We start from the raw sequence: 60797 nt of genomic DNA, 5'->3' as shown, positions 1-60797 counted from the left end.
CTGCTGCTGTCCTGCAGCTGTCCTGCGCTGCTCCACACCCCGCAACGCCTGGTCCCCCTGGCCACGGCTGTCCCCACTCACACTCCTCGGTCTCTGTGTGCTTGCCAGGATCTGGTGCAGAAGCTGCGGTTCCTCAACAGCATTTGTATACTGTGCAGCACCGCTGGACAGACGGGCCTCACACTGAGCCCCAGTATCTTGTGCTTGCTGAAAAATCAGTGCAAGAAGATTGAGGTGAGGGGACATGGCACCCAGGTAGCTGCACCCTGTGAGAAGGACAGGACAGGGGGAGAGGGAGGCAGGGAAATGACGCGCAGACACCCAAGTGCCCCAGATGGGACTCCAGGTGCTGCTGAGAGCTCAGCAGTGGAGGTGGACAGCAGCACCAGTGTGCCAGTGTTTGTCAAGGGCCACTGGGGTGACTCAGGCCCTAGCGGCCGGTGGCAGGTTTGCTGTTGCTGGGTGCTGGCAGCTGCCAGGTGCCATCCTGATTGTGCTTTGCAGGTTCTGTTGTGTGAGGAGCCCATGGAGCAGCTGAGCACCGGACTAAGATACTGCTGCATGAACACCATTGCTGCCTTGAGGTACCTGCCCAGCCCCTGCTTTTGACAGCACATCCCCCGGGCACCATCCTGGTGGCCCTGACGCAGCTCCCCGCTAAGTCTTGGCCGTCGCCCCAAAGCTGGTGACATCAGGACTGTCCTCTGACCCAGAGCAGCCCCATGGGGGTGGAGGCATCTCCTGGCAGGGCTCCCCATCCCTCTCAGGGAGCCTTGCCCAGGGGAGGACCTGTTCCAGCCCTGCCTCAGCACCCAGGCACCGCTCCTAGCATCAGTGTCTCTCTAATTGCAGCACAGTGAATGCAGTTATGGAGGAAGAACTAGTCCATCTCTTCAAGGTGTGCTGCAGCGTCGTCTTCTACCTTCCTCCAGCCAGGGCCTTGAACATTTCCCTCTACAACCAGGTATGTATTACATGGGGTCAATCTACTGTTGACCCCACGCCTCTGGGCTGCCGCTTGCATTACTTGTGTCCAGAGATGTATCAAGATGTTTGTGGGACAAGGTAGCAGCCTTGCTTACCCTCACCCCTCTCACTCTTGCCTTGGGCTTGGCAAACAGCCTGTGTTGTAGCCTGGTCTGAGGGCAGCAGCCTTGCAGGGTGCCCCTGTGCGCATATCTGTGGGTATCCTTCCTTGGCAGCCAGAGGGGTTCACACAGTCCCCAGGGTGTGAAAGGGAACCCTGAAAGACTTCCACAACCCACTGTTCTCTTTACAGACCCTGGAAGCTATGGACGACATGCTGCAGATTGTACTAGATGTCTGTCCCATTGCCAGTGTCAAGAGTCGGCTGCAGGGAATCTTGGAGGTCTGTCTATTGTGAAGTTCTGCCCCCAGAGCTCCCTTCTAGTGGAAGTTTATCCCGCTCCATGGAAACGGCACTGGCAGCAGTTGGAGCCGGCAAGGGACCCCGGCGGCAGTAGCCCCATGATGGGCTTGGCTTAAGCTCAGGGGAAGCCTGGATGGATGCTGTGATTCCAGCCAGGAGCTCAGCAGACCTGCTTCTCCTGCAGTGGGCATCAGCAGCTCCCAGGCTAACCAGCAGCTCCTCTCCTCACAGGTGCTGCTGCCTTTCAGCATCTCCAAGACACAGACTGTGTGTGAGAGGGCTTTGGGGCGCATCTGGAAGCTTAGTAACTTCATGACCAGCAGCTCCTGGCAGCAGGTAAAGAGACATGAAAATTCCAGCCGGGCACTCTCATTCTTTGCATCCCAGAGCTGTCTCTATGGCTCAGGAGTACCTGTGAGACAAGCTGGGGCTCAGGCATGAACCCACAGAATGCTTTTGACATGAAGGGAGGGTCTTTATCCTTCCTTTTGCCTGTGCTCATCCTGCTCTAGACGCTATTCTCTCATTCTGTTTAACATGCCTTCCCTCCTTTTTTCCTTCTTACTGCAGGGCCTTGGAAAAAGTCTTGCCCCTTCTCAGAGGACAGACATTGTCCTCGTAACCCTGGAGAAGATCATTGGGGACTACAGTGTGGATGAGAAGAAGTGGGCTGAGACTATGCTGGATGTGCTTAGGAGAGACCCTGGCACCTGGCTGATGGATGTAAGCAGAGTGAGGCGACCCTGCCTGCCACAGCTCTTGGGAACTGAAGCCATTTGAAGGCAGCAAAGAGCTGTGGGAAGGACAGTAATAACACAGCCTGGGAGGCAAATGGCAGCAATACAGTTGCAGCAGCAGTCTCCCTGTGTTCTCACAACAGGTGCCAGAGATTCTGGGATGCATCCACGCCAACCTGAAGATCCAGAGCACATCAGTTCAGCAGACCTTGCACTCAATGCTGGAATTGCTGACCTTCCAGTTTCCCAGGGATGTTCTGAGGAGTGTGTTGACCGACCTCCCACAGACTGACAGGTATCAGCCCAGAAAGCCCCACGTTTGTTCCATGTGAAGAACAGGGCTCAGAAATGGTCTGGTTGCCAGAGCCAAGGAAAGCTGCAGGACATCCCGAGGAGCAGGCCCTCCATCCCACTGTGCTTTCCAGTGCTGGTGGGCCGCTCAGGGCTGCAGCAGCCAGTACCAACCATGGCAGCCCAGAGCCCCCCATCAGGCTCCTGCCTGAGCCATGGTGCTGTGGCTAAGGCAGCCCTGCTGACACAGCATTGCTCTCTGTTTATAGCACTACCCTGGACATACTGAAGAGTGTGCTGACCCTGCTGGAAGCATCCAAGCGGATCTGGGATGATCTCAGCAGTGTTCTGCAGGACCAACATCTCTGTGAGATATTGAGCATCAGCACAGAGGAGCTGGGCCTCCTTCGCTTGACTGTGAGTTACTGGACAAGGGATCGTGCTCTCCGTAAGAGCACTGCTAGCTCAGGCTGGGCTATGTCTCCCTAGTGCCCTGCCTTGAGGTGCCAGAGCAGCCAGGAGCTGCAGGGTGCAGGATGTCCTGCTGCCTCTGCCTGCCTCTCACTGCTGTGTTGGTTTCAGGCGATGCCTCCTACTGAAGAGCTGGTGAAGGAGCTGTGTAAGCCAGCACTGCTCCAGAAGCTTCTGAATGTGGAAAGCCTGCCAGTGCTCTGGCTGGTGCTCAGACGCCTTGTGCTGCTGTCGGATAGACCTGAGACGGTGAGCAGGACCTTGTCAAACGAAGGCCTCATGTTGCCAGCCTGGTGCTGGGGCAATGGGCAACACTGTGTTTCAGCCGCTGTCCTCCTGATGGAAAGGAAATTGTGTGTTTTGTACAGGCAAGAGAAATCCGGGCCCTGCTTCCAGGCGTCATGGAGAACCTGCTGTTTGCCAACACAGCCATTACTGTGAAGGTGCTGAATATCTTCAGGAATGCAGTGCACCATCTGGGGAAGAGGCACGCCAGTCCCTTTGCTCTGGAGCTGGCTGAGAAGATCCTGCCTCTTTTTAATCACGTAAGTCTGTTGTGGGAGGCTGAGCTCTGCGGGTGGGTACTTGACAGGAGCATCTTCTCCTTTCCTTCTCTGGGCTCTCAGGAATGAGATGTCTTGTGGGCTCTACAGCACAGCAGGCCGTGTCCCTGCTGGTGCAGCTTGGTTGTTCTTGGTGATGTCAGGCCCCTGTGCTGGGGCTCAGCCTACACTCATGCTCACCATGGGCAATGAGTGTGTGCTGCTGAGGTCTGACGTCCTTCCGCTGTCCCTCAGGCATCTTCTGAAGTGCGAGAAGGTTCCATCCGCCTCTTCACGGATGTGATGGACGCTGTGCTGTGGTCTCAGAAGGGAAGCATGAAGAAGACCGTGCGCAGGGCCCTGCTCCCTCTGCTCTTTCACATGAGTGACGAGACCCCGAGCGTAGCAGAGGTACGAATTTCAGAGCTGAGCACTGTGCAGGCAGTGGTGTTCTGACAGCTCAGCAGTGATGTGCAATTGAGAGCAAGTTGAGCAAGCATTCAGACACTGGGATGTGTGTCTGTGTGTGTTGTACCATGTCCCTGCATCTGTTGTTCTGTAGGCATCTGGGGAAGCCCTTGTGTCCTGTGCAAAGTTCCTGAAGTGGAAGGAGCTCAAGCAGCAGGCCTGGCAGAAGAACACAGCGGGGATCATGAAGTGTTTGGTGAGGACAATCTCACAGCCCCCACCTTTTTGCTGGGGGAAAGGGGATGCTGGAGGAGGGGTTGCAGCAGCAGCTGTGGACACTCTGCAAACCCATGCTCTTGTGCTCTTCTTCAGCTGCAGAAGGACAGAAAGGGAGTGGAAGGCCAACTGCAGCAGAGCCTGCCATACCTGGAGGATTCTCAGGCCTCCTTGCGATGCGAGGCTGTCAGATTCATTGGTGAGCCCAACCCCTGTGTCCCTCTTTGGGCCCTGACCTGGCAGGAAGGCACAGCCCTGAAGCCCCCAGGTACAGCCTGCCCATGCCGGTAGCCACAGTGGGTGCCTTGCTCAGGTCCACCCTCGGGCACCGTATGGTGAAGTGGGTGTCTGACGGAGTTCTTTCCCTAGGGCTGATTGGGAAGCACTCCAGGGAGCAGAGTGAGGAGATGCTGAATGAACTCTGCAGTGGTGAGTGAGGGCAGTGCTGTGTGTGTTGGGGCTGGGGGCAGAGCTGGGCAGCATGCAGCTGTGCTTTGCCCTGCTGCAAGGAAATGCTGCAGGGACAGAGGAGCATTCCTGGCAATCCTGAGCAGTGTCTTCCTGCTGACCCGGCCAGGAAATCAAAGATTGGGGCTGGCAATGTCCGGAGGGGAAGCTGGTGGCTCTCTGCAGACTGGGGGTTCAATCTCTGCTCTGTTTCCTTCTGTTGCAGCCCTACAGCCTTTGGAAGATGACCCCCATCTGGCAGTCCATGTTGTGGCATCTGAGACCATCCAGATACTGCGACAACAAAGGCAGAAGGCGGCACCAGCACGGAGAAGGCTCCCAGCACTTTTCCGCTGGTCCTGCATAGCCTTCTGAGGGATAATTCTTGTTCATCAACGTTGCTAGGACACCTGTACAGCAACGTTACTGGGACACGCATTTCTGTCATGCAAGGCAGACCCCCTGAACAACGGCAGGCGCCTTGGAGTACTGACATCTTGGAAGAAAGAACAGGAACCAAGGTGGTTAGAATTGGGTCTGTAGGTAGTGACTATTGAAATTGAAAAGCACGATAGAAAGCCTTTGCAAGGAAGATCTGGAGAAGACGTCTGCCCGTGACCACTAGAGTGCAGCACGCATGCACACAGACACAGAACTGATCCTAATTTCTCTGAATTATCTGGAACTCATCATATGAGTTCTTGGATCTGAAATGAACAAGCAGAAGAGTTATGGTTTTCCAAGCTGTTGCAAAGGCAAAACGCTGGGCAGCAAAGCTCCTGCTTGCTTATCGTGCTGTGTGCCTGGGCATTAGTGTCACGTGGAAAAAGACAAAAAACCACATTTTCTTTTCCTATGTCTTGGAGAGCCAGGAATCCAGAATTCAACATCTATGCTTTTGAGTTTGCATTTCAAAACTGGATTAGAAAGGATTCTGCAAACTTTCTCTGATGACATTTGACTCTTCAAACAACAACAATACTACCGTTTCTAGTACTACTAATAAAAGCAACGCAACAACAAAACAATGGAAGATGAAGGAAGGCATGGGGACAAGGTCACCGGAGGAAATTTCTCCTACGAACTGAATTGGTGTTAGTGTCCCCTTGCACAAGAGCCAAGGATGGAGCAAGCATGTTTTGTGCTCCTCAGAATGCAGTCTGGTTCATCTTATTGTCATCCAAATGAGACCAGGATTTCACTGCATTGTTGGAAATGGGAAAGCAGTGCCAAAGTTCCAATTTTGAAATGGAAAAATTGCAATTTTAAAAGCCCACAGCAATAGAGTGGAAAGGATACCAGCAAATCCAGTGGCATTTGACTTGGAGTAGAAGCAACAGCAACAGTCAACAAAGAATTGGATAATCATCCATTCCATGTACTTTTGTAAGGACGTGAAAGCAAGCAGACTTACCTGAAGTTGGTGTAACGTTAGTGGGAAGCATCACCAAGTTCCCTCTAAAAGTGGACTTGACCTTTTGTCTCTGCGACCATCTACGTACAGTGGGAGCTACTGGAGAGCTCTGCTGGGATCCTTCAGTTTTCACGTCTCTTACCATCTTCCTTCCAGAACATCTTGTGAAGAAAGGGCTTTTCCTGTGAGGATGAAGCACGGATAGGAAATGTTACATCTAGTTTTGCTGTGGGGAGTTTACCCCTGTGTGTGACATAGTCATTCTTCTGACAACTGCTATCACTCAGTTTATTAATAAAAATCATTCTTTTATTACATTGTGCCTCGCAGATTAATCTGGTTTTAAGAAAGTCCGGCTGACTTTGCTTTGCTCAGCAGCGGCTACATGAAGACAACAGAAGACATTACTTACAAGAATAATTGCAGCTATCTTCCAGTTGGCTTGTGCTTCTGTGCTTCTGAGAAACACCCTCTAGCAATTTCTTTTTCTCCTTTTTTTGCATGAGTCCTGTTTGCTGGTGTGTGTTGTGCTCTGTTGTTTGCTGACCAGCAGGTGAAAGGACTGTGTTTGTGTGAGGATAACGTCCGGCCGCGATGTGCCGGCGGGGCGACCGCAGCTTCGTAGCTCAGCCCGTGCAAAGCCCTGCAGCATCGCCGGCACTACAGGTCAGTCCAACACCGCGGCTCATGCTCTCTTTCTCCTGCGGCTGCGTTCGGGTGGCCCATCAGCAGGGATTAGGAGCAAACTCTGATGGCATCTGGAGCTGGAGTGGCTCCTTTGTACTGGTATTGTTGAGAAATGGGGATCTAATTTGGATTCCATTGGTTTCACACTGGCTGGTCGAAGCAGTGCTTTCTGTGCTAGGTGGAGATTTAGGTCTACTTCAGGGACCGTGCAATTGGGTTCATCTTTTGTCATACTAAGGGGCAGCATGTTTATATTGGCCAGGATCTCTTCAGGGCTGGAAGCTGTTCTCATTAAGTCTGGACTGGTTGATGAGTTCATGGATGAGCCTGAGCTCAGATTCCCTCACACCAGGTATGTTGGCCAGTACTATGGCATTGCTAAGGCTGTGAAACCCTGGCACTCAGGCACCTGCTTAAGAGTTCAGACATGTGGGAGCTTGAGCCTCATTGAAGAGGACTGCTGTCATGCTGCAGTGTGGCTGCACCGAGGTTCAAGAGCATTAGGAGCCTTGTGCAGTGCATGAGCTGAAGCTGCTGCCAGGGTTTTGCTTCCTTCTGGCTGTGAAGCTCCAGGAGCTCTGCCAGCACATTGCGGCTGAGCATTATCTGCTGTGCCTTTTCTGTCATCCAGAAACTGTGCGTAGGAGTGTCACCTCTCCAGTAGGCTCCAATCTTGGCCACACCACCCTGTGCAAGCCATTCTCTTCAAGATGGCTTGTACTTCCACTTGTATTCTGCTGAGGAAATCCCTTAGCAAAGAGACAGTCCACCAGCAGCAGCATGAGAGCTGCTCTGAAAGTAATGCTTTCTATCTATCATTCAAAGGTGAAAGTGAGGCTTCACCCACGCAAAATATGTCAAGGGAATCACTTCCTTTGACTAGATGACTATGCTGTGCATTATGTACCCCATTTCAGGCTCTGATTGTCAAGAATATGCTTAAAAGGAATCACTCTATACTCTCACATGGAATTTCAGATGTGCACTGAGTTTTAAAGGAAAGCTGGTGGTCTTGTAGTGTCTTAGGCAGACATCTGATTTCCTTTATAGTGTGAGATTTGCTGCCTGCTGGTAGCCACAGTCTTGATATCAAGATGCCTAATCTTGGTAATGGTGCTCTCTAACATCTTTAGCAGTGACCTAGACAGTGGGATCAAGAGTATCCAGAGTGAGTTTGCATGCACAACCCAGCTGTGTGGTGCTGTTGATCACAGAATCACAGAATCACAGAATTATCAAGATTGGAAAAGACCTAGAAGATCATCCAGTCCAACCATCACCAGTAATTCTCAGCTAAATCATATCTCTCAACACAATATCCAAACATTTCTTGAACACTCCCATGGTTGGTGATTCCACCACCTCCCTGGGCAGTGCATTCCAATGGCTGTCTACCCTTTCCGAGCAGTCATGTTTCCTAACGTCCAGCCTGAATCTCCCCTGCAGCTGCTTGGTGCCATTCCCTCTGGTCTTATCACCAGTTACACGAGAGAAGAGGCCAACCCCCAGCTCACTACAACCTCCCTTCAGGAAGTCATAGTGAGCAATAACGTCTCCCCTGAGCCTCCTCTTCTCCAGGCTGAACAATCCCAGCTCCCTCAGCCGCTCCTCATAAGGCCTGTGCTCCAGACCCCTCACCAGCTTTGTAGCCCTCCTCTGAACGCGTTCCAGGGCCTCAATGTCTTTCTTGCAGTGAGGGGCCCAAAACTGAATGCAGTACTCAAGGTGCAGCCACACCAATGCCGAGTACAGGGGGACAATTACCTCCCTGTTCCTGCTAGTAACACCGTTTTTGATGCAGGCCAGGATGCCGTTGGCCTTCTTGGCCACCCGGGCACACTGTCGGCTCATGTTCAGCCGAGCATCAATCAGTACCTGCAGGTCCGTTTCTCCCACACAATCCTCCAGCCACTCTGCCCCAAGTCTATAGCGCTGCATGGGGTTGTTGTGGCCAAAGTGCAGGACCCGGCATTTGGTCTTGTTGAACTTCATCCCATTGGCTTCAGCCCAGCTCTCCAGCCTGTCCAGATCCCTCTGTAGGGCCTCGCTGCCCTCAGGCAGATCCACACTCCCAGCCAATTCAGTGTCATCTGTGAACTTACTGAGGGTGCACTCAATGCCCTCATCCAGGTCATCAATAAAGATGTTGTAGAGGACAGGCCCCATCACTGACCCCTGGGGAACACCACTCGAGACCAGTCGCCAGCTGGATTTAACTCATTTTACCACCACTCTCAGGGCCCAGTCCTCCAGCCAGCTCCTTACCCAGCCGAGAGTGTATCCATCCAAGCCACGGGCTGCCAGCTTCTGCAGGAGAATAGCATGGGAGACAGTGTCAAAGGCTTTGCTGAAGTCTAAGTAGACCACATCAACAGCCTTTCCTTCATCCACCAGACAGGTCAGCTGCACACTTCAGCCCTCTCCAGCTGGTCAGTGTGGCTGTCTCTACCCCAGCCCAGCCAAATAGAAGTCCACTTTGGCACATCACCAAATCAGCTTCTAGCTCCTCATCTTCATTTCTTTTTAGTGTTCCCCCCTCTTCTCTACAAAGAACTGCTGTATAGTTATACTGCTGTGCTGTACATGAGCACACCTGGGCATGACAGAGCTCTGGGCAGGATGTGAATGCTGATCACAGGATGGGACGCATGGAAAGCAGGACAGGACAGTGCCTGGCCACAGCACTGGAAACTGGAGAGCCTCCTCGATCAGACTTGTCTTCTGTTTTGGATGGCTGCTGCTGTACTATCTCCAGTAGAGCAGAGCTCAAATCGTCTGTTAGTGCAGTTGAAACATAGAATCATTACAAAGATACTTGTCATTTTCACTAGTGAATTTCTTGTTTATCCACTGTGCCAGCTCCTGTGACAGAGGGCAGCGAGTGAAGCATTGTCCAGAGGTGCCAAGACATGACCATGACAGCAAGTGGCATATTTTCCTGATCAGAATATGGGATGTGCGTTGTGCACAGTGGTGTGGTTTGGTGCCTGAGAGTTTCACAAAGAAGTTATTTTTTGTAGCAGGTGGATCCTCAAAAAACGAGCTGTTTGCAGTGCTTCCAGTGCAGCTTTGGTCCATCAGTACAGGTGTAGGTGTCTGCAGTGTGAACAAAGTGATTTTTAAAAAAATATAGTTGCAAACAGCAAAGTTAACTGTGCAGGTTTTGAGAGGAATAGCAAAAGCTGCAGGATTTACGTGGAAGAATCAGAATGGCTTCGTCAGTGTGTGTCAGTGCCCTTCTATTTGATGCCCTATGAGGTGCCTCTGGGTGTTTGTGGGTAGATACCCAAGGGTTTGACACAGATCCCTCACATGGCATCATGGAAATAAAGGAAGCTCGACGCCACCTTTAAGATGCAGGATTAAGAAGTGGATGATATTGGCCAGAATCTTGAACAGGTATTGCTTAACTGACGTAGATTTTAACCGCTAATTCATGGAATCATTAAGGTTGGAAAAGACCTCTGATATCATCTAGTCAAACTCATTCCACCTCCTCTGTGCCCACTAAACCACGTCCTTCAGTGCCACATCCTCCCTTTCCTTGAAAACCTCCAGGGATGGGGATTTCACCACTTCTAAGGGTGGCCCGTCGAAATGCCTCACTACTTGTTCTGAGAAGAAATTTTTCCTAATATCCAGTCTGTACCTCCCCTGGCGCAACCTGAGGCCATTACCTCTCATCTTGTTACTAGCTACCTGGGAGAAGAGGTGACTCCCCACCATGCTACAATATCATGACCCTACGTTTGCTGCAGCCCGCATAATACACATCCTCCATCATCTCTAAAACCATGGCTGTCCGGTGATGTCCCCAGTGACTGGAAAAAGGGAAACATTAGCCCTGTTTTTATGAAAAGGAGAAAGACAGACCAGGCGAACTAGACGCAGGTCAACCTAATCTCTGTGCCTGGGAAGATCATGGAGCAGGTCCTCCTCAAAGCCCAAGGCACATATGGGACAAAGAGGTGACCACTCAGTTGAATGGAACCGCTATTAAACACAGGCGTGCACATAAAGGTATAGCCAAACGCTGACATAGATCATCCAAATTTCATCATCAGAATTTCTAATTAGAGGCGTCACTTTTTAAAATCATAAATAGTAAATATTTAAAAATTTTAAAATTAAAAATTTTAAACTAGTAAATAGTAACTGACATGCTGCATTAATGGCTGAGTTCAAACTTTTCACTCGTTGATGTTAGAAAACTGCCAGAAAGGTAACAGCATCTGTCTGTGTTAATTTCAGCTGCTTCTGACCAAGTGTAGGGAGCGCCTTATTGGACTGCAGTGCTCCCGCTTATTTGACAGTGTAATGACATCAAATAAGAAATAGGGGCAGAGAACTGTATCTTCTGTGTGAAACTTGTCATTTATTTACATCTTTACAATTCAGAAATAAAAGAAATAAAGGAGTTTGTTCTGCGCCATTTCAGCCGGGCTCTGGAACCAGCCCTGCTCGGGTGGGTCCTGGGGAGCCCTTTGTGACCCATCTCTGTGACACCCAGGCAGAGCTGGCAGCGACAGCAGGCGGCCTGCAGTGTCCGTCAGGACAGCGAGCAGACAGGGCAGGAGTGTGCGGGTCTGGCGAAGAGCCCCCGAGCGCAGCCCCAGTCGTTTCTGTGTTCCTTTGGCAGCCCCGTGGCTGCCCCATCCATAGTCTGAGCCTTCATCCTGTAAACGGGATGGAGGAGAGATCCCCCAGCCGCTCCAGCATGGCCGGGGAGGAGAGTGGGGCTCCCCAGGACATAAGATCTCCAGCAGAGCCCTACCAAGTGACCGAGGTCATCCCTCTGCATGCTGGTGAGTGAGGGTCCAAAGCGGGGTGGGCAGGGCTGGGGCAGCGAGTGCCCCCTGCTCCACACCAGGACCCCTTGTCACGGGCAGACTGTGCCAGGGGAGCGAGCCCAGGGCCGGAGAGGGCAGAGCTCCTTCTTCTGCTCCCGCCTGCCTTTGGCCCCTCTTGAGCACTGCTCTCTCTCCTTGGTCAGATGCTGAATTGCTGCCTCTGCCTGATGTGGAACAGGAGGCAGCGGATTTCATCCAAGCCAACAGCATCAGCATGGAAATGGTAAGAGCAGCCATCTCCATCGTGGCTGTAGCTGCATCTCCAGACGGTCCCTCTGGCTCTGCCTTCAGGCTGCAGGAGGGCTGCTGGCCGGGCAGAGCTGCTGCTGTCCTGCAGCTGTCCTGCGCTGCTCCACACCCCGCAACTCCTGGTCCCCCTGGCCACGGCTGTCCCCACTCACACTCCTCGGTCTCTGTGTGCTTGCCAGGATCTGGTGCAGAAGCTGCGGTTCCTCAACAGCATTTGTATACTGTGCAGCACCGCTGGACAGACGGGCCTCACACTGAGCCCCAGTATCTTGTGCTTGCTGAAAAATCAGTGCAAGAAGATTGAGGTGAGGGGACATGGCACCCAGGTAGCTGCACCCTGTGAGAAGGACAGGACAGGGGGAGAGGGAGGCAGGGAAATGACGCGCAGACACCCAAGTGCCCCAGATGGGACTCCAGGTGCTGCTGAGAGCTCAGCAGTGGAGGTGGACAGCAGCACCAGTGTGCCAGTGTTTGTCAAGGGCCACTGGGGCAACTCAGGCCCTAGCGGCCGGTGGCAGGTTTGCTGTTGCTGGGTGCTGGCAGCTGCCAGGTGCCATCCTGATTGTGCTTTGCAGGTTCTGTTGTGTGAGGAGCCCATGGAGCAGCTGAGCACCGGACTTAGATACTGCTGCATAAACACCATTGCTGCCTTGAGGTACCTGCCCAGCCCCTGCTTTTGCCAGCACATCCCCCGGGCATCATCCTGGTGGCCCTGACGCAGCTCCCCGCTAAGTCTTGGCCGTCGCCCCAAAGCTGGTGACATCAGGACTGTCCTCTGACCCAGAGCAGCCCCGTGGGGGAGGAGGCACCTCCTGGCAGGGCTCCCCATCCCTCTCAGGGAGCCTTGCCCAGGGGAGGACCTGTTCCAGCCCTGCCTCAGCACCCAGGCACCGCTCCTAGCATCAGTGTCTCTCTAATTGCAGCACAGTGAATGCAGTTACGGAGGAAGAACTAGTCCATCTCTTCAAGGTGTGCTGCAGCGTCGTCTTCTACCTTCCTCCAGCCAGGGCCTTGAACATTTCCCTCTACAACCAGGTATGTATTACATGGGGTCAATCTACTGTTGACCCCACGCCTCTGGGCTGCCGCTTGCATTACTTGTGTCCAGTGATGGATCAAGATGTTTGTTGGACAAGGCAGCAGCCTTGCTTACCCTCACCCCTCTCACTCTTGCCTTGGGCTTGGCAAACAGCCTGTGTTGTAGCCTGGTCTGAGGGCATCAGCCTTGCAGGGTGCCCCTGTGCACAGATCTGTGGGTATCCTTCCTTGGCAGCCAGAGGGGTTCACAGCAGTCTCCTGGGTATGAAAGGGAACCCTGAAAGGCTTCCACAACCCACTGTTCTCTTTACAGACCCTGGAAGCTATGGACGACATGGTGCAGATTGTACTAGATGTCTGTCCCATTGCCAGTGTCAAGAGTCGGCTGCAGGGAATCTTGGAGGTCTGTCTATTGTGAAGTTCTGCCCCCAGAGCTCCCTTCTAGTGGAAGTTTATCCCGCTCCATGGAAACGGCACTGGCAGCAGTTGGAGCCGGCAAGGGACCCCGGCGGCAGTAGCCCCATGATGGGCTTGGCTTAAGCTCAGGGGAAGCCTGGATGGATGCTGTGATTCCAGCCAGGAGCTCAGCAGACCTGCTTCTCCTGCAGTGGGCATCAGCAGCTCCCAGGCTAACCAGCAGCTCCTCTCCTCACAGGTGCTGCTGCCTTTCAGCATCTCCAAGACACAGACTGTGTGTGAGAGGGCTTTGGGGCGCATCTGGAAGCTTAGTAACTTCATGACCAGCAGCTCCTGGCAGCAGGTAAAGAGACATGAAAATTCCAGCCGGGCACTCTCATTCTTTGCATCCCAGAGCTGTCTCTATGGCTCAGGAGTACCTGTGAGACAAGCTGGGGCTCAGGCATGAACCCACAGAATGCTTTTGACATGAGAGTCTTTATCCTTCCTTTTGCCTGTGCTCATCCTGCTCCAGACGCTATTCTCTCATTCTGTTTAACATGCCTTCCCTCCTTTTTTCCTTCTTACTGCAGGGCCTTGGAAAAAGTCTTGCCCCTTCTCAGAGGACAGACATTGTCCTCGTAACCCTGGAGAAGATCATTGGGGACTACAGTGTGGATGAGAAGAAGTGGGCTGAGACTATGCTGGATGTGCTTAGGAGAGACCCTGGCACCTGGCTGATGGATGTAAGCAGAGTGAGGCGACCCTGCCTGCCACAGCTCTTGGGAACTGAAGCCATTTGAAGGCAGCAAAGAGCTGTGGGAAGGACAGTAATAACACAGCCTGGGAGGCAAATGGCAGCAATACAGTTGCAGCAGCAGTCTCCCTGTGTTCTCACAACAGGTGCCAGAGATTCTGGGATGCATCCACGCCAACCTGAAGATCCAGAGCACATCAGTTCAGCAGACCCTGCACTCAATGCTGGAATTGCTGACCTTCCAGTTTCCCAGGGATGTGCTGAGGAGTGTGCTGACTGACCTCCCACAGACTGACAGGTATCAGCTCAGACAGCCCCACGTTTGTTCCATGTGAAGAACAGGGCTCAGAAATGGTCTGGTTGCCAGAGCCAAGGAAAGCTGCAGGACATCCCGAGGAGCAGGCCCTCCATCCCACTGTGCTTTCCAGTGCTGGTGGGCCGCTCAGGGCTGCAGCAGCCAGTACCAACCATGGCAGCCCAGAGCCCCCCATCAGGCTCCTGCCTGAGCCATGGTGCTGTGGCTAAGGCAGCCCTGCTGACACAGCATTGCTCTCTGTTTATAGCACTACCCTGGACATACTGAAGAGTGTGCTGACCCTGCTGGAAGCATCCAAGCGGATCTGGGATGATCTCAGCAGTGTTCTGCAGGACCAACAGCTGTGTGAGATATTGAGCATCAGCACAGAGGAGCTGGGCCTCCTTCGCTTGACTGTGAGTTACTGGACAAGGGAATGTGCTCTCCGTAAGAGCACTGCTAGCTCAGGCTGGGCTATGTCTCCCTAGTGCCCTGCCTTGAGGTGCCAGAGCAGCCAGGAGCTGCAGGGTGCAGGATGTCCTGCTGCCTCTGCCTGCCTCTCACTGCTGTGTTGGTTTCAGGCGATGCCTCCCACTGAAGAGCTGGTGAAGGAGCTGTGTAAGCCAGCACTGCTCCAGAAGCTTCTGAATGTGGAAAGCCTGCCAGTGCTCTGGCTGGTGCTCAGACGCCTTGTGCTGCTGTCGGATAGACCTGAGACGGTGAGCAGGACCTTGTCAAACGAAGGCCTCATGTTGCCAGCCTGGTGCTGGGGCAATGGGCAACACTGTGTTTCAGCCGCTGTCCTCCTGATGGAAAGGAAATTGTGTGTTTTGTACAGGCAAGAGAAATCCGGGCCCTGCTTCCAGGCGTCATGGAGAACCTGCTGTTTGCCAACACAGCCATTACTGTGAAGGTGCTGAATATCCTCAGGAATGCAGTGCACCATCTGGGGAAGAGGCACGCCAGTCCCTTTGCTCTGGAGCTGGCTGAGAAGATCCTGCCTCTTTTTAATCACGTAAGTCTGTTGTGGGAGGCTGAGCTCTGCGGGTGGGTACTTGACAGGAGCATCTTCTCCTTTCTTTCCTTCTCTGGGCTCTCAGGAATGAGATGTCTTGTGGGCTCTGCAGCACAGCAGGCCGTGTCCCTGCTGGTGCAGCTTGGTTGTTCTTGGTGATGTCAGGCCCCTGTGCTGGGGCTCAGCCTACACTCATGCTCACCATGGGCAGTGAGTGTGTGCTGCTGAGGTCTGACGTCCTTCTGCTGTCCCTCAGGCATCTTCTGAAGTGCGAGAAGGTTCCATCCGCCTCTTCACGGATGTGATGGACGCTGTGCTGTGGTCTCAGAAGGGAAGCATGAAGAAGACCGTGCGCAGGGCCCTGCTCCCTCTGCTCTTTCACATGAGTGACGAGACCCCGAGCGTAGCAGAGGTACGAATTTCAGAGCTGAGCACTGTGCAGGCAGTGGTGTTCTGACAGCTCAGCAGTGATGTGCAATTGAGAGCAAGTTGAGCAAGCATTCAGACACTGGGATGTGTGTCTGTGTGTGTGGCGCCATGTCCCTGCATCTGTTGTTCTGTAGGCATCTGGGGAAGCCCTTGTGTCCTGTGCAAAGTTCCTGAAGTGGAAGGAGCTCAAGCAGCAGGCCTGGCAGAAGAACACAGCGGGGATCATGAAGTGTTTGGTGAGGACAATCTCACAGCCCCCACCTTTTTGCTGGGGGAAAGGGGATGCTGGAGGAGGGGTTGCAGCAGCAGCTGTGGACACTCTGCAAACCCATGCTCTTGTGCTCTTCTTCAGCTGCAGAAGGACAGAAAGGGAGTGGAAGGCCACCTGCAGCAGAGCCTACCATACCTGGAGGATTCTCAGGCCTCCTTGCGATGCGAGGCTGTCAGATTCATTGGTGAGCCCAACCCCTGTGTCCCTCTTTGGGCCCTGATTTTTCAGGAAGGCACAGCCCTGAAGCCCCCAGGTACAGCCTGCCCATGCCGGTAGCCCCAGTGGGTGCCTTGCTCATGTCCACCCTCGGGCACCGTATGGTGAAGTGGGTGTCTGACGGAGTTCTTTCCCTAGGGCTGATTGGGAAGCACTCCAGGGAGCAGAGTGAGGAGATGCTGAATGAACTCTGCAGTGGTGAGTGAGGGCAGTGCTGTGTGTGTTGGGGCTGGGGGCAGAGCTGGGCAGCATGCAGCTGTGCTTTGCCCTGCTGCAAGGAAATGCTGCAGGGACAGAGGAGCATTCCTGGCAATCCTGAGCAGTGTCTTCCTGCTGACCCGGCCAGGAAAATCAAAGATTGGGGCTGGCAATGTCCGGAGGTGAAGCTGGTGGCTCTCTGCAGACTGGGGGTTCAATCTCTGCTCTGTTTCCTTCTGTTGCAGCCCTTCAGCCTTTGGAAGATGACCCCCATCTGGCAGTCCATGTTGTGGCATCTGAGACCATCCAGATACTGCGACAACAAAGGCAGAAGGCGGCACCAGCACAGAGAAGGCTCCCAGCACTTTTCCGCTGGTCCTGCATAGCCTTCTGAGGGATAATTCTTGTTCATTAACGTTGCTAGGACACCTGTACAGCAACGTTACTGGGACACGCGTTCCTGTCATGCAAGGCAGACCCCCTGAACAACGGCAGGCGCCTTGGAGTACTGACATCTTGGAAGAAAGAACAGGAACCAAGGTGGTTAGAACTGGGTCTGTAGGTAGTGACTATTGAAATTGAAAAGCACGATAGAAAGCCTTTGCAAGGAAGATCTGGAGAAGTCTGCCCGTGACCATTAGAGAGCAGCACGCATGCACACAGACGCAGAACTGATCCTAATTTCTCTGAATTATCTGGAACTCATCATATGAGTTCTTGGATCTGAAATGAACAAGCAGAAGAGTTATGGTTTTCCAAGCTGTTGCAAAGCCAAAATGCTGGGCAGCAAAGCTCCTGCTTGCTTATCGTGCTGTGCGCCTGGGCATTAGTGTCACGTGGAAAAAGACAAAAAACCACATTTTCTTTTCCTATGTCTTGGGGAGCCTAGAATCCAGAATTCAACATCTATGCTTTTGAGTTTGCATTTACAACCGGATTAGAAAGGATTCTGCAAACTTTCTCTGATGACATTTGACTCTTCAAACAACAACAATACTACCGTTTCTAGTACTACTAATAAAAGCAACGCAACAACAAAACAATGGAAGATGAAGGAAGGCACGGGGACAAGGTCACCGGAGGAAATTTCTCCTACGAACTGAATTGGTGTTAGTGTCCCCTTGCACAAGAGCCAAGGATGGAGCAAGCATGTTTTGTGCTCCTCAGAATGCAGTCTGGTTCATCTTATTGTCATCCAAATGAGACCAGGATTTCACTGCATTGTTGGAAATGGGAAAGCAGTGCCAAAGTTCCAATTTTGAAATGGAAAAATTGCAATTTTAAAAGCCCACAGCAATAGAGTGGAAAGGATACCAGCAAATCCAGTGGCATTTGACTTGGAGTAGAAGCAACAGCAACAGTCAAGCAAAGAAGCGGATGTTCATCCATTCCATGTACTTTTGTAAGGACGTGAAAGCAAGCACACTTACCTGAAGTTGGTGTAACGTTAGTGGTAAACATCACCAAGCTCCCTCTAAAAGTGGACTTGACCTTTTGTCTCTGCGACCATCTACGTACTGTGGGAGCTACTAGAGAGCTCTGCTGGGATCCTTCAGTTTTCACGCCTCTTACCATCTTCCTTCCAGAACATCTTGTGAAGAAAGCCTTTTCCTGTGAGGATGAAGCAAGGATAGGAAATGTTATATCTAGTTTTGCTGTGGGGAGTTTACCCCTGTGTGTGACATAGTCATTCTTCTGACAACTGCTATCACTCAGTTTATTAATAAAAATCATTCTTTTATTACATTGTGCCTCGCAGATTAATCTGGTTTTAAGAAAGTCCGGCTGACTTTGCTTTGCTCAACAGCGGCTACATGAAGACAACAGAAGACATTACTTACAAGAATAACTGCAGCTATCTTCTAGTTGGCTTGTGCTTCTGTGCTTCTGAGAAACACCCTCTAGCAATTTCTTTTTCTCCTTTTTTTGCATGAGTCCTGTTTGCTGGTGTGTGTTGTGCTCTGTTGATTGCTGACCAGCAGGTGAAAGGACTGTGTTTGTGTGAGGATAACGTCTGGCTGCGATGTGCCGGAGGGGCGACCGCAGCTTCGTAGCTCGGCCCGTGCGAAGTCCCGCAGCACCGCCGGCACTACAGGTCAGTCCAACACGGCGGCTCATGCTCTCTTTCTCCTGCGGCTGCGTTCGGGTGGCCCGTCTGCAGAGAGAAGGAACAAACTCTGATGGCATCTGGAGCTGGAGTGACTCCTTTGTACTGATATTGTTGAGAAATGGGAATCTTATTTGGATTCCATTGGTTTCATACTGACTGATGGAAGCAGTGCTTTCTGTGCTAGGTGGAGATTTAGGTCTACTTCAGGGACCGTGCAATTGGGTTCTTCTTCTTTCGTCATACTAAGGGGCAGCATGTTTATATTGGCCAGGATCTCTTCAGGACTGGAAGCTGTGCTCATTAAGTCTGGACTAGTTGATGAGTTCATGGATGAGCCTGAGCTCAGATTCCCTCACACCAGGTATGTTGGCCAGTACTATGGCATTGCTAAGGCTGTGAAACCCAGGCACTCAGGCACCTGCCCAAGAGTTCAGATGTATGGGAGCTTGAGCCTCATTGAAGAGGACTGCTATCATGCTGCAGTGTGGCTGCACTAAGGTTTAACAACACTAGGAGCCTTGTGCAGTGCATGAGCTGAAGCTGCTGCCAGGGTTTTGCTTCCTTCTGGCTGTGAAGCTCCAGGAGCTCTGCCAGCACATTGCGGCTGAGCATTATCTGCTGTGCCTTTTCTGTCCTCCAGAAACTGTGTGTAGGAGTGTCACCTCTCCAGTAGGCTCCAATCTTGGCCACACCACCCTGTGCAAGCCATTCTCTTCAAGATGGCTTGTACTTCCACTTGTATTCTGCTGAGGAAATCCCTTAGCAAAGAGACAGTCCACCAGCAGCAGCATGAGAGCTGCTCTGAAAGTAATGCTTTCTATCTATCATTCAAAGGTGAAAGTGAGGCTTCACCCACGCAAAATATGTCAAGGGAATCACTTCCTTTGACTAGATGACTATGCTGTGCATTATGTACCCCATTTCAGGCTCTGATTGTCAAGAATATGCTTAAAAGGAATCACTCTATACTCTCACATGGAATTTCAGATGTGCACTGAGTTTTAAAGGAAAGCTGGTGGTCTTGTAGTGTCTTAGGCAGACATCTGATTTCTTTTATAGTGTGAGATTTGCTGCCTGCTGGTAGCCACAGTCTTGATATCAAGATGCCTAATCTTGGTAATGGTGCTCTCTAATATCTTTAGCAGTGACCTAGACAGTGGGATCAAGAGTATCCAGAGTGAGTTTGCATGCACAACCCAGCTGTGTGGTGCTGTTGATCACAGAATCACAGAATCACAGAATTATCAAGATTGGAAAAGACCTAGAAGATCATCCAGTCCAACCATCACCAGTAATTCCCAGCTAAATCATATCTCTCAACACAATATCCAAACATTTCTTGAACACTCCAATGGTTGGCGACTCCACCACCACCCTGGGCAGTGCATTCCAATGGCTGTCTACCCTTTCCGAGCAGTCCTATATCCTAATGTCCAGCCTGAATCTCCCCTGCTGCTGCTTGGAGCCATTCCCTCTGGTCTTATCACCAGTTTCATGAGAGAAGAGGCCAACCCCCAGCTCACTACAACCTCCCTTCAGGAAGTCATAGTGAGCAATAACGTCTCCCCTGGGCCTCCTCTTCTCCAGGCTGAAGAATCCCAGCTCCCTCAGCCGCTCCTCATAAGGCCTGTGCTCCAGACCCCTCACCAGCTTTGTAGCCCTCCTCTGAACACGTTCCAGGGCCTCAATGTCTTTCTTGCAGTGAGGGGCCCAAAACTGAATGCAGTACTCAAGGTGCAGCCACAGCAATGCTGAGTACAGGGGGACAATTACCTCCCTGTTCCTGCTAGTAACACTGTTTTTGACGCAGGCCAGGATGCCGTTGGCCTTCTTGGCCACCCGGGCACACTGTCGGCTCATGTTCAGCCGAGCATCAATCAGTACCTGCAGGTCCATTTCTCCCACACAATCCTCCAGTCACTCCGCCCCAAGCCTATAGCGCTGCATGGGGTTGTTGTGGCCAAAGTGCAGGACCCGGCATTTGGTCTTGTTGAACTTCATCCCATTGGCTTCAGCCCAGCTCTCCAGCCTGCCAGATCCCTCTGTAGGGCCTCGCTGCCCTCAGGCAGATCCACACTCCCAGCCAATTCAGTGTCATCTGTGAACTTACTGAGGGTGCACTCAATGCCCTCATCCAGGTCATCAATAAAGATGTTGTAGAGGACAGGCCCCATCACTGACCCCTGGGGAACACCACTCGAGACCAGTCGCCAGCTGGATTTAACTCATTTTACCACCACTCTCAGGGCCCAGCCCTTCAGCCGGCTCCTTACCCAGCCGAGAGTGTATCCATCCAAGCCACGCGCTGCCAGCTTCTGCAGGAGAATAGCATGGGAGACAGTGTCAAAGGCTTTGCTGAAGTCTAAGTAGACCACATCAACAGCCTTTCCTTCATCCACCAGACAGGTCAGCTGCACACTTCAGCCCTCTCCAGCTGGTCAGTGTGGCTGTCTCTACCCCAGCCCAGCCAAACAGAAGTCCACTTTGGCACATCACCAAATCAGCTTCTAGCTCCTCATCTTCATTTCTTTTTAGTGTTCCCACCCCCTTCTCTACAAAGAACTGCTGTATAGTTATACTGCTGTGCTGTACATGAGCACACCTGGGCATGACAGAGCTCTGGGCAGGATGTGAATGCTGATCACAGGATGGGACGCATGGAAAGCAGGACAGGACAGTGCCTGGCAACAGCACAGGAAACTGGAGAGCCTCCTCGATCAGACTTGTCTTCTGTTTTGGATGGCTGCTGCTGTACTATCTCCAGTAGAGCAGAGCTCAAATCGTCTGTTACTGCAGTTGAAACATAGAATCATTACAAGGATACTTGTCATTTTCACTAGTGAATTTCTTGTTTATCCACTGTGCCAGCTCCTGTGACAGAGGGCAGCGAGTGAAGCATTGTCCAGAGGTGCCAAGACCTGACCATGACAGCAAGTGGCATATTTTCCTGATCAGAATATGGGATGTGTGTTGTGCACAGTGGTGTGGTTTGGTGCCTGAGAGTTTCACAAAGAAGTTATTTTTTGTAGCAGGTGGATCCTCAAAAAACGAGCTGTTTGCAGTGCTTCCAGTGCAGCTTTGGTCCATCAGTACAGGTGTAGGTGTCTGCAGTGTGAACACAGTGATTTTTAAAAAAATATAGTTGCAAACAGCAAAGTTAACTGTGCAGGTTTTGAGAGGAATAGCAAAAGCTGCAGGATTTACGTGGAAGAATCAGAATGGCTTCGTCAGTGTGTGTCAGTGCCCTTCTATTTGATGCCCTATGAGGTGCCTCTGGGTGTTTGTGGGTAGATACCCAAGGGTTTGACACAGATCCCTCACATGGCATCATGGAAATAAAGGAAGCTCGACGCCACCTTTAAGATGCAGGATTAAGAAGTGGATGATATTGGCCAGAATCTTGAACAGGTATTGCTTAACTGAAGTAGATTTTAACCCCTAATTCATGGAATCATTAAGGTTGGAAAAGACCTCTAATATCATCTAGTCAAACTCATCCCACCTCCACTGTGCCCACTAAACCAAGTCCTTCAGTGCCACATCCTCCCTTTCCTTGAAAACCTCCAGGGATGGGGATTTCACCACTTCTAAGGGTGGCCCGTCGAAATGCCTCACTACTTGTTCTGAGAAGAAAGTTTTCCTAATATCCAGTCTGTACCTCCCCTGGTGCAACCTGAGGCCATTACCTCTCATCTTGTTACTAGCTACCTGGGAGAAGAGGTGACTCCCCACCATGCTACAATATCATGACCCTACGTTTGGTGCAGCCCGCATAATACACATCCTCCATCATCTCTAAAACCATGGCTGTCCGGTGAAGTCCCCAGTGACTGGAAAAAGGGAAACATTAGCCCTGTTTTTATGAAAAGGAGAAAGACAGACCAGGCGAACTAGAGGCAGGTCAACCTAATCTCTGTGCCTGGGAAGATCATGGAGCAGGTCCTCCTCAAAGCCCAAGGCACATATGGGACAAAGAGGTGACCACTCAGTTGAATGGAACCGCTATTAAACACAGGCGTGCACATAAAGGTATAGCCAAACGCTGACATAGATCATCCAAATTTCATCATCAGAATTTCTAATTAGAGGCGTCACTTTTTAAAATCATAAATAGTAAATATTTAAAAATTTTAAAATTAAAAATTTTAAACTAGTAAATAGTAACTGACATGCTGCATTAATGGCTGAGTTCAAACTTTTCACTTGTTGATGTTAGAAAACTGCCAGAAAGGTAACAGCATCTGTCTGTGTTAATTTCAGCTGCTTCTGACCAAGTGTAGGGAGCGCCTTATTGGACTGCAGTGCTCCCACTTATTTGACAGTGTGATGACATCAAATAAGAAATAGGGGCAGAGAACTGTATCTTCTGTGTGAAACTTGTCATTTATTTACATCTTTACAATTCAGAAATAAAAGAAATAAAGGAGTTTGTTCTGCGCCATTTCAGCCGGGCTCTGGAACCAGCCCTGCTCGGGTGGGTCCTGGGGAGCCCTTTGTGACCCATCTCTGTGACACCCAGGTAGAGCTGGCAGCGACAGCAGGCGGCCTGCAGTGTCCGTCAGGACAGCGAGCAGACAGGGCAGGAGTGTGCGGGTCTGGCGAAGAGCCCCCGAGCGCAGCCCCAGTCGTTTCTGTGTTCCTTTGGCAGCCCCGTGGCTGCCCCATCCATAGTCTGAGCCTTCATCCTGTAAACGGGATGGAGGAGAGATCCCCCAGCCGCTCCAGCATGGCCGGGGAGGAGAGTGGGGCTCCCCAGGACAGAAGATCTCCAGCGGAGCCCTACCAAGTGACCGAGGTCATCCCTCGGCATGCTGGTGAGTGAGGGTCCAAAGCGGGGTGGGCAGGGCTGGGGCAGCGAGTGCCCCCTGCTCCACACCAGGACCCCTTGTCACGGGCAGACTGTGCCAGGGGAGCGAGCCCAGGGCCGGAGAGGGCAGAGCTCCTTCTTCTGCTCCCGCCTGCTATTGGCCCCTCTTGAGCACTGCTCTCTCTCCTTGGTCAGATGCTGAATTGCTGCCTCTGCCTGATGTGGAACAGGAGGCAGCGGATTTCATCCAAGCCAACAGCATCAGCATGGAAATGGTAAGAGCAGCCATCTCCATCGTGGCTGTAGCTGCATCTCCAGACGGTCCCTCTGGCTCTGCCTTCAGGCTGCATCTCCAGGCTGCTGGCCGGGCAGAGCTGCTGCTGTCCTGCAGCTGTCCTGCGCTGCTCCACACCCCGCAACGCCTGGTCCCCCTGGCCACGGCTGTCCCCACTCACACTCCTCGGTCTCTGTGTGCTTGCCAGGATCTGGTGCAGAAGCTGCGGTTCCTCAACAGCATTTGCATCCTGTGCAGCACCGCTGGACAGACGGGCCTCACACTGAGCCCCAATATCTTGTGCTTGCTGAAAAATCAGTGCAAGAATATTGAGGTGAGGGGACATGGCACCCAGGTAGCTGCACCCTGTGAGAAGGACAGGACAGGGGGAGAGGGAGGCAGGGAAATGACGCACAGACACCCAAGTGCCCCAGATGGGACTCCAGGTGCTGCTGAGAGCTCAGCAGTGGAGGTGGACAGCAGCACCAGTGTGCCAGTGTTTGTCAAGGGCCACTGGGGCAACTCAGGCCCTAGCGGCCGGTGGCAGGTTTGCTGTTGCTGGGTGCTGGCAGCTGCCAGGTGCCATCCTGATTGTGCTTTGCAGGTTCTGTTGTGTGAGGAGCCCATGGAGCAGCTGAGCACCGGACTTAGATACTGCTGCATGAACACCATTGCTGCCTTGAGGTACCTGCCCAGCCCCTGCTTTTGCCAGCACATCCCCCGGGCACCATCCTGGTGGCCCTGACGCAGCTCCCCGCTAAGTCTTGGCCGTCGCCCCAAAGCTGGTGACATCAGGACTGTCCTCTGACCCAGAGCAGCCCCGTGGGGGAGGAGGCACCTCCTGGCAGGGCTCCCCATCCCTCTCAGGGAGCCTTGCCCAGGGGAGGACCTGTTCCAGCCCTGCCTCAGCACCCAGGCACCGCTCCTAGCATCAGTGTCTCTCTAATTGCAGCACAGTGAATGCAGTTATGGAGGAAGAACTAGTCCATCTCTTCAAGGTGTGCTGCAGCGTCGTCTTCTACCTTCCTCCAGCCAGGGCCTTGAACATTTCCCTCTACAACCAGGTATGTATTACATGGGGTCAATCTACTGTTGACCCCACGCCTCTGGGCTGCCGCTTGCATTATTTGTGTCCAGAGATGTATCAAGATGTTTGTGGGACAAGGCAGCAGCCTTGCCTGCCCTCACCCCTCTCACTCTTGCCTTGGGCTTGGCAAACAGCCTGTGTTGTAGCCTGGTCTGAGGGCAGCAGCCTTGCAGGGTGCCCCTGTGCACAGATCTGTGGGTATCCTTCCTTGGCAGCCAGAGGGGTTCACAGCAGTCTCCTGGGTATGAAAGGGAACCCTGAAAGACTTCCACAACCCACTGTTCTCTTTACAGACCCTGGAAGCTATGGACGACATGCTGCAGATTGTACTAGATGTCTGTCCCATTGCCAGCGTCAAGAGTCAGCTGCAGGGAATCTTGGAGGTCTGTCTATTGTGAAGTTCTGCCCCCAGAGCTCCCTTCTAGTGGAAGTTTATCCCGCTCCATGGAAACGGCACTGGCAGCAGTTGGAGCCGGCAAGGGACCCCGGCGGCAGTAGCCCCATGATGGGCTTGGCTTAAGCTCAGGGGAAGCCTGGATGGATGCTGTGATTCCAGCCAGGAGCTCAGCAGACCTGCTTCTCCTGCAGTGGGCATCAGCAGCTCCCAGGCTAACCAGCAGCTCCTCTCCTCACAGGTGCTGCTGCCTTTCAGCATCTCCAAGACACAGACTGTGTGTGAGAGGGCTTTGGGGCGCATCTGGAAGCTTAGTAACTTCATGACCAGCAGCTCCTGGCAGCAGGTAAAGAGACATGAAAATTCCAGCCGGGCACTCTCATTCTTTGCATCCCAGAGCTGCCTCTATGACTCAGGAGTACCTGTGAGACAAGCTGGGGCTCAGGCATGAACCCACAGAATGCTTTTGACATGAAGGGAGGGTCTTTATCCTTCCTTTTGCCTGTGCTCATCCTGCTCCAGACGCTATTCTCTCATTCTGTTTAACATGCCTTCCCTCCTTTTTTCCTTCTTACTGCAGGGCCTTGGAAAAAGTCTTGCCCCTTCTCAGAGGACAGACATTGTCCTCGTAACCCTGGAGAAGATCATTGGGGACTACAGTGTGGATGAGAAGAAGTGGGCTGAGACTATGCTGGATGTGCTTAGGAGAGACCCTGGCACCTGGCTGATGGATGTAAGCAGAGTGAGGCTACCCTGCCTGCCACAGCTCTTGGGAACTGAAGCCATTTGAAGGCAGCAAAGAGCTGTGGGAAGGGCAGTAATAACACAGCCTGGGAGGCAAATGGCAGCAATACAGTGGCAGCAGCAGTCTCCCTGTGTTCTCACAACAGGTGCCAGAGATTCTGGGATTTATCCACGCCAACCTGAAGATCCAGAGCACATCAGTTCAGCAGACCTTGCACTCAATGCTGGAATTGCTGACCTTCCAGTTTCCCAGGGATGTGCTGAGGAGTGTGTTGACCGACCTCCCACAGACTGACAGGTATCAGCCCAGAAAGCCCCACGTTTGTTCCATGTGAAGAACAGGGCTCAGAAATGGTCTGGTTGCCAGAGCCAAGGAAAGCTGCAGGACATCCCGAGGAGCAGGCCCTCCATCCCACTGTGCTTTCCAGTGCTGGTGGGCCGCTCAGGGCTGCAGCAGCCAATACCAACCATGGCAGCCCAGAGCCCCCCATCAGGCTCCTGCCTGAGCCATGGTGCTGTGGCTAATGCAGCCCTGCTGACACAGCATTGCTCTCTGTTTATAGCACTACCCTGGACATACTGAAGAGTGTGCTGACCCAGCTGGAAGCATCCAAGCGGATCTGGGATGATCTCAGCAGTGTTCTGCAGGACCAACAGCTGTGTGAGATATTGAGCATCAGCACAGAGGAGTTGGGCCTCCTTCGCTTGACTGTGAGTTACTGGACAAGGGAACGTGCTCTCCGTAAGAGCACTGCTAGCTCAGGCTGGGCTATGTCTCCCTAGTGCCCTGCCTTGAGGTGCCAGAGCAGCCAGGAGCTGCAGGGTGCAGGATGTCCTGCTGCCTCTGCCTGCCTCTCACTGCTGTGTTGGTTTCAGGCGATGCCTCCCACTGAAGAGCTGGTGAAGGAGCTGTGTAAGCCAGCACTGCTCCAGAAGCTTCTGAATGTGGAAAGCCTGCCAGTGCTCTGGCTGGTGCTCAGACGTCTCGTGCTGCTGTCGGATAGACCTGAGACGGTGAGCAGGACCTTGTCAAACGAAGGCCTCATGTTGACAGCCTGGTGCTGGGGCAATGGGCAACACTGTGTTTCAGCCGCTGTCCTCCTGATGGAAAGGAAACTGTGTGTTTTGTACAGGCAAGAGAAATCCGGGCCCTGCTTCCAGGCGTCATGGAGAACCTGCTGTTTGCCAACACAGCCATTACTGTGAAGGTGCTGAATATCTTCAGGAATGCAATGCACCATCTGGGGAAGAGGCACGCCAGTCCCTTTGCTCTGGAGCTGGCTGAGAAGATCCTGCCTCTTTTTAATCACGTAAGTCTGTTGTGGGAGGCTGAGCTCTGCGGGTGGGTGCTTGACAGGAGCGTCTTCTCCTTTCTTTCCTTCTCTGGGCTCTCAGGAATGAGATGTCTTGTGGGCTCTGTAGCACTGCTGGCCGTGTCCCTGCTAGTGCAGCTTGGTTGTTCTTGGTGATGTCAGGCCCCTGTGCTGGGGCTCAGCCTACACTCATGCTCACCATGGGCAATGAGTGTGTGCTGCTGAGGTCTGACGTCCTTCCGCTGTCCCTCAGGCATCTTCTGAAGTGCGAGAAGGTTCCATCCGCCTCTTCACGGATGTGATGGATGCTGTGCTGTGGTCTCAGAAGGGAAGCATGAAGAAGACCGTGCGCAGGGCCCTGCTCCCTCTGCTCTTTCACATGAGTGACGAGACCCCGAGCGTAGCAGAGGTACGAATTTCAGAGCTGAGCACTGTGCAGGCAGTGGTGTGCTGACAGCTGAGCAGTGATGTGCAATTGAGAGCAAGTTGAGCAATCATTCAGACACTGGGATGTGTGTCTGTGTGTGTTGTACCATGTCCCTGCATCTGTTGTTCTGTAGGCATCTGGGGAAGCCCTTGTGTCCTGTGCAAAGTTCCTGAAGTGGAAGGAGCTCAAGCAGCAGGCCTGGCAGAAGAACACAGCGGGGATCATTAAGTGTTTGGTGAGGACAATCTCACAGCCCCCACCTTTTTGCTGGGGGAAAGGGGATGCTGGAGGAGGGGTTGCAGCAGCAGCTGTGGACACTCTGCAAACCCATGCTCTTGTGCTCTTCTTCAGCTGCAGAAGGACAGAAAGGGAGTGGAAGGCCAACTGCAGCAGAGCCTACCATACCTGGAGGATTCTCAGGCCTCCTTGCGATGCGAGGCTGTCAGATTCATTGGTGAGCCCAACCCCTGTGTCCCTCTTTGGGCCCTGACCTGGCAGGAAGGCACAGCCCTGAAGCCCCCAGGTACAGCCTGCCCATGCCGGTAGCCCCAGTGGGTGCCTTGCTCATGTCCACCCTCGGGCACCGTATGGTGAAGTGGGTGTCTGACGGAGTTCTTTCCCTAGGGCTGATTGGGAAGCACTCCAGGGAGCAGAGTGAGGAGATGCTGAATGAACTCTGCAGTGGTGAGTGAGGGCAGTGCTGTGTGTGTTTGGGCTGGGGGCAGAGCTGGGCAGCATGCAGCTGTGCTTTGCCCTGCTGCAAGGAAATGCTGCAGGGACAGAGGAGCATTCCTGGCAATCCTGAGCAGTGTCTTCCTGCTGACCCGGCCAGGAAAAGCAAAGATTGGGGCTGGCAATGTCTGGAGGGGAAGCTGGTGGCTCTCTGCAGACTGGGGGTTCAATCTCTGCTCTGTTTCCTTCTGTTGCAGCCCTTCAGCCTTTGGAAGATGACCCCCATCTGGCAGTCCATGTTGTGGCATCTGAGACCATCCAGATACTGCGACAACAAAGGCAGAAGGCGGCACCAGCACAGAGAAGGCTCCCAGCACTTTTCCGCTGGTCCTGCATAGCCTTCTGAGGGATAATTCTTGTTCATTAACGTTGCTAGGACACCTGTACAGCAACGTTACTGGGACACGCGTTCCTGTCATGCAAGGCAGACCCCCTGAACAACGGCAGGCGCCTTGGAGTACTGACATCTTGGAAGAAAGAACAGGAACCAAGGTGGTTAGAACTGGGTCTGTAGGTAGTGACTATTGAAATTGAAAAGCACGATAGAAAGCCTTTGCAAGGAAGATCTGGAGAAGTCTGCCCGTGACCTTTAGAGAGCAGCACGCATGCACACAGACGCAGAACTGATCCTAATTTCTCTGAATTATCTGGAACTCATCATATGAGTTCTTGGATCTGAAATGAACAAGCAGAAGAGTTATGGTTTTCCAAGCTGTTGCAAAGCCAAAACGCTGGGCAGCAAAGCTCCTGCTTGCTTATCGTGCTGTGTGCCTGGGCATTAGTGTCACGTGGAAAAAGACAAAAAAACACATTTTCTTTTCCTATGTCTTGGAGAGCCAGGAATCCAGAATTCAACATCTATGCTTTTGAGTTTGCATTTCAAAACTGGATTAGAAAGGATTCTGCAAACTTTCTCTGATGACATTTGACTCTTCAAACAACAACAATACTACCGTTCCTAGTACTACTAATAAAAGCAACGCAACAACAAAACAATGGAAGATGAAGGAAGGCATGGGGACAAGGTCACCGGAGGAAATTTCTCCTACGAACTGAATTGGTGTTAGTGTCCCCTTGCACAAGAGCCAAGGATGGAGCAAGCATGTTTTGTGCTCCTCAGAATGCAGTCTGGTTCATCTTATTGTCATCCAAATGAGACCAGGATTTCACTGCAGTTTTGGAAATGGGAAAGCAGTGCCAAAGTTCCAATTTTGAAATGGAAAAATTGCAATTTTAAAAGCCCACAGCAATAGAGTGGAAAGGATACCAGCAAATCCAGTGGCATTTGACTTGGAGTAGAAGCAACAGCAACAGTCAACCAAAGAAGCGGATGTTCATCCATTCCATGTACTTTTGTAAGGACGTGAAAGCAAGCAGACTTACCTGAAGTTGGTGTAACGTTCGTGGTAAACATCACCAAGCTCCCTCCAAAAGTGGACTTGACCTTTTGTCTCTGCGACCATCTACGTACTGTGGGAGCTACTAGAGAGCTCTGCTGGGATCCTTCAGTTTTCACGCCTCTTACCATCTTCCTTCCAGAACATCTTGTGAAGAAAGCCTTTTCCTGTGAGGATGAAGCACGGATAGGAAATGTTATATCTAGTTTTGCTGTGGGGAGTTTACCCCTGTGTGTGACATAGTCATTCTTCTGACAACTGCTATCACTCAGTTTATTAATAAAAATCATTCTTTTATTACATTGTGCCTCGCAGATTAATCTGGTTTTAAGAAAGTCCGGCTGACTTTGCTTTGCTCAACAGTGGCTACATGAAGACAACAGAAGACATTACTTACAAGAATAACTGCAGCTATCTTCTAGTTGGCTTGTGCTTCTGTGCTTCTGAGAAACACCCTCTAGCAATTTCTTTTTCTCCTTTTTTTGCATGAGTCCTGTTTGCTGGTGTGTGTTGTGCTCTGTTGATTGCTGACCAGCAGGTGAAAGGACTGTGTTTGTGTGAGGATAACGTCTGGCTGCGATGTGCCGGCGGGGCGACCGCAGCTTCGTAGCTCAGCCCGTGCAAAGCCCTGCAGCATCGCCGGCGCTACAGGTCAGTCCAACACCGCGGCTCGTGCTCTCTTTCTCCTGTGGCTGCGTTAGTGCGGCCCATCAGCAGGGAGAAGGAGCAAACTCTGATGGCATCTGGAGCTGGAGTGGCTCCTTAGTATTGGTATTGTTGAGAAATGGGGATCTAATTTGGATTCCATTGGTTTCACACTGGCTGGTCGAAGCAGTGCTTTCTGTGCTAGGTGGAGATTTAGGTCTACTTCAGGGACCGTGCAATTGGGTTCATCTTTTGTCATACTAAGGGGCAGCATGTTTATATTGGCCAGGATCTCTTCAGGGCTGGAAGCTGTTCTCATTAAGTCTGGACTGGTTGATGAGTTCATGGATGAGCCTGAGCTCAGATTCCCTCACACCAGGTATGTTGGCCAGTACTATGGCATTGCTAAGGCTGTGAAACCCTGGCACTCAGGCACCTGCTTAAGAGTTCAGACATGTGGGAGCTTGAGCCTCATTGAAGAGGACTGCTGTCATGCTGCAGTGTGGCTGCACCGAGGTTCAAGAGCATTAGGAGCCTTGTGCAGTGCATGAGCTGAAGCTGCTGCCAGGGTTTTGCTTCCTTCTGGCTGTGAAGCTCCAGGAGCTCTGCCAGCACATTGCGGCTGAGCATTATCTGCTGTGCCTTTTCTGTCATCCAGAAACTGTGCGTAGGAGTGTCACCTCTCCAGTAGGCTCCAATCTTGGCCACACCACCCTGTGCAAGCCATTCTCTTCAAGATGGCTTGTACTTCCACTTGTATTCTGCTGAGGAAATCCCTTAGCAAAGAGACAGTCCACCAGCAGCAGCATGAGAGCTGCTCTGAAAGTAATGCTTTCTATCTATCATTCAAAGGTGAAAGTGAGGCTTCACCCACGCAAAATATGTCAAGGGAATCACTTCCTTTGACTAGATGACTATGCTGTGCATTATGTACCCCATTTCAGGCTCTGATTGTCAAGAATATGCTTAAAAGGAATCACTCTATACTCTCACATGGAATTTCAGATGTGCACTGAGTTTTAAAGGAAAGCTGGTGGTCTTGTAGTGTCTTAAGCAGACATCTGATTTCCTTTATAGTGTGAGATTTGCTGCCTGCTGGTAGCCAGTCTTGATATCAAGATGCCTAATCTTGGTAATGGTGCTCTCTAACATCTTTAGCAGTGACCTAGACAGTGGGATCAAGAGTATCCAGAGTGAGTTTGCATGCACAACCCACAGCTGTGTGGTGCTGTTGATCACAGAATCACAGAATCACAGAATTATCAAGATTGGAAAAGACCTAGAAGATCATCCAGTCCAACCATCACCAGTAATTCTCAGCTAAATCATATCTCTCAACACAATATCCAAACATTTCTTGAACACTCCCATGGTTGGTGATTCCACCACCTCCCTGGGCAGTGCATTCCAATGGCTGTCTACCCTTTCCGAGCAGTCATGTTTCCTAACGTCCAGCCTGAATCTCCCCTGCTGCAGCTTGAAACCATTCCCCCTGGTTCTATCACTGATTACATGAGAGAAGAGGCCAACCCCCAGCTCACTACAACCTCCCTTCAGGAAGTCATAGTGAGCAGTAACGTCTCCCCTGAGCCTCCTCTTCTCCAGGCTGAACAATCCCAGCTCCCTCAGCTGCTCCTCATGAGGCCTGTGCTCCAGACCCCTCACCAGCTTTGTAGCCCTCCTCTGAACGCGTTCCAGGGCCTCAATGTCTTTCTTGCAGTGAGGGGCCCAAAACTGAATGCAGTACTCAAGGTGCAGCCACACCAATGCCGAGTACAGGGGGACAATTACCTCCCTGTTCCTGCTAGTAACACCGTTTTTGATGCAGGCCAGGATGCCGTTGGCCTTCTTGGCCACCCGGGCACACTGTCGGCTCATGTTCAGCCGAGCATCAATCAGTACCTGCAGGTCCGTTTCTCCCACACAATCCTCCAGCCACTCTGCCCCAAGTCTATAGCGCTGCATGGGGTTGTTGTGGCCAAAGTGCAGGACCCGGCATTTGGTCTTGTTGAACTTCATCCCATTGGCTTCAGCCCAGCTCTCCAGCCTGTCCAGATCCCTCTGTAGGGCCTCGCTGCCCTCAGGCAGATCCACACTCCCAGCCAATTCAGTGTCATCTGTGAACTTACTGAGGGTGCACTCAATGCCCTCATCCAGGTCATCAATAAAGATGTTGTAGAGGACAGGCCCCATCACTGACCCCTGGGGAACACCACTCGAGACCAGTCGCCAGCTGGATTTAACTCATTTTACCACCACTCTCAGGGCCCAGCCCTCCAGCCAGCTCCTTACCCAGCCGAGAGTGTATCCATCCAAGCCACGCGCTGCCAGCTTCTGCAGGAGAATAGCATGGGAGACAGTGTCAAAGGCTTTGCTGAAGTCTAAGTAGACCACATCAACAGCCTTTCCTTCATCTACCAGACAGGTCAGCTGCACACTTCAGCCCTCTCCAGCTGGTCAGTGTGGCTGTCTCTACCCCAGCCCAGCCAAACAGAAGTCCACTTTGGCACATCACCAAATCAGCTTCTAGCTCCTCATCTTCATTTCTTTTTAGTGTTCCCCCCTCTTCTCTACAAAGAACTGCTGTATAGTTATACTGCTGTGCTGTACATGAGCACACCTGGGCATGACAGAGCTCTGGGCAGGATGTGAATGCTGATCACAGGATGGGACGCATGGAAAGCAGGACAGGACAGTGCCTGGCCACAGCACTGGAAACTGGAGAGCCTCCTCGATCAGACTTGTCTTCTGTTTTGGATGGCTGCTGCTGTACTATCTCCAGTAGAGCAGAACTCAAATCGTCTGTTACTGCAGTTGAAACATAGAATCTTTACAAGGATACTTGTCATTTTCACTAGTGAATTTCTTGTTTATCCACTGTGCCAGCTCCTGTGACAGAGGGCAGCGAGTGAAGCATTGTCCAGAGGTGCCAAGACCTGACCATGACAGCAAGTGGCATATTTTCCTGATCAGAATATGGGATGTGTGTTGTGCACAGTGGTGTGGTTTGGTGCCTGAGAGTTTCACAAAGAAGTTATTTTTTGTAGCAGGTGGATCCTCAAAAAACGAGCTGTTTGCAGTGCTTCCAGTGCTGCTTTGGTCCATCAGTACAGGTGTAGGTGTCTGCAGTGTGAACAAAGTGATTTTTAAAAAAATATAGTTGCAAACAGCAAAGTTATCTCTGCAGGTTTTGAGAGGAATAGCAAAAGCTGCAGGATTTACGTGGAAGAATCAGAATGGCTTCGTCAGTGTGTGTCAGTGCCCTTCTATTTGATGCCCTATGAGGTGCCTCTGGGTGTTTGTGGGTAGATACCCAAGGGTTTGACACAGATCCCTCACATGGCATCATGGAAATAAAGGAAGCTCAATGCCACCTTTAAGATGCAGGATTAAGAAGTGGATGATATTGGCCAGAATCTTGAACAGGTATTGCTTAACTGACGTAGATTTTAACCCCTAATTCATGGAATCATTAAGGTTAGAAAAGACCTCTGATATCATCTAGTCAAACTCATCCCACCTCCTCTGTGCCCACTAAGCCACGTCCTTCAGTGCCACATCCTCTCTTTCCTTGAAAACCTCCAGGGATGGGGATTTCACCACTTCTAAGGGTGGCCCGTCGAAATGCCTCACTACTTGTTCTGAGAAGAAATTTTTCCTGATATCCATTCTGTACCTCCCCTGGTGCAACCTGAGGCCATTACCTCTCATCTTGTTACTAGCTACCTGGGAGAAGAGGTGACTCCCCACCATGCTACAATATCATGACCCTACGTTTGCTGCAGCCCGCATAATACACATCCTCTATCATATCTAAAACCATGGCTGTCCGGTGAAGTCCCCAGTGACTGGAAAAAGGGAAACATTAGCCCTGTTTTTATGAAAAGGAGAAAGACAGACCAGGCGAACTAGAGGCAGGTCAACCTAATCTCTGTGCCTGGGAAGATCATGGAGCAGGTCCTCCTCAAAGCCCAAGGCACATATGGGACAAAGAGGTGACCACTCAGTTGAATGGAACCGCTATTAAACACAGGCGTGCACATAAAGGTATAGCCAAACGCTGACATAGATCATCCAAATTTCATCATCAGAATTTCTAATTAGAGGCGTCACTTTTTAAAATCATAAATAGTAAATATTTAAAAATTTTAAAATTAAAAATTTTAAACTAGTAAATAGTAACTGACATGCTGCATTAATGGCTGAGTTCAAACTTTTCACTCGTTGATGTTAGAAAACTGCCAGAAAGGTAACAGCATCTGTCTGTGTTAATTTCAGCTGCTTCTGACCAAGTGTAGGGAATTGCCTTATTGGACTGCAGTGCTCCCACTTATTTGACAGTGTGATGACATCAAATAAGAAATAGGGGCAGAGAACTGTATCTTCTGTGTGAAACTTGTCATTTATTTACATCTTTACAATTCAGAAATAAAAGAAAAAAAAGGAGTTTGTTCTGAGCCATTTCAGCCGGGCTCTGGAACCAGCCCTGCTCGGGTGGGTCCTGGGGAGCCCTTTGTGACCCATCTCTGTGACACCCAGGCAGAGCTGGCAGCGACAGCAGGCGGCCTGCAGTGTCCGTCAGGACAGCGAGCAGACAGGGCAGGAGTGTGCGGGTCTGGCGAAGAGCCCCCGAGCGCAGCCCCAGTCGTTTCTGTGTTCCTTTGGCAGCCCCGCGGCTGCCACATCCATAGTCTGAGCCTTCATCCTGTAAACGGGATGGAGGAGAGATCCCCCAGCCGCTCCAGCATGGCCGGGGAGGAGAGTGGGGCTCCCCAGGACAGAAGATCTCCAGCGGAGCCCTACCAAGTGACCGAGGTCACCCCTCTGCATGCTGGTGAGTGAGGGTCCAAAGCGGGGTGGGCAGGGCTGGGGCAGCGAGTGCCCCCTGCTCCACACCAGGACCCCTTGTCACGGGCAGACTGTGCCAGGGGAGCGAGCCCAGGGCCGGAGAGGGCAGAGCTCCTTCTTCTGCTCCCGCCTGCCTTTGGCCCCTCTTGAGCACTGCTCACTCTCCTTGGTCAGATGCTGAATTGCTGCCTCTGCCTGATGTGGAACAGGAGGCAGCGGATTTCATCCAAGCCAACAGCATCAGCATGGAAATGGTAAGAGCAGCCATCTCCATCGTGGCTGTAGCTGCATCTCCAGACGGTCCCTCTGGCTCTGCCTTCAGGCTGCAGGAGGGCTGCTGGCCGGGCAGAGCTGCTGCTGTCCTGCAGCTGTCCTGCGCTGCTCCACACCCTGCAACACCTGGTCCCCCTGGCCACGGCTGTCCCCACTCACACTCCTCGGTCTCTGTGTGCTTGCCAGGATCTGGTGCAGAAGCTGCGGTTCCTCAACAGCATTTGCATCCTGTGCAGCACCGCTGGACAGACGGGCCTCACACTGAGCCCCAGTATCTTGTGCTTGCTGAAAAATCAGTGCAAGAATATTGAGGTGAGGGGACATGGCACCCAGGTAGCTGCACCCTGTGAGAAGGACAGGACAGGGGGAGAGGGAGGCAGGGAAATGACGCACAGACACCCAAGTGCCCCAGATGGGACTCCAGGTGCTGCTGAGAGCTCAGCAGTGGAGGTGGACAGCAGCACCAGTGTGCCAGTGTTTGTCAAGGGCCACTGGGGCGACTCAGGCCCTAGCGGCCGGTGGCAGGTTTGCAGTTGCTGGGTGCTGGCAGCTGCCAGGTGCCATCCTGATTGTGCTTTGCAGGTTCTGTTGTGTGAGGAGCCCATGGAGCAGCTGAGCACCGGACTAAGATACTGCTGCATGAACACCATTGCTGCCTTGAGGTACCTGCCCAGCCCCTGCTTTTGCCAGCACATCCCCCGGGCACCATCCTGGTGGCCCTGACGCAGCTCCCCGCTAAGTCTTGGCCGTCGCCCCAAAGCTGGTGACATCAGGACTGTCCTCTGACCCAGAGCAGCCCCGTGGGGGAGGAGGCACCTCCTGGCAGGGCTCCCCATCCCTCTCAGGGAGCCTTGCCCAGGGGAGGACCTGTTCCAGCCCTGCCTCAGCACCCAGGCACCGCTCCTAGCATCAGTGTCTCTCTAATTGCAGCACAGTGAATGCAGTTACGGAGGAAGAACTAGTCCATCTCTTCAAGGTGTGCTGCAGCGTCGTCTTCTACCTTCCTCCAGCCAGGGCCTTGAACATTTCCCTCTACAACCAGGTATGTATTACATGGGGTCAATCTACTGTTGACCCCACGCCTCTGGGCTGCCGCTTGCATTACTTGTGTCCAGAGATGTATCAAGATGTTTGTGGGACAAGGTAGCAGCCTTGCTTACCCTCACCCCTCTCACTCTTGCCTTGGGCTTGGCAAACAGCCTGTGTTGTAGCCTGGTCTGAGGGCAGCAGCCTTGCAGGGTGCCCCTGTGCGCATATCTGTGGGTATCCTTCCTTGGAAGCCAGAGGGGTTCACAGCAGTCTCCTGGGTATGAAAGGGAACCCTGAAAGACTTCCACAACCCACTGCTCTCTTTACAGACCCTGGAAGCTATGGACGACATGCTGCAGATTGTACTAGATGTCTGTCCCATTGCCAGCGTCAAGAGTCGGCTGCAGGGAATCTTGGAGGTCTGTCTATTGTGAAGTTCTGCCCCCAGAGCTCCCTTCTAGTGGAAGTTTATCCCGCTCCATGGAAACGGCACTGGCAGCAGTTGGAGCCGGCAAGGGACCCCGGCGGCAGTAGCCCCATGATGGGCTTGGCTTAAGCTCAGGGGAAGCCTGGATGGATGCTGTGATTCCAGCCAGGAGCTCAGCAGACCTGCTTCTCCTGCAGTGGGCATCAGCAGCTCCCAGGCTAACCAGCAGCTCCTCTCCTCACAGGTGCTGCTGCCTTTCAGCATCTCCAAGACACAGACTGTGTGTGAGAGGGCTTTGGGGCGCATCTGGAAGCTTAGTAACTTCATGACCAGCAGCTCCTGGCAGCAGGTAAAGAGACATGAAAATTCCAGCCGGGCACTCTCATTCTTTGCATCCCAGAGCTGTCTCTATGGCTCAGGAGTACCTGTGAGACAAGCTGGGGCTCAGGCATGAACCCACAGAATGCTTTTGACATGAAGGGACGGTCTTTATCCTTCCTTTTGCCTGTGCTCATCCTGCTCCAGACGCTATTCTCTCATTCTGTTTAACATGCCTTCCCTCCTTTTTTCCTTCTTACTGCAGGGCCTTGGAAAAAGTCTTGCCCCTTCTCAGAGGACAGACATTGCCCTCGTAACCCTGGAGAAGATCACTGGGGACTACAGTGTGGATGAGAAGAAGTGGGCTGAGACTATGCTGGATGTGCTTAGGAGAGACCCTGGCACCTGGCTGATGGATGTAAGCAGAGTGAGGCTACCCTGCCTGCCACCGCTCTTGGGAACTGAAGCCATTTGAAGGCAGCAAAGAGCTGTGGGAAGGGCAGTAATAACACAGCCTGGGAGGCAAATGGCAGCAATACAGTGGCAGCAGCAGTCTCCCTGTGTTCTCACAACAGGTGCCAGAGATTCTGGGATGCATCCACGCCAACCTGAAGATCCAGAGCACATCAGTTCAGCAGACCTTGCACTCAATGCTGGAATTGCTGACCTTCCAGTTTCCCAGGGATGTTCTGAGGAGTGTGTTGACCGACCTCCCACAGACTGACAGGTATCAGCCCAGAAAGCCCCACGTTTGTTCCATGTGAAGAACAGGGCTCAGAAATGGTCTGGTTGCCAGAGCCAAGGAAAGCTGCAGGACATCCCGAGGAGCAGGCCCTCCATCCCACTGTGCTTTCCAGTGCTGGTGGGCCGCTCAGGGCTGCAGCAGCCAGTACCAACCATGGCAGCCCAGAGCCCCCCATCAGGCTCCTGCCTGAGCCATGGTGCTGTGGCTAAGGCAGCCCTGCTGACACAGCATTGCTCTCTGTTTATAGCACTACCCTGGACATACTGAAGAGTGTGCTGACCCAGCTGGAAGCATCCAAGCGGATCTGGGATGATCTCAGCAGTGTTCTGCAGGACCAACATCTGTGTGAGATATTGAGCATCAGCACAGAGGAGTTGGGCCTCCTTCGCTTGACTGTGAGTTACTGGACAAGGGAACGTGCTCTCCGTAAGAGCACTGCTAGCTCAGGCTGGGCTATGTCTCCCTAGTGCCCTGCCTTGAGGTGCCAGAGCAGCCAGGAGCTGCAGGGTGCAGGATGTCCTGCTGCCTCTGCCTGCCTCTCACTGCTGTGTTGGTTTCAGGCGATGCCTCCCACTGAAGAGCTGGTGAAGGAGCTGTGTAAGCCAGCACTGCTCCAGAAGCTTCTGAATGTGGAAAGCCTGCCAGTGCTCTGGCTGGTGCTCAGACGTCTCGTGCTGCTGTCGGATAGACCTGAGACGGTGAGCAGGACCTTGTCAAACGAAGGCCTCATGTTGCCAGCCTGGTGCTGGGGCAATAGGCAACACTGTGTTTCAGCCGCTGTCCTCCTGATGGAAAGGAAACTGTGTGTTTTGTACAGGCAAGAGAAATCCGGGCCCTGCTTCCAGGCGTCATGGAGAACCTGCTGTTTGCCAACACAGCCATTACTGTGAAGGTGCTGAATATCTTCAGGAATGCAATGCACCATCTGGGGAAGAGGCACGCCAGTCCCTTTGCTCTGGAGCTGGCTGAGAAGATCCTGCCTCTTTTTAATCACGTAAGTCTGTTGTGGGAGGCTGAGCTCTGCGGGTGGGTACTTGACAGGAGCATCTTCTCCTTTCTTTCCTTCTCTGGGCTCTCAGGAATGAGATGTCTTGTGGGCTCTGCAGCACAGCAGGCCGTGTCCCTGCTGGTGCAGCTTGGTTGTTCTTGGTGATGTCAGGCCCCTGTGCTGGGGCTCAGCCTACACTCATGCTCACCATGGGCAGTGAGTGTGTGCTGCTGAGGTCTGACGTCCTTCCGCTGTCCCTCAGGCATCTTCTGAAGTGCGAGAAGGTTCCATCCGCCTCTTCACGGATGTGATGGATGCTGTGCTGTGGTCTCAGAAGGGAAGCATGAAGAAGACCGTGCGCAGGGCCCTGCTCCCTCTGCTCTTTCACATGAGTGACGAGACACCGAGCATAGCAGAGGTACGAATTTCAGAGCTGAGCAGTGTGCAGGCAGTGGTGTGCTGGCAGCTGAGCAGTGATGTGCAATTGAGAGCAAGTTGAGCAAGCATTCAGACACTGGGATGTGTGTCTGTGTGTGTGGTGCCATGTCCCTGCATCTGTTGTTCTGTAGGCATCTGGGGAAGCCCTTGTGTCCTGTGCAAAGTTCCTGAAGTGGAAGGAGCTCAAGCAGCAGGCCTGGCAGAAGAACACAGCGGGGATCATGAAGTGTTTGGTGAGGACAATCTCACAGCCCCCACCTTTTTGCTGGGGGAAAGGGGATGCTGGAGGAGGGGTTGCAGCAGCAGCTGTGGACACTCTGCAAACCCATGCTCTTGTGCTCTTCTTCAGCTGCAGAAGGACAGAAAGGGAGTGGAAGGCCACCTGCAGCAGAGCCTGCCATACCTGGAGGATTCTCAGGCCTCCTTGCGATGCCAGGCTGTCAGATTCATTGGTGAGCCCAACCCCTGCGTCCCTCTTTGGGCCCTGCCCTGGCAGGAAGGCACAGCCCTGAAGCCCCCAGGTACAGCCTGCCCATGCCGGTAGCCCCAGTGGGTGCCTTGCTCATGTCCACCCTCGGGCACCGTATGGTGAAGTGGGTGTCTGACGGAGTTCTTTCCCTAGGGCTGATTGGGAAGCACTCCAGGGAGCAGAGTGAGGAGATGCTGAATGAACTCTGCAGTGGTGAGTGAGGGCAGTGCTGTGTGTGTTGGGGCTGGGGGCAGAGCTGGGCAGCATGCAGCTGTGCTTTGCCCTGCTGCAAGGAAATGCTGCAGGGACAGAGGAGCATTCCTGGCAATCCTGAGCAGTGTCTTCCTGCTGACCCGGCCAGGAAAAGCAAAGATTGGGGCTGGCAATGTCCGGAGGAGAAGCTGGTGGCTCTCTGCAGACTGGGGGTTCAATCTCTGCTCTGTTTCCTTCTGTTGCAGCCCTTCAGCCTTTGGAAGATGACCCCCATCTGGCAGTCCGTGTTGTGGCATCTGAGACCATCCAGATACTACGACAACAAAGGCAGAAGGCGGCACCAGCACGGAGAAGGCTCCCAGCACTTTTCCGCTGGTCCTGCATAGCCTTCTGAGGGATAATTCTTGTTCGTCAACGTTGCTAGGACACCTGTACAGCAACGTTACTGGGACACGCGTTCCTGTCATGCAAGTCAGACCCCCTGAACAACGGCAGGCGCCTTGGAGTACTGACATCTTGGAAGAAAGAACAGGAACCAAGGTGGTTAGAACTGGGTCTGTAGGTAGTGACTATTGAAATTGAAAAGCACGATAGAAAGCCTTTGCAAGGAAGATCTGGAGAAGACGTCTGCCCGTGACCACTAGAGTGCAGCACGCATGCACACAGACGCAGAACTGATCCTAATTTCCATGAATTATCTGGAACTCATCATATGAGTTCTTGGATCTCAAACAAACAAGCAGAAGAGTTATGGTTTTCCAAGCTGTTGCAAAGCCAAAATGCTGGGCAGCAAAGCTCCAGCTTGCTTATAGTGCTGTGTGCCTGGGCATTAGTGTCACGTGGAAAAAGACAAAAAACCACATTTTCTTTTCCTATGTCTTGGAGAGCCAGGAATCCAGAATTCAACATCTATGCTTTTGAGTTTGCATTTCAAAACCGAATTAGAAAGGATTCTGCAAACTTTCTCTGATGACATTTGACTCTTCAAACAACAACAATACTACCGTTTCTAGTACTACTAATAAAAGCAACGCAACAACAAAACAATGGAAGATGAAGGAAGGCATGGGGACAAGGTCACCGGAGGAAATTTCTCCTACGAACTGAATTGGTATTAGTGTCCCCTTGCACAAGAGCCAAGGATGGAGCAATCATGTTTTGTCCTCTTCAGAATGCAATCTGGTTCTTCTTATTGTCATCCAAATGAGACCAGGATTTCACTGCATTGTTGGAAATGGGAAAGCAGTGCCAAAGTTCCAATTTTGAAATGGAAAAATTGCAATTTTAAAAGCCCACAGCAATAGAATGGAAAGGATACCAGCAAATCCAGTGGCATTTGACTTGGAATAAAAGCAACAGCAACAGTCAACAAAGAATTGGATAATCATCCATTCCATGTACTTTTGTAAGGACGTGAAAGCAAGCAGACTTACCTGAAGTTGGTGTAACGTTAGTGGGAAGCATCACCAAGTTCCCTCTAAAAGTGGACTTGACCTTTTGTCTCTGCGACCATCTACGTACTGTGGGAGCTACTGGAGAGCTCGGCTGGGATCCTTCAGTTTTCACGTCTCTTACCATCTTCCTTCCAGAACATCTTGTGAAGAAAGGGCTTTTCCTGTGAGGATGAAGCACGGATAGGAAATGTTACATCTAGTTTTGCTGTGGGGAGTTTACCCCTGTGTGTGACATATTCATTCTTCTGACAACTGCTATCACTCAGTTTATTAATAAAAATCATTCTTTTATTACATTGTGCCTCGCAGATTAATCTGGTTTTATGAAAGTCCGGCTGACTTTGTTTGCTTTGCTCAGTAGCGGCTACATGAAGACAACAGAAGACATTACTTACAAGAATAATTGCAGTTATCTTCCAGTTGGCTTGTGCTTCTGTGCTTCTGAGAAACACCCTCTAGCAATTTCTTTTTCTCCTTTTTTTGCATGAGTCCTGTTTGCTGGTGTGTGTTGTGCTCTGTTGTTTGCTGACCAGCAGGTGAAAGGACTGTGTTTGTGTGAGGATAACGTCCGGCCGCGATGTGCCGGCGGGGCAACCGCAGCTTCGTAGCTCAGCCCGTGCAAAGCCCTGCAGCATCGCCGGCGCTACAGGTCAGTCCAACACCGCGGCTCATGCTCTCTTTCTCCTGCGGCTGCGTTAGTGCGGCCCATCAGCAGGGATTTGGAGCAAACTCTGATGGCATCTGGAGCTGGAGTGGCCCTTTGTACTGGTATTGTTGAGAAATGGGGATCTAATTTGGATTCCATTGGTTTCATACTGGCTGATGGAAGCAGTGCTTTCTGTGCTAGGTGGAGATTTAGGTCTACTTCAGGGACCGTGCAATTGGGTTCATCTTTTGTCATGTTAAGGAGCAGCATTTTTATATTGGCCAGGATCTATTCAGGACTGGAAGCTGTGCTCAAAAAGTCTGTACTAGTTGTTGAGTTCATGGATGAGCCTGAGCTCAGATTCTCTCACACCAGGTATGTTGGCCAGTACTATGGCATTGCTACGGCTGTGAAACCCAGGCACTCAGGCACCTTACCAAGAGCTCAGACATGTGGGAGCTTGAGCCTCATTGAAGAGGACTTCCCCCTCACTGCAAGTAGGACACTGAAATCCTGAGATGTGTCCAGAGAAGAACATTGAATCTGTGAGGTGTCTAGAGCACAAGTCTCTTTGCAAGCACTATCCTAGAGGCAGCCTTGATTTCTCCATCACCGAGCTTTGTGCCACGAGCGCTATCCTGCTTCTCCGTGTGATGTGTGACCGTATGGAAGGCCCTGCTGTAGTCCTTCCTTTTCTTGACTATATTTTGTGTGTATTTGATTCAGAGTAGCTTCCCGAGCTGAGTGTCTGAGACATTCACAGCGTGAGTTCCCTATGTAAGATGTACTTCAGGGAGCTCACAAACCCTCTGCTGACCGAGCAGCTGTATGCCAAGTTCTTGGTAAGCACAGGGTAATGTCTTGGAAATGACATGTACCTGTTCCCTGGGCATCCTGGCCAGTGGTTGCAGCAGTGCCCTAGTTCTGAGGTCTTCTATCTGTTAGCCCCATGAGGCATGTCTTTGTCACATCCTGCCTCTCACTGATGGCACTTGTAGTGGTGCCAAGAGTTGCTTATTTAAGCTATTCACAATGCTTGTGAGAATTCCCTTTCCTTTGCTGTTCCCCAACTATTGGTAGAATGGGGTTAATAGCAACTTGGAGCTGAATGGCTGCTGCGAGGAGCTGCACTGCACAATCAGGCAGTAAAGCCCCCCAGAACTTGCACAGCTTGGCCTTGATGACACGGGCTGCGTGCTGCTGTGTTTCCCTGTTGCCTCTTGGAAGGCATCGAGTCTGCCTCGGTGCTGTCCACCAATGCGCTGTCCCCATGGTTCCCAAACCTGTGGCAGCTCTCCAGCCTGACTGGTGTCTGAATCCCTTCCTGCCTTTTTCCAGGACGCTGTTTGCGCTGCTGCAGAGGAGGAGCGGGTGCACAGAATGAAGGACACCATCCAGCAGCTGCCTGCTCCTCACTACAGGTCAGTGCTGCGCTCCGTCTGCTGAGCTCAGCCCTGCTGCCTTTCAGAGGGCGATGATGCGATTCCAGGTGTTGCCTCACACCTGCAACATCATGCGTCTGCACGCTGCAGCAGCTGAAGAATGCATTGGGTCAATTGATTGGGTCAGTTCCTTGGCATGGGGGCATGGTTGGTGCAGCCGGTGGCTGTGGCTGTGCTTTGCAGGGCTTGGTGCTGCAGCGTGGTGGCACTGGGAACGTTTAATCTACGTCATATTCAGGGATGGTAGCAATGACATCAACTAGCATGAAGTGAAGTTTGTTTTGTGCACTGTAGCACAGCTTGCTTTTTGGTGCTGAACATCTGCCCCTCTTGTTTTCCAGGATGCTGGAGTACCTGATACGTCATTTGGCATCTCTCGCTGGGAACTGCTTGATCACCAACATGGATGCTCAGAATTTAGCAATAGTGTGGGCTCCAAACCTCTTAAGGTAAACTTCTTTTTCTTGTTTAAGCACAACGCTTAGTTCTGCTCTCCAGAAAGAAAGCAATCCTCCCTTCTTCTTCATCTAATGTGCTCTTCTCCTGTAAAAGCTATCAGAAGTGGCAGGCAGCAGAGGAGGAGCTTGGACTGCTCTCCCCCCAACCCTAGGGGCACAGTTTCTGCTCTCTTGTTTAGCTGGGACTGCCGTATCCTTGATCATCCAGGAGAATTTCGTAGGTGGCGATGCTGATTGCCCACTGCGGAAGTCTCCAGAGCCCAGTTGGACTGCTTTGGGCTGCAAAAATTCAGACCTGGGGAAACAGTCTTGAAGGAATGACTGGTATGATCTGCCTTTTCTTCAGATCCCAGCATAGCCAGTCAGCCTGTGCCAGTGGAGGAGCTGCCTGCTTGGAAGTGCAGACGCAGACAGCAGTGGTGGAGTTCCTCGTTAGCCACACAAACGGCCTCTTCTGCTCCAAATCCACATCAGCCATGGGAGAGGGAGCAGGTGAGCGTCTTCCTCCATTAGCTTGATCTTGATCCAATCCAGGCCTTCTCCAAGATCTTTCAAATATGCTTTGACTCTCAACGGGACAGGAGGCTTCTGGCCTTAGATAAGAATATGGCACTCTGTTGCTGAATCCTGAGAGTTACCGAGGCCAGACTTTACATGGAGAAAACCATCCCTGCCTTTATAATGTTTTGAATGGGGGTGAAGCATGATTGAAGTGTGGCAGAAAATCTTTCTGAGTTCCCAGACCTGTTTTCTAGGTTTTGTTTTTTTTTTCATTCCTGTTTCAATACAGTGAGCAGCTCTTAATTATGACTGTGTCCTTTGCCACGAGCATACCTCTGAGCACCCGGTTACTTTGAGCTCCTCTTCTTCCAGTGGCTCAGATAAGCAAGTCTGAGAAAAATACAGAACTGGGATGGCTGTGCTGCTGCTTTCTGATCCTCCCTCTTACCTGTGGTTTTCCCTTGCAGGGCACAGTTCTCCACCTGAGCCCAAGTCTGTGTGGGAGTCTTCTCCTGCCCAAAAGCTGCTCACTGCAGGAGGCACAGGCTCTGAGAAGAGGCCAGAGCAGCTCTCGTGCTGTGACACGAAGCAGTGAGATCGAAGTGGAGGAAGACCCCACAGCTGTACCGGGGAGATTCCACACAATCATTGATTTTCCATCTGAAAGGTAAAGAGGTCTTCCCTTTCCAGCTCCTATCATAACTGGTCAGACGGGCTTTATTGGTTTACTTTTTGTCCATTATATCTCCAAGGATTCAACTAACACACAGTTGCCTGACGGGCTCAGTGAAGCCACACAAGGTGCCTTTCCTTCCTGGTTGAGCAGGCAGTCCCGAGATGCAGAAAGCCACGCTGGCATCTATCCTGGCCTGTGCTGGCTGTACCTGGAAACTTTGGGGTTTTCCAGATTTCAGGGCCACGTGCCAGCAACCAGTTGCACTTCTCCTCTAAGCAGAGCTGTTGGTCGGACTTGCTGGCATTAGAAATTAGAGATGGCAGTGAGCTGAGTCCTAGGAGGTGTTAGTGTAAGAGCCAGAGATGCTTTAGAGCTTCCATTATGGCTGCACAGTTCCTCAGAAAGCAGTTACGCCTGCCAGCTCCTGTCCTGTCTGGCTGTGGAGCCTTTGCTCACATGCTCCGCATCTTGCTTGACACCATTGAAAGGAATGTAGCCTGCAGGACTTGAGGGCTGAGCTGTAGGAATGGAAGCATCCTTTGCTGTTTGAAACAGAGCGCGTTTCTAAGCTGTGTTTCAGCAGAAATAGGCAGTGCCAGGAACGGGCAACTATTGGCAAGAGCTCAGTGCAGCTCTTCCCTCACCCTGCATCACACCTGACAGCATGCTCTGTTTTTTCTCCAGACCAAGTTCTCCCAGCAGGAGGAAGGAATCACCAGCTGGCAGTTGGTGTCCTTGCTTCTGCCTGCGCAGACAATCCCCTATGTCCAAATGCCAACTACAGTGCAGTGCCAGGGAGCCTTCTGAAGCAGAACTCGTGGTCCTGGCAGGTAAGGGTGCAAATCCAGCTTTCAAAACACTGCTTGTCAGCAACACAGGTAGAATTCATTCTTTCAGTGGGCTTGTACCTCCTTCTGGCATTCAAGCCCGTGCCTGACATCTTCAGCTGACCCCTGTTTTCCCAAAGGAACCTCTCAAGCTGTTTGAAGCCTACTTGACAGGCTGCACCAAGCCTTTGCATCCATGGACAGAGAAAGTTGGATGCTAACCACTGTGTATTCACTCCTTCCTAGGTGAATCGAGCCCTTGTGAACCCAGAAGAGCCAGGTCAAGTGCTGATGGCTCAGAGAGTGCTTCCATCAACGGAGAGCTCATGGGAAGCACAAGTCACTGCAATTCAAATGACAGCCTTTTGTGTGACAACAGCAATGGAGGGAAGGAGGTCATCATTGTCCAGGCACTCACTTCTCCCAGCTCTGCTGAAGGGGCTGATCTGAGCCTGCCAGAAAACACAGTCGCCAGCCTGGACTGTGGCCCGGTGCCTTTGCAGTGCAGCCCAGACCAAACACAACGCGAGTGCCCCGACAGCGGCACCTCCAAGCAGGACAAAGTCACTATCACTGAGGAGAAGCCGAACCACTTGGAGGGGGACTTGGAGTCAGGCTTCCAGTCCCAGGCACCCGGCAGCAGCACGAGCTCTGAGCCACTCTCTCCTCAACAACAGAGGATGAGTCCCATTTTTTTCCATGGACCTCTCACATCCTCCTTTCTCCGAGCGACTAAATGCACGCTCATGCTCAATCAGTGGGATGGGGTGTTGGAAGAAGAAATGCTTAGAAGAGAAAATTTCCAGTGTTCATTTTAAAATATGGCATTTTTAAAAAGAGAAGAAGATAGAATAAGCAGATGTTGACAGATAAAGGGCACCTCATCAAATTTCGGGAAAGTCCATCTTGAGGAAACTTGGATAAGATAAAAAAATAACTGTTTATGGATATACCCAATCACTAAAAATACCACCCTGAGTGCCAGCTTATGGCCCCAGACCCTTTTCTTCATTTCAAGAGCTGTCATCACAGAGGGCATCTTCTTGAGCTGGAGACCCTGAAGGAAAAGAATCCTTGGTCCTCAGTTAGTCCATGTAACTGATTTGCCTCGGAGCTGTGAACGTCACAGTGCACTGTTGAAAAACTGGCAAAGTTTCCATGGAAACCCTGTTTTGAATTCAGCAAAGTTCATTAAATCCAACAAGATTCAGAGGAAATGTTACAGGAACAACGAGTTGATATTTTCTCTGAAACTCCCTGGTAGAAGCACTAGAAATGTGGACAGAAGTCTTTGTGGCATATGTAGGCCTCTTTTAAGAGATCAGCATCACCTTTTGCAAAACAGAAAGATGTGGTGATTCGTTCACATGAATACTGTGTCTTAACTCCACTTGTACCTGCCAAAGATCCTGCTACCTTCTCAGCTCAGTGAAGATTTGGCCTGCTATCTGCTGTGAATTTTAATGCCAAGTATTGGCTTTTATTTAGCTTTTCCAGCAACGTTCTGTTACATTGAAACCTGCTTTTCTATTCTTAACTATCACCACCACCTTGCTGTTATCAGTGGAGACGGAAGTTTATCCTCTGGGTATATTATCCCTTGAGGAAACAAATTACTCACTGACACCCAACCATCTCTCATTTTCAATATCCTCAAACAATTCTCTCACTGACTTCCTGCTGTTCATCTTCATGGCATCTAGCTCAAGCTAGATCATCAGAAATTCCAAAAGGTGCCACTTATCCTAAAGACCGGGAGTTGGGAGCTGATTTTACAGTTCAGTGTGAAAGAACATGAATGAGAGGAAGCAAGTCTTGAGAAACAACTTCACCAGCTGGAGTCAAACAGGCACATCTGGAAAGGACTGTCAGATGCAGCTTTTTCACTTATCAATTCAGATCCAAGCATGACATCCAGATGGCAAATGCAAAGTGATGCTGAGGGAAAAAAAAAAAGAGTACTGTGGTAGAGGTCATGAAATACCTCAAACACAGGGTTTAAAAGAGATTTTTAATAAAAGAACTACATAATTTCAAGTAATATATTTTTCTCAGGTTGTATTACATGTCTAATGTCTGGACTGTGGCAGCAAAGAGGCTGCAGTGTTGTTCTTTGTACGAAGAGGCCAGTAGCTGCCCCATGTCAGACAGAACCAGTTCAAGTGCTGGCCAAAGCTGAGTCAAGGAGTGATGCTGCTGGCACTTCTGTGATAACTTTTTTAAGGAAGGTTAAAACCACTGCATAGCATATGTGAGAGCTATGAGCAAGAATGATGTGAGACAAACAGCCCTGCAATCACCAAGGTCAGTGAAGAAGGAGGAGAGGAGGCTTAGTGGACATGGTGGTGATGGACTGATGATTGGGCTAGATGATCCAAGTGGTCTTTTCCAGCTTTCATGGTTCTATCATTCTGTGACAGGTGATGTTAGTTTTGTCTTTGTTTCTTGCCATACTAGTCAGTTTTAATTGGGCAACAAATTATCTTCCCTGATACAACTCTCTTTTGTCCATATCTAACAGGTAAGTGATCTCCCTGGTTTCATCTCATTCATACAGTTTTTTCAACTTATTTTCTCCCCTTGTCCTGCTGATTGTGAAAGTATCTTGGTGGGCACCAGGCAGACATCCAAGGTGAACCCTCTCCTCTGGTGATGACTTCTCTCTTCCTTGGTTAAAGAGCTAAATCTACCGCAGCACCTTCAGATGTGAAGCATTTAATTCTAACTTATCTCCTCCTTTTCCCTCCCTGAAGCTTCCTGCTCTTTCCTGAGTTAAATTAGTTCATATTTACTGAGGATGGTGTAATGCAGTGTGAAGACTGACAGCACAGGAATAGGAAAATATTGCCAGACCCATAAGGCAACTCAAATGGAAAACTCAGATTCTGATAATGAACATGACCAATGGTACAAATCATAGAATAAATGTAAAATTAAGCTGGAAATAACCTTGACAAGTCATCTTTCCTTCTAGCTTGTCCCATGACCCACTCAGTATCTAAAATGATTCATCCAACATGATTAAATCACTTCAATGATTTATTTTCTTGTCCAGGAGATTAATTTGCTCTCAATACACAAGATGCTAGCACTGTAGGGAAATAAAATCTTCTTTTGGATGGTCAAGGTAAATGCTCCTTTCTGTTTCTTTTTCACAGTGTATGATCTAGACCTAGTACTTAGCTGAACAAAGAGTTCTCTCTAGAATGTTCTCCACTTTGCTTTTCATATTGGCTGTGTCACTGATCATACAACTTTCTCTTTGTTTTAAGTGATTCTTTTTGTTCTCTGAATTTCTGATGAAGACACTGAAGTATCACTGCTGAAAATGCAGTGGTTGGAAAAGACCACTAAGATCATTTAGTCCAACCTATCACCAGCATGCCACTAAAACATGTATTTCAGTGCCACATCTATATGCTTCTCGACCACCTCCAGAGACAGTGACTATATCACCTCCCTGGGCAGCCTGCTTCAACATCTCTCCACTCTTTCTTGGAAGAATTTTTTTCTAATATCCAACCTGAACCTCCTCTGTTGAAACCTGAGGCTGTTACCTCTCATCCTATCACTGTTACATGGGAGAAGAGATTGACCGCCACCTAGATACAACTTCTTCAGGGAGCTGTAGAGTTCAGCACCTCTGAGGGTGATTATGAGCAGTTCAGCACGGAAGTATGAAATACTCTGTCGAGTTTGTTCAGACACTCCCTGGAACCCAAAAACCTTCCCTTCCTTGCTCCATATCACATTTTCATGACCTTTAGAAGCACCCAGTCCTTGTCTAGAGCAGAAGAAAGCTGTGTGACAGGTTCAGCAAGGTGAACTGGGACCAGAGGTACATCCCAAAACCTTTGAGTTGCTGGACTGGAGATAATCTTCCCAAAATAACTAATGAGAATAGTAGAACCATAAAAGGAATTTCTTTATCAGTACAAGAAAAAGGGAGGGATCTTTCGGCCAATGAAGGCCTGATTTGGCAAAGCCAGAGACAGTTTGCTTTGCACCACATTTATTTGACTTTCCAGAATGGTGTACTTACTTCCCAGGTATTTCTAAACAGTGATTTTTTATTTACAAACATGGCTAACAGCAGGTTAAAAATTCTTTCTTTTCTTTGTTTCCTTTCTGCTAAGAGTGAATGAATTTAATGTAGTCTTTTTCTTGCTTCCTTCTTAACAAAGGAGACAGCTGCTGCATCATGGTAAACAAACATTCAGATGGTTTGGAGAACAAGTCCTTACACAGACTACAGTGTACAGCAATAAAGGGCATACACAACAACATGCAAGGCATTCATTCAGCCTCCAAACACTTCTCCCTGTTAACCAATTCAGAACATATTAAACCATTTAAGAAGGGCATTAAGCTTTAGAGTAGATGTGACGTTTTATACCTTGTAGTTTTCTCCAGTTCCCATAGTAAGAAAGGAAAAACAGAACAATAATAATAAAAACATGCACACACAAAACAAACAAACTGTCTTGGTTTAATAATTTTGTAATTCTGCTATCAGTATTCCACATCATAACATTATATTTTATTTATTATTTATTTATTTATTTATTTATTTATTATATAACATTGCATGGTTAGCAATGCTTACTTGGTATCTGCATACAGCTCCAGAGGGAGCAACTAATGCAACTAATTGTACAGAAATGGTGGTTTTTGAGCGTGCTCCTCCTTCTTTCTATGCATCCTTTATGCAGTTTTTGAAGGATCAGTGGACCACACTCTCAATCTCCCTGAACTTACTGTTGGTTATTGTAATAATCTCACTCAGTATCTGGATTTATAACATCCGGAGAAAGTCTTCCCCAGAACCAGAGAACACTGAGTGGCAGGGGGTGTGGAGAGGCTTTGGAGAGATTCTCAAAAGACAGACATCTTCAGTGTCATGGAGCTTTACTCCTGAACACTTGAAGAATCCTGAGAGTTTGATCACATATTTGAGGCAGGAATGTTGTGGCTCAGGCAGGTCTTGGGAGGCACAAATGACTTGGGGCCTAACTAATGCTTATCGGGCCTTATTCAATACAATTCCTGAGAGGGAAGTTTTTGAAGCTGAGAGAGAGAGTCTCAGGGCCAAGAATGAGAGTCTCTTAGATGAAAGAAATATCCTCCTACAACAACAAGACTCATTCTAGTATGAGAAAGAGAGTCTCAGAGCTGTGTGGGGTCATACAGCAGCAGAGGTTTTCAAGAAAGGAAAACAGATAATCCAAATTCTTTTGCAAGCTGGTTTTGCCATTAAGTGCAGCAAAGTGAAGGGGCCTGCCCAGGAAATTCAGTTCTTAGGTATAAAATGGCAAGATGGGCATCGACACATCCCAGCAGATGTGATTGACAAAATCACTGCTATGTTTCCATCCACCAACAAGACAGAGACCCAATCTTTCCTGGAAGCAGTGGGCTTTTGGAGAATGCATGTCCCAAACTACAGCCACATAGTGAGCCCCCTCTATCAGGTAACACAGAAGAAGAATAATTTCTCATGGGGTCCTGAGCAGCAGCAAGCTTTTGAGCAGATAAAACAAGAGATAGCCTGTGCCGTGGCCTTGGGGCCAGTACAGGATGGGACAGGATGTGAAGAACATCCTCTACACTGCTGCTGGAGAGAAAGGTCCCACTAGGAGTTTGTGGCAAAGAGCTTCAGGAGAGACCCGAGGCCGACCCCTGGGATTCTGGAGTCGAGCATATAAAGGGTCTGAGAAGTGCTACACTCCAACTGAGAAGGAGATCTTAGCCGTGTATGAGGGGGTTCGGGCTGCTTCTGAAGTAGTTGGGACAGAGGTTCAGCTTCATCTAGCACTTCACTTGCCAGTAATAAACTGGATGTTTAAAGGACAGGTTCCTTCCACCCATCATGCTACTGATGCCACTTGGAGTAAGTGGATTTCATTAATTACACAACGAGTTCAAATGGGAAAACTCAGCCATCCTGGAATCCTAGAAGTGATCATGGACTGGCCTGAGGGTAAAAAATTTGAAACACCACTTACAGAAGAGGTATCACATGCTAAAGAGGCACCACCATACAATGAGCTACCAGAAAACGAAAAGAAATTTGCCTTATTCACAGACGGATCATGTCGCATTGTAGGGAAGCATCGCAGATGGACAGCTGCTGTATGGAGCCCCACACGACAAGTTGCAGAGGCCACTGAAGGTAAAGGAGAATCAAGTCAATTCACAGAGGTAAAGGCTGTTCAGCTGGCTTTAGATGTGGCTGAACGAGAGAGGTGGCCAATGCTTCATCTTTATACTGATTCATGGATGGTGGCAAATGCCTTATGGGGGTGGTTGCAGCAGTGGGAATATGACAAGTGGCAATGAAAGGGTAAACCTGTTTGGGCTGCTGAACTGTGGAAAGACATTGCTGCCCGAATAAGGAACATTGCTGTAAAGGTGCACCATGTAGATGCTCATGTGCCTAAAGGAAAGGCTACTGAAGAACATAAAAATAACCATCAGGTTGATCGAGCTGCCAAAATTGAGGTGGCTCAAATCGACTTGGACTGGCAGAACAAGGGTGAATTATTCCTAGCTCGGTGGGCCCATGAGAGTTCAGGTCATCAAGGAAGGGATGCAACATATAAGTGGGCCAGAGACCGAGGGGTGGACTCAACTATGGACACTATTGGTCAGGTTATTCATGACTGTGAAACATGTGCCATAATTAAACAAGCCAAGAGGATGAAACCTTTTTTGGGGGAAGGGCGATGGCAAAAGTATAAATATGGAGAGGCACGGCAGGTTGATTATATCACCTTGCCATGATCTCGCAATGGTAAGCATTATGTACTCATGATGGTGGAGGCAACCACTGGGTGGCTCGAAACATACGCAGTACCCCATACTACTGCCCAAAACGCCATATTAAAGCTGGAGAAGGAAATCCTGTGGCGGCATGGCACTCGGGAAAGAACTGAATCAGATAATGGGACTCATTTCAAAAATTCTCTTGTAACCACTTGGGCCAAAAATCATGGCATTGAGTGGATTTACCATATTCCCTATCATGCACCAGCTTCTGGTAAGATTGGACGATTCAATGGGTTGTTGAAAACTATGTTGAAAGTAATGGGTGGTGGAACATATAAAAATTGGGAGAACCATTTAGCAGAAGCCACCTGGTTGGTCAACACTCGAGGATCTAGTAATCGTAATGGTCCTAACCAATCCAGCTCCCTACATACCGCAGAGGGAGATAAGGTTCCCGTAGTACACATAAAGAGCATGTTGGGAAAAGCAGTTTGGGTCCTTCCAGCGTCTGGAAAGGGCAAACCTCTCCAGGGCACTGTTTTTTCTCAGGGACCTGGGTGCACTTGGTGGGTGATGGACAAAAATGGGAATGTCCAATGTGTTCCACAAGGGAATTTGATGTTGGGGGACTGCAGCCAATAATTTCTTGATAATATAGGTAGAGCCTCAGAGATATTTGACGAATGTCCAGTTAGGTACAGGACTTGAGATAGAATGGATCTGTGTTAAGTGAGTTAAGAAAAAGTGTTAAGGAAACACTTTTTCTGTATACCTTAACTAGGCTTTCTGTAAGCAAGTTTTCCATCTGGGCTCTATATCGTGCACTGGTCATGCATGTGTAGAGCACAAATGGAAAGAAGTATAATTCAAAAGGAATCTGCTGTGGCAGCTGGGAAAGGATGAGTGCACCTTGATGTGGGGGACGCCATACTAGCGCTGCCTTTCCCCTCCACCGCTGTCATGTTTTCCTTTTTCTGGCAGTTTTGCCATTTTTCTCAAAGATAGTGAGTTAAGTTATGAAGCTTTATTCTCAGCTTAGGGATTTGCGTGGACTAGATATAAATTGTTAAGAAAATAAGGTTGCTGATTACTCACAACTATACATTTGAGTGTTTGTGTTTGTATTAAGCATAATGTAATGATGTAGAATAAGGGGTGGAATGTCATGGTTTAATAATTTTGTGATTTTGCTATCAGTATTCCACATCATAACATCATATAAAGCATGAATAATTTTACTGAATGTGCAACTTGCAGAAGAAGACTACATCTCCCAGAGAACATCATGGTCAGAGATAAGTCACGGGACCTGGACACTATATTATCTCACTCCCAGGCTGGACTGACGTCTTTTGAGTTCTGGCGTTCAGGAGAGCATGTGTGGGAGCCTTCAGCCATTTGCCTAGACTTGCAGTAGGCCTCTTGGTTTCAGGACTCATTCTCTCTCCTATTTTGCTTGATTCGTTAGCTTAATTTCAATTATATTATATTGTGTTATCCTGTATTTCGATACAGTATTTAGTAAATAGTTGTGCCTCCTTAGATCGTTGCCACTGTATTCTTTTCCTAATTAACTTTTCCTTTCAGCCTAGGGCCCCTGCAGGGCCCATGGCCCCACTGTCACGGATGCAGGTAGATTTTCGTTTAAACTGTAACAATGGGGAAGACTGCAGGGGTTTTGCAGTGCATGTAGATCACATGTTCATCTGACAGCCTACTTTCATTCTTTGTCCTGCATCTCCCTGATGCTGGGGGAGTCAGCCAGTACTATCCTGGCCACAGTCATTTCCAGGATCAGCATTTATAAGCATCTGGAAAAAAAGACAGAGAACTTCCTGGTTCCAGAGGAATCAAGGTTAGAGAAAGCATAACTGGAAAAGCAAATGGCAACAAAAAATCTTCCTGGTCCCAAGTGAACCAAAGTTGGGAGGAGGGTGAAATCCAGATGGTTAACTTTGTCCATTTTCTCCTGATTGTCTTGAACCTTCCAGATGTATTTGTTAAGAGGCTCTTTGAGTAAGGCACCATTGGGCCCAGTGGTGAAAAATATTCCCGGTCCCCAGTGACACTCTGATTCCTTTTCAGTCAACAGGATCTGATCTCCCGCTGTTAGTGGCACTTTCCATGTGTACTCTGTCTCTGATTTCCTTGGAGTATGACCAAAATCTTTCAGAACAGGGGACCTCCCTGATACTAACATCAGTGTACCCACCTTCACTCTCTTTATTTGCATGCCTAGTTTCTATCGGAGGGCAGAGAAGGGCCACCAGGTTATCTGATGTGTTTTTTTGGGTTCTGACATCCTCCAGAGTTTCTCCTGGATAAAAGTCACTGGAAAACTAGCATTAGCCTCCTCCCATTTATCAACTGTTCTCTAAGGGCTTGCTGAAGGAGGATTTTTGAATGTTCTTTTCTGGCTCTCCCCTAAGATATTCTACTTGGTCCTGCAAGTATGCAACTAATTCCTGCAAGGACGGAATAATCTGGGCTTCTGCTGTGTGCTGTTCATTGCTGTTCACCAGCATGTTCAGCAATTAATTAATGCTGTGCTTTATGAAGGTGGGAAGAATGTGAACCAGCTGGTGGGTGGTAAACACCAGCCCCATGATGGCTGCAAACTTCAGGTCCATCTGCTTCTGTAGATCGATCTGGTCCAGCTCAGCCAGCACGATCTCTGCCAAGAAGCAGCAACATATTTCTGTCCTGCCTGTCCATCCTAACCAGGTCTCTTGGTCCACATCTCCACATTTCTCAACTGCCTTCAAGGATGATGACTCCAATACTTCCATGGGCTTCACTGTTCTTTTTGAGAAGAAGTTCACTTCTCTCTTTGAGAAGTTTTTGCTCAAATCCAACCTGAAGCTACTCTGTGAACAAACTAGAAACAGTGACTTTTGCAGACATTTAAATCAAACATGCATAACTGAACTTCTGCCTTGTGTGGTGTTTTCTCATGCATTTGTAAATAGCTCAGAAGCTCATGAAGTATTAACTGTTTAAGTTACTTCATCCAAGAGATGGTTCTGTGTTCTATGATACATAAAACGAATGCTATTGCTTCTGTGTGAAAGCAGTGAGGAACTATAGCTACTAATATGAAGGTACATATCTTAAGGGTTTGTAGTGTATGTTTGATTTAAGTTGATGTATAACAGCCATTTTAAACTATTTCTGAGATCTTTTTCATTCTAGCAGGTGGTGGAAGGCATGCTACACAAGAATAACCCTACCTCCACTCTCAGCCTACTATTTACCTGTGTAAATAGGTGGGAAAATCTCCGTAATCTTCTTTCCTTTCCCCTTGTAGTGTGGAAAACAGTAAAAAACTGAGCAGATGACTGGACTTATGTACAAAGGAACAAGTCAGTTGGGTTCAGCTGAGCACATGAAAAATACAAGCATACTAGTGTCAGATTCCATTGAGAAACCAAATCTCTAATTCAGGAAGAAAAAGTGTTTTTTAAATTTTCTTACCTTAAATACCCTGTGATAAGAAAACACCAGATGGCTTTTGACTGAAGGATGATGGACAGAAATTGTTGCTCAGTGAGCTTCAGTCAAGTTTATAGAGAGCTACAAATTCTTCAGCCTGGGTAGTCTGAAACAGTGAAAATTAGGCTGAAGATGGAAGCAAAGGTGCGTGTGTGCATTTGGGATAAAGTGAGAAAGAAGTAATGTGAAAATATAAGGACAGAGAAGTACTAAAAAGAAAACAGCCTATATTTATACTCAAAATCTTGGGGTCCGAAAGAAATGTATCATATTTATATATACATGTGTAGCTACAGATTGTTGACAGTCCAGGTAATGATATAAGTGGCTAATATTGCAGATTATCTAATTAATACAGAAAATCCTCATTGATTGAATTAGTTCACTCTCATTTTGAATTGCTGTACAAAAAACTTGATATAAACATGTGGAGAGTGTTTATGCAGAATGGCTTCATGAGAAAGGACATGAAGAGATTCCACTAGTTAAATTGTAAAAGAATGAATGTGATTAAAGACAAAGACGGTTTATCCTAGGGACGGTCACGGGCTAAGCAGCTGTGGAGAAATCAGTATGTGAAAAAACAGGGTATGTAGCTAAAGATGAAATATGTATCTAGAAGCAAGGACGGCCTAAGGGAAAAGCAAGATGTGTAGCAAGGTGTAGACAAAGCTGCAAAGAAAAAGTATCTATAAGACTAACCACAAAGGTCAGATGAAGTAATGTCTAATTCACCAATCCTGAGCTTAACTTTTGCAATATGCATGAACTTATTACTGATTGTATAAATGAGATGCTGTAACACCTAATAAACGAGGCTTGTTGACCATGATAGTATGAGACTTGTCTCCCGCGGTTACTTCCAACATAAACACCTTTTATGTGATATAAATGCTCCCACTTGCAGTGTTCCTGTGGATCCTAAGTTGGCAGTTTGTCACCTTCAAGAAGAAAGAAGGAAAGTTAGTGATGGGCTGTTGGCTTTCTGAGGTCCTTGCAGTGAATAGTATGATGAAGTGGAGGAGGATTTAGGAACTGATCATATCTTTCATCATGGAACTACACCTATGCAGTTATTCTTCTTGACCTGCTTTATAAGAATACCAAGCAAACAACTAACAGATATATTTGAGATTCAGAAATATTTTGAATGTAGGATTTAGAAAGGTAAATTACTGCCAAGAGGATAAGAATATGAATAAAATTAAAGTAATACAATATATTATATAATAAAATCCAGACACAGAAGGCCTGAGCCTTTTTTTTTTTTTTCTTTTTTTTTTTCTTTTTCCTTCCCAACTCTATTGTTCAGTAAGTTTAGAATCTGTTTTGTACTTATACCCTATAGGTGGAGCAGCGCTAATGATGATAAACGATATGCCTGATGTCTACATGAAAAGGTGTTGGGAAAAAAAGCATTTTCAGGTGATTAAAATAATGAATTTAAATTGAACGCCACTGTTGAAAAATATGAAACATTTTCATTCCTTTCATATGAGGCTGGTATGACCTTCATTGTCTGAAATAGCAGGAAATACTGTTTCTCTAGTAACCATACACCACTTTTAGCCTGATAGTTGTTAAGCAGAAAGCTTAGCATGAATAAATACAGATAGTAATTGTCAGGTCACGTTTCAGTGAGAGTTCACGTTAAGCAGTAATCTAAATGTAAGAGCTTATAATGAAATGAAATTCATAACGTAAAGGTCAAATCTGCCTATAAGAGTCTTTCAAGGCAAGCTGTTGGACTGAAAAATTCCAATTTTGTTTTAATAGATGGTAACGTAGTACAACAAAACTAGGACATTTCCTCTGAATGAAACACACGACACAGATTAGGGCCAGATTCTGCAGAGAAGCTGCATCAGCTTCCATGTAGATGGTCTTTCTAGGCAAGAAAAACTGTCTTTTAAGAATGTGAATGCTGCTCTTGGATCCCAACAAAATAATAAGAAAGCATAGATAAATAACGGTCTGTTAAAACTTTTAGCTTAACATTGCTCACTCACTCTCCTTTATGGCTGCTGAAGAGCAGGGGTGATTAAAATTCAAGTGTCTCGTGTTGGGAGAAATGAAATGCTACTTTATGATCATTCTTGACATTTTGCTTGTTTGCAACTTGCCTTCAGCAACTAATGCACTAATTGCTCATGCACTGATGTACAAGCAAGTCAGCAGTGTAACATCAAAACCTAAGAAAGAAGGTGCAAAGCTAAAGGCAAAAAATCAATTTTCATGGAAATTTGGCAGATCGTTCGTAGCCAATATTTCATGTGGATATACAGTGCTGTCCTACCCCGTGGATGTGAAGCTTTTAATGAAGTACATCTAAACCCCTGAAAGGCTTAGATGGGTGATGACAGGGAGCTCCCTATAGAACTTCTGTGACTGTTTTCAAATGTAATTTTTCCAAACAGGCTTGGATCAAATTGAGAGTGTTAACACCTATGGGTATGAAAAATCTACCTCAACATGGCTGCAGTGACTGAATGTGTATCTGGCAGAGTATTCTCTCACTAGCAATGACTACCATCAGATATAGATCAAACAGTACTGAGGTTAACATGTTCTGGTGGTAGCGTTGGTTGCACTGGCCTGTTAACTTCCTGTAATGTACCATGCTTTGATCCTTTTCATGGTGCTTTTCTCACAGTGAGACAAGAATAGCCCCTAATAGCTTTTAAACAAAATTCAGATTTACACTGTCTTTGCTTGGCTAAGCAACATTGTACATTCCTTCCTGTAAGACACTGTAACCCATTTTGAGCATCTTCTGTCTTCGTGATGGCATTTCCCCCTGGCCTTTTGCTTCTGGTCTTTGAGATCCTTTTCAACCCAGGCCATTCTGTGATTCCATGAAACTATGATTCTGTTTCATTTCTCCTGTTAGCCTGTTCACTGTCGCAAAGGCTCGTCTTTGTTTGCAACGGGATGTACCATGATATGACATTAATATTTACATGGAATAAATTGCTTTGTGGCACTGTACATTAAAACATTTGCTAATAAAGGACAGTACAAGTTTCTTGCCTGCTACTTCAATACCATTAGTTATGGTTTATGAACTGCTTACTGCAACATTAGGTACATGAAAGGAGGATTCTGCAGTCATAGTAGCTGGTTTCAGTAAACCCAGTCTTCCATCATCTCCATCCATAATTGCCTACTTTATATCTTCTGTCTGTAAAGGCCTGGGGAGCACATAATGCTATAATGTCATAAAGGTTGTGCTGGTTCCATACTTATTTTGTATTATTCTCCATTATGACATTTACATGGGCACTGCTTGTCTAGTTGGAGATGGGTAAGAGTTGCAGGTGTACACAAAAGAATTGCTTTAGATGATTCTTTCCTCAAGAAGAAGATACACTTCATTGCAAGCAGTCCATGCAGAAATGATGCATGCAGCGAAGAGACACTGAAGTTTCATAGATGATCCAAGTCTATTGGAAAAAAAAAAAAGAAGTAGTAAAATAAGTAGCTCTCTTGCCAAGTAACCTTTCTGGTAGGAAAACAACTACTTTTAACTCCTATCTCTGTATTGTGTTCATTAGGAAAAAAGTAAAAAATATTTTTTAACATGATCAAAGGTATTCATTGAAGTTTATTGAAGAAAGCTTACCTTCCTGACTAGTTCTATACTTTTTTGGGGATGTAAGCTGGACTTGTGTATGTTGGGTATCCTGTTCTACATTGCTCACTGCAATATTGCAAACAGCCATGCCTGCAGGTATTTTGGAGGTAGTCAGATGATAAGCATATCAAGATGTAAAGGTCCTTGTCTCTTACCTTGACACTTAGGCCTGTGGAGTTTCAAATCATGTGTCTAATGCAGCTGCAGTGCATCTGACTTCAATCTTTCTTCAATCTCCATGGGGTGTCTGCTGTTTTCTGTCATAACTGCCTATTGTAGACTGAAACGGATGGAGCTTCATGTGGCCAACAGAGCTAGGCAAAAGAGTCTGCACGCTGGAAGAGCCATCCGACCTTTATTACAGGTGTTAACCGCGGAGTATGCGCAATAAGGCAGGAAAAAGAAGGATATTGCAACTCCCAGTTCTGCCACTTGATGTCAGCATTGACTACGATTTCGCAGCGTGGCACCTCTGAGTCTGGTCTGAGCTCTTCGGCCTCGTTAAACAGCAGTCGTGTAAAAGATTGATAGCAATGCAAATGTATTTATAACCGCTAGAGATAGTCACCTTCCACCCCAATTAGCCTTTGAATTGATTTAGTGAGGAAAAAAAAATCCATCTATTATAGAATAAAAGTCTTAGAGATTAGTGTTTCATTATTTCACTACATTTGAAACATCTGTAGGTAAAAGGGCCTTACAGGCATCAATAAGCTTTAACATGATAAAGTGCTTTTAGCCTACATCAAAAGCAAATTACATGTTGACAATTTGTTTGCTGAGCAAAATGTAACTACAGGTATGATGGATTACGCTGGTCCTCTGTAGCATTTACAGTATTGAG

At 49.4% G+C, this 60797-nt stretch overlaps 4 protein-coding genes across 4 annotated transcripts; all 4 read left to right on the top strand.

The window, feature by feature from the left end:
- Positions 1–303: 303 nt before the first annotated feature.
- LOC146753681 (uncharacterized) lies at positions 304–17729 on the top strand. Its single transcript, XM_085528241.1, has 16 exons — positions 304–584; positions 853–964; positions 1280–1369; positions 1622–1726; positions 1961–2113; positions 2271–2422; positions 2688–2835; positions 14100–14251; positions 14517–14664; positions 14830–14967; positions 15087–15263; positions 15520–15675; positions 15827–15928; positions 16045–16147; positions 16318–16377; positions 16623–17729. The coding sequence occupies exons 1-16, from the start codon at positions 307–309 to the stop codon at positions 16769–16771; spliced, it is 2223 nt and encodes a 740-aa protein (XP_085384367.1). The 5' UTR covers positions 304–306; the 3' UTR covers positions 16772–17729.
- LOC146753682 (maestro heat-like repeat-containing protein family member 7) lies at positions 3004–4658 on the top strand. Its single transcript, XM_085529257.1, has 7 exons — positions 3004–3037; positions 3129–3138; positions 3215–3434; positions 3687–3842; positions 3994–4095; positions 4212–4314; positions 4485–4658. Exons 1-7 carry the CDS (start codon positions 3004–3006, stop codon positions 4550–4552), a joined length of 693 nt encoding a protein of 230 aa, XP_085385383.1. The 3' UTR covers positions 4553–4658.
- A 6332-nt stretch (positions 17730–24061) lies between the features above and the next one.
- On the top strand, positions 24062–40449 carry LOC146753679 (uncharacterized; the record flags this gene model as incomplete). The annotated part of the gene is made up of 16 exons (XM_085529414.1): positions 24062–24252; positions 24521–24632; positions 24949–25038; positions 25291–25395; positions 25630–25782; positions 25940–26091; positions 26357–26504; positions 37778–37929; positions 38195–38342; positions 38508–38645; positions 38765–38941; positions 39198–39353; positions 39505–39606; positions 39723–39825; positions 39996–40055; positions 40301–40449. Coding segments are annotated over 16 exons (2136 nt in total), but the record flags the coding sequence as incomplete, so codon positions are not given.
- Positions 26960–28844, top strand: LOC146753680 (maestro heat-like repeat-containing protein family member 7). Its single transcript, XM_085529255.1, has 6 exons — positions 26960–27103; positions 27360–27515; positions 27667–27761; positions 27812–27987; positions 28158–28217; positions 28463–28844. The coding sequence occupies exons 1-6, from the start codon at positions 26960–26962 to the stop codon at positions 28609–28611; spliced, it is 780 nt and encodes a 259-aa protein (XP_085385381.1). The 3' UTR covers positions 28612–28844.
- Positions 40450–60797: the final 20348 nt, after the last annotated feature.

Source organism: Coturnix japonica, chromosome Z (assembly GCF_054131305.1).
Source record: "Coturnix japonica strain WE chromosome Z, WE-NBRP24, whole genome shotgun sequence".
In the NCBI taxonomy this organism is placed as follows: domain Eukaryota; kingdom Metazoa; phylum Chordata; class Aves; order Galliformes; family Phasianidae; genus Coturnix; species Coturnix japonica.
This window is presented reverse-complemented; position numbering and strand designations above follow the sequence as displayed.

What these genes read in the sequence shown, in the direction of transcription:
- LOC146753681 (XM_085528241.1), top strand. Translation starts at nt 307, where the DNA reads ATGACGCGCAGACACCCAAGTGCCCCAGATGGGACTCCAGGTGCTGCT. An exon ending in TGGGCCTCCTTCGCTTGACT is followed by an intron (nt 2,836 to 14,099) that starts GTGAGTTACTGG and finishes TTCTCACAACAG; the next exon opens with GTGCCAGAGATTCTGGGATG. An exon ending in AGACCCCGAGCGTAGCAGAG is followed by an intron (nt 15,676 to 15,826) that starts GTACGAATTTCA and finishes GTTGTTCTGTAG; the next exon opens with GCATCTGGGGAAGCCCTTGT.
- LOC146753682 (XM_085529257.1), top strand. Translation starts at nt 3,004, where the DNA reads ATGCCTCCTACTGAAGAGCTGGTGAAGGAGCTGT. An exon ending in AGACCCCGAGCGTAGCAGAG is followed by an intron (nt 3,843 to 3,993) that starts GTACGAATTTCA and finishes GTTGTTCTGTAG; the next exon opens with GCATCTGGGGAAGCCCTTGT. An exon ending in CGGGGATCATGAAGTGTTTG is followed by an intron (nt 4,096 to 4,211) that starts GTGAGGACAATC and finishes GCTCTTCTTCAG; the next exon opens with CTGCAGAAGGACAGAAAGGG.
- LOC146753680 (XM_085529255.1), top strand. Translation starts at nt 26,960, where the DNA reads ATGGAGAACCTGCTGTTTGCCAACACAGCCATTACTGTGAAGGTGCTG. An exon ending in TCCTGCCTCTTTTTAATCAC is followed by an intron (nt 27,104 to 27,359) that starts GTAAGTCTGTTG and finishes GCTGTCCCTCAG; the next exon opens with GCATCTTCTGAAGTGCGAGA. An exon ending in AACACAGCGGGGATCATTAA is followed by an intron (nt 27,762 to 27,811) that starts GTGTTTGGTGAG and finishes GCTGGGGGAAAG; the next exon opens with GGGATGCTGGAGGAGGGGTT.